The 72,089-nt window shown below is 44.7% G+C and overlaps 1 protein-coding gene and 2 long non-coding RNA genes across 3 annotated transcripts in view; 1 reads left to right on the top strand and 2 right to left on the bottom strand.

The window, feature by feature from the left end:
* Positions 1-47,294: 47,294 nt before the first annotated feature.
* On the bottom strand, positions 47,295-49,361 carry LOC306836413. Its single transcript, XR_013780777.1, has 2 exons — positions 48,376-49,361; positions 47,295-48,256 (listed from the first exon to the last, which is right to left on the bottom strand). It is a non-coding gene; the product is annotated as an uncharacterized lncRNA (long non-coding RNA).
* Positions 49,362-55,892: 6,531 nt separating this feature from the next.
* LOC306836295 lies at positions 55,893-57,089 on the top strand. The gene is made up of 3 exons (XR_013780758.1): positions 55,893-55,983; positions 56,519-56,617; positions 56,999-57,089. It is a non-coding gene; the product is annotated as an uncharacterized lncRNA (long non-coding RNA).
* A 12,375-nt stretch (positions 57,090-69,464) lies between these two features.
* Positions 69,465-72,089, bottom strand: part of napba (N-ethylmaleimide-sensitive factor attachment protein, beta a) — a 9,047-nt gene continuing 6,422 nt past the window's right edge. The window contains exons 8-10 of the mRNA XM_079362022.1: positions 71,930-72,034; positions 71,460-71,528; positions 69,465-70,523 (exon numbers count right to left, since the gene is read on the bottom strand). Coding sequence (XP_079218148.1) covers positions 70,371-70,523; positions 71,460-71,528; positions 71,930-72,034 — 327 coding nt within the window. The 3' untranslated portion in view covers positions 69,465-70,370. The remainder of the gene's footprint in view (positions 70,524-71,459; positions 71,529-71,929; positions 72,035-72,089) is intronic.

The following is a 72,089-nucleotide window of genomic DNA, read 5'->3' as shown; positions in this document are numbered from 1 at the left end:
GAACGAGTTTGCCAGCCCGTCCATCTCGCTTACCACTGAGGAGGGGATTTCGCTCATCTTCAGTGGCCACACCACCCTTTGGTACAGTATGAACTGGTAACACCAAACTTTGCACTTTCCGGGGAGTTGGCTTTCATTGACCTTGGTCAGGCCATCTGCGAGCTGCTTCCTCACCGTCTCCCCCATCTGCCTGTCAGAGAGCTTTGCTGTGTAGGTGCGACCCAGGCTACGGACAGGTTGATCTGCCAGCAATGCTATATTCTCACCGCCTGCGACAAAGATGGTGTTGTCGTTTCTGACTCCTTTCCTGATCGACAGGCTGCGTGACTTGGGGGTTTGATCTTCATACTCGCCCAGCCCACAAGCTCTTCGATCCTCTTCAGCAGTCTTGTTGTACATGCTGCTGTCTGGAGTATGGTGGTGAAATCGTCCATGTAGCCTCTCACTGCTGATAGCCGTTGTCCTGACGGCAGTTTCCCTCCCCCGACCATCTTCCTAGCCCCTATGAGGATGATCTCAAAGGCTGCGACAGGTAGATGGAGATCCATCTGGAAACACGAAAACACTTCTGAACGCAACTGTCAAGTAAATATTGCCTGATCATTTACTTCATCCAAACTCTGGTCTAAATGCTTGATTGGTTAAAAAAATAAAATAACACTACATATTGTGCACATGTACAGAACATGTATGATTAGTACTTGAGAAATGAAGGAAACCTATATCCTCCAATAGTGTGTACAACAACAGTACTGAAAGCATAATTGAATACATACCCGGCCATTCGTACAGTGGTTTTCCTTCCAGTACAGTTGAGAGCATTCCTGGCTCTCCACAGGAATCATGTATCCATGGGGCTGATGTACATTTTCTGCCAGCTGGTATATCTCAATGCCCTCTGCCTGCTGTTGATGCTGGAGCAGAGATGTTCGATGGACATCCATCTGGAAACACAAAAACATTTCAGAACGCAACTGTCAAGTAAACATTACCTGATCATTTACTTCATTCAATCTCTGGTTTATATGCTCGATTGGAAAAAAAAGAACACTACATAATGTACACATGTACAGAACATGTATGATTTTTACTTGTGAAATGAAGGAAACCTATATCCTCCAATAGTGTGTATAACAAAAGTACTGAAAGCATAATTGAATACATACGTACAGTGGTTTTCCTTCCAGTACAGTTGAGAGCATTCCTGGCTCTCCACAGGAATCATGTATCCATGAGGCTGATGTACATTTTCTGCCAGCTGGTATATCTCAATGCCCTCTGCCTGCTGTTGATGCTGGAGAAGAGGAGGTAGCTGGAGATCCATCTGGAAACACAAAAACACTTCTGAACGCAACTGTCAAGTAAATATTGCCTGATCATTTACTTCATCCGAACTCTGGTCTATATGCTTGATTGGGAAAAAAAACACTACATACTGTACACATGTACAGAACATGTAGGATTAATACTTGTGAAATGAAGGAAACATATATCCTCCAATAGTGTGTCGACCTATCTGTGAGACCTTCCCGTGACGTCCAACGTCCTTGCTGGCCCTGGAACACCGCTTTGATGTTCAGGCGTTCCTGCTCAGTTCTTGCCACTTCCGCGGCTTTCCCATCTTCTTTGGAAGCCTTTGACCAGAACAAGGGAGTATCGCCCCTCCCAAGGCCTGCTCGACCCTCCTGGACTCTGCCGACCACCTCGCGGTGCTTCAGCCTGCCGATTGCCATGTCGACCTCTTCTTGGGCTTTCCACTTTTTTCCCGTTCTTATCTGGGTGCCCGCTGCTCACACCAGCTGGTCAGTGGATTCCCTCAGCTCCAGCACCAGCCGAGCCTTCTCTTGCTTGTATCCCAAGCTGATGCATCGCAGTGGTAGTTGTAGTGTGTTCCTACCAAAGAGGCCTACCTCCGAGAGGCATCTTGGTAGTCCCAGCCACTTCCTGATGAACGAGTTTGCCAGCCCGTCCATCTCGCTTACCACTGAGGAGGGGATTTCGCTCATCTTCAGTGGCCACACCACCCTTTGGTACAGTATGAACTGGTAACACCAAACTTTGCACTTTCCGGGGAGTTGGCTTTCATTGACCTTGGTCAGGCCATCTGCGAGCTGCTTCCTCACCGTCTCCCCCATCTGCCTGTCAGAGAGCTTTGCTGTGTAGGTGCGACCCAGGCTACGGACAGGTTGATCTGCCAGCAATGCTATATTCTCACCGCCTGCGACAAAGATGGTGTTGTCGTTTCTGACTCCTTTCCTGATCGACAGGCTGCGTGACTTGGGGGTTTGATCTTCATACTCGCCCAGCCCACAAGCTCTTCGATCCTCTTCAGCAGTCTTGTTGTACATGCTGCTGTCTGGAGTATGGTGGTGAAATCGTCCATGTAGCCTCTCACTGCTGATAGCCGTTGTCCTGACGGCAGTTTCCCTCCCCCGACCATCTTCCTAGCCCCTATGAGGATGATCTCAAAGGCTGCGACAGGTAGATGGAGATCCATCTGGAAACACGAAAACACTTCTGAACGCAACTGTCAAGTAAATATTGCCTGATCATTTACTTCATCCAAACTCTGGTCTAAATGCTTGATTGGTTAAAAAAATAAAATAACACTACATATTGTGCACATGTACAGAACATGTATGATTAGTACTTGAGAAATGAAGGAAACCTATATCCTCCAATAGTGTGTACAACAACAGTACTGAAAGCATAATTGAATACATACCCGGCCATTCGTACAGTGGTTTTCCTTCCAGTACAGTTGAGAGCATTCCTGGCTCTCCACAGGAATCATGTATCCATGGGGCTGATGTACATTTTCTGCCAGCTGGTATATCTCAATGCCCTCTGCCTGCTGTTGATGCTGGAGCAGAGATGTTCGATGGACATCCATCTGGAAACACAAAAACATTTCAGAACGCAACTGTCAAGTAAACATTACCTGATCATTTACTTCATTCAATCTCTGGTTTATATGCTTGATTGGAAAAAAAAGAACACTACATAATGTACACATGTACAGAACATGTATGATTTTTACTTGTGAAATGAAGGAAACCTATATCCTCCAATAGTGTGTATAACAAAAGTACTGAAAGCATAATTGAATACATACGTACAGTGGTTTTCCTTCCAGTACAGTTGAGAGCATTCCTGGCTCTCCACAGGAATCATGTATCCATGAGGCTGATGTACATTTTCTGCCAGCTGGTATATCTCAATGCCCTCTGCCTGCTGTTGATGCTGGAGAAGAGGAGGTAGCTGGAGATCCATCTGGAAACACAAAAACACTTCTGAACGCAACTGTCAAGTAAATATTGCCTGATCATTTACTTCATCCGAACTCTGGTCTATATGCTTGATTGGGAAAAAAAACACTACATACTGTACACATGTACAGAACATGTAGGATTAATACTTGTGAAATGAAGGAAACATATATCCTCCAATAGTGTGTCGACCTATCTGTGAGACCTTCCCGTGACGTCCAACGTCCTTGCTGGCCCTGGAACACCGCTTTGATGTTCAGGCGTTCCTGCTCAGTTCTTGCCACTTCCGCGGCTTTCCCATCTTCTTTGGAAGCCTTTGACCAGAACAAGGGAGTATCGCCCCTCCCAAGGCCTGCTCGACCCTCCTGGACTCTGCCGACCACCTCGCGGTGCTTCAGCCTGCCGATTGCCATGTCGACCTCTTCTTGGGCTTTCCACTTTTTTCCCGTTCTTATCTGGGTGCCCGCTGCTCACACCAGCTGGTCAGTGGATTCCCTCAGCTCCAGCACCAGCCGAGCCTTCTCTTGCTTGTATCCCAAGCTGATGCATCGCAGTGGTAGTTGTAGTGTGTTCCTACCAAAGAGGCCTACCTCCGAGAGGCATCTTGGTAGTCCCAGCCACTTCCTGATGAACGAGTTTGCCAGCCCGTCCATCTCGCTTACCACTGAGGAGGGGATTTCGCTCATCTTCAGTGGCCACACCACCCTTTGGTACAGTATGAACTGGTAACACCAAACTTTGCACTTTCCGGGGAGTTGGCTTTCATTGACCTTGGTCAGGCCATCTGCGAGCTGCTTCCTCACCGTCTCCCCCATCTGCCTGTCAGAGAGCTTTGCTGTGTAGGTGCGACCCAGGCTACGGACAGGTTGATCTGCCAGCAATGCTATATTCTCACCGCCTGCGACAAAGATGGTGTTGTCGTTTCTGACTCCTTTCCTGATCGACAGGCTGCGTGACTTGGGGGTTTGATCTTCATACTCGCCCAGCCCACAAGCTCTTCGATCCTCTTCAGCAGTCTTGTTGTACATGCTGCTGTCTGGAGTATGGTGGTAAAATCGTCCATGTAGCCTCTCACTGCTGATAGCCGTTGTCCTGACGGCAGTTTCCCTCCCCCGACCATCTTCCTAGCCACTATGAGGATGATCTCAAAGGCTGCGACAGGTAGATGGAGATCCATCTGGAAACACGAAAACACTTCTGAACGCAACTGTCAAGTAAATATTGCCTGATCATTTACTTCATCCAAACTCTGGTCTAAATGCTTGATTGGTTAAAAAAATAAAATAACACTACATATTGTGCACATGTACAGAACATGTATGATTAGTACTTGAGAAATGAAGGAAACCTATATCCTCCAATAGTGTGTACAACAACAGTACTGAAAGCATAATTGAATACATACCCGGCCATTCGTACAGTGGTTTTCCTTCCAGTACAGTTGAGAGCATTCCTGGCTCTCCACAGGAATCATGTATCCATGGGGCTGATGTACATTTTCTGCCAGCTGGTATATCTCAATGCCCTCTGCCTGCTGTTGATGCTGGAGCAGAGATGTTCGATGGACATCCATCTGGAAACACAAAAACATTTCAGAACGCAACTGTCAAGTAAACATTACCTGATCATTTACTTCATTCAATCTCTGGTTTATATGCTTGATTGGAAAAAAAAGAACACTACATAATGTACACATGTACAGAACATGTATGATTTTTACTTGTGAAATGAAGGAAACCTATATCCTCCAATAGTGTGTATAACAAAAGTACTGAAAGCATAATTGAATACATACGTACAGTGGTTTTCCTTCCAGTACAGTTGAGAGCATTCCTGGCTCTCCACAGGAATCATGTATCCATGAGGCTGATGTACATTTTCTGCCAGCTGGTATATCTCAATGCCCTCTGCCTGCTGTTGATGCTGGAGAAGAGGAGGTAGCTGGAGATCCATCTGGAAACACAAAAACACTTCTGAACGCAACTGTCAAGTAAATATTGCCTGATCATTTACTTCATCCGAACTCTGGTCTATATGCTTGATTGGGAAAAAAAACACTACATACTGTACACATGTACAGAACATGTAGGATTAATACTTGTGAAATGAAGGAAACATATATCCTCCAATAGTGTGTCGACCTATCTGTGAGACCTTCCCGTGACGTCCAACGTCCTTGCTGGCCCTGGAACACCGCTTTGATGTTCAGGCGTTCCTGCTCAGTTCTTGCCACTTCCGCGGCTTTCCCATCTTCTTTGGAAGCCTTTGACCAGAACAAGGGAGTATCGCCCCTCCCAAGGCCTGCTCGACCCTCCTGGACTCTGCCGACCACCTCGCGGTGCTTCAGCCTGCCGATTGCCATGTCGACCTCTTCTTGGGCTTTCCACTTTTTTCCCGTTCTTATCTGGGTGCCCGCTGCTCACACCAGCTGGTCAGTGGATTCCCTCAGCTCCAGCACCAGCCGAGCCTTCTCTTGCTTGTATCCCAAGCTGATGCATCGCAGTGGTAGTTGTAGTGTGTTCCTACCAAAGAGGCCTACCTCCGAGAGGCATCTTGGTAGTCCCAGCCACTTCCTGATGAACGAGTTTGCCAGCCCGTCCATATCGCTTACCACTGAGGAGGGGATTTCGCTCATCTTCAGTGGCCACACCACCCTTTGGTACAGTATGAACTGGTAACACCAAACTTTGCACTTTCCGGGGAGTTGGCTTTCATTGATCTTGGTCAGGCCATCTGCGAGCTGCTTCCTCACCGTCTCCCCCATCTGCCTGTCAGAGAGCTTTGCTGTGTAGGTGCGACCCAGGCTACGGACAGGTTGATCTGCCAGCAATGCTATATTCTCACCGCCTGCGACAAAGATGGTGTTGTCGTTTCTGACTCCTTTCCTGATCGACAGGCTGCGTGACTTGGGGGTTTGATCTTCATACTCGCCCAGCCCACAAGCTCTTCGATCCTCTTCAGCAGTCTTGTTGTACATGCTGCTGTCTGGAGTATGGTGGTGAAATCGTCCATGTAGCCTCTCACTGCTGATAGCCGTTGTCCTGACGGCAGTTTCCCTCCCCCGACCATCTTCCTAGCCACTATGAGGATGATCTCAAAGGCTGCGACAGGTAGATGGAGATCCATCTGGAAACACGAAAACACTTCTGAACGCAACTGTCAAGTAAATATTGCCTGATCATTTACTTCATCCAAACTCTGGTCTAAATGCTTGATTGGTTAAAAAAATAAAATAACACTACATATTGTGCACATGTACAGAACATGTATGATTAGTACTTGAGAAATGAAGGAAACCTATATCCTCCAATAGTGTGTACAACAACAGTACTGAAAGCATAATTGAATACATACCCGGCCATTCGTACAGTGGTTTTCCTTCCAGTACAGTTGAGAGCATTCCTGGCTCTCCACAGGAATCATGTATCCATGGGGCTGATGTACATTTTCTGCCAGCTGGTATATCTCAATGCCCTCTGCCTGCTGTTGATGCTGGAGCAGAGATGTTCGATGGACATCCATCTGCAAACACAAAAACATTTCAGAACGCAACTGTCAAGTAAACATTACCTGATCATTTACTTCATTCAATCTCTGGTTTATATGCTTGATTGGAAAAAAAAGAACACTACATAATGTACACATGTACAGAACATGTATGATTTTTACTTGTGAAATGAAGGAAACCTATATCCTCCAATAGTGTGTATAACAAAAGTACTGAAAGCATAATTGAATACATACGTACAGTGGTTTTCCTTCCAGTACAGTTGAGAGCATTCCTGGCTCTCCACAGGAATCATGTATCCATGAGGCTGATGTACATTTTCTGCCAGCTGGTATATCTCAATGCCCTCTGCCTGCTGTTGATGCTGGAGAAGAGGAGGTAGCTGGAGATCCATCTGGAAACACTAAAACACTTCTGAACGCAACTGTCAAGTAAATATTGCCTGATCATTTACTTCATCCGAACTCTGGTCTATATGCTTGATTGGGAAAAAAAACACTACATACTGTACACATGTACAGAACATGTAGGATTAATACTTGTGAAATGAAGGAAACATATATCCTCCAATAGTGTGTCGACCTATCTGTGAGACCTTCCCGTGACGTCCAACGTCCTTGCTGGCCCTGGAACACCGCTTTGATGTTCAGGCGTTCCTGCTCAGTTCTTGCCACTTCCGCGGCTTTCCCATCTTCTTTGGAAGCCTTTGACCAGAACAAGGGAGTATCGCCCCTCCCAAGGCCTGCTCGACCCTCCTGGACTCTGCCGACCACCTCGCGGTGCTTCAGCCTGCCGATTGCCATGTCGACCTCTTCTTGGGCTTTCCACTTTTTTCCCGTTCTTATCTGGGTGCCCGCTGCTCACACCAGCTGGTCAGTGGATTCCCTCAGCTCCAGCACCAGCCGAGCCTTCTCTTGCTTGTATCCCAAGCTGATGCATCGCAGTGGTAGTTGTAGTGTGTTCCTACCAAAGAGGCCTACCTCCGAGAGGCATCTTGGTAGTCCCAGCCACTTCCTGATGAACGAGTTTGCCAGCCCGTCCATCTCGCTTACCACTGAGGAGGGGATTTCGCTCATCTTCAGTGGCCACACCACCCTTTGGTACAGTATGAACTGGTAACACCAAACTTTGCACTTTCCGGGGAGTTGGCTTTCATTGATCTTGGTCAGGCCATCTGCGAGCTGCTTCCTCACCGTCTCCCCCATCTGCCTGTCAGAGAGCTTTGCTGTGTAGGTGCGACCCAGGCTACGGACAGGTTGATCTGCCAGCAATGCTATATTCTCACCGCCTGCGACAAAGATGGTGTTGTCGTTTCTGACTCCTTTCCTGATCGACAGGCTGCGTGACTTGGGGGTTTGATCTTCATACTCGCCCAGCCCACAAGCTCTTCGATCCTCTTCAGCAGTCTTGTTGTACATGCTGCTGTCTGGAGTATGGTGGTGAAATCGTCCATGTAGCCTCTCACTGCTGATAGCCGTTGTCCTGACGGCAGTTTCCCTCCCCCGACCATCTTCCTAGCCCCTATGAGGATGATCTCAAAGGCTGCGACAGGTAGATGGAGATCCATCTGGAAACACGAAAACACTTCTGAACGCAACTGTCAAGTAAATATTGCCTGATCATTTACTTCATCCAAACTCTGGTCTAAATGCTTGATTGGTTAAAAAAATAAAATAACACTACATATTGTGCACATGTACAGAACATGTATGATTAGTACTTGAGAAATGAAGGAAACCTATATCCTCCAATAGTGTGTACAACAACAGTACTGAAAGCATAATTGAATACATACCCGGCCATTCGTACAGTGGTTTTCCTTCCAGTACAGTTGAGAGCATTCCTGGCTCTCCACAGGAATCATGTATCCATGGGGCTGATGTACATTTTCTGCCAGCTGGTATATCTCAATGCCCTCTGCCTGCTGTTGATGCTGGAGCAGAGATGTTCGATGGACATCCATCTGCAAACACAAAAACATTTCAGAACGCAACTGTCAAGTAAACATTACCTGATCATTGACTTCATTCAATCTCTGGTTTATATGCTTGATTGGAAAAAAAAGAACACTACATAATGTACACATGTACAGAACATGTATGATTTTTACTTGTGAAATGAAGGAAACCTATATCCTCCAATAGTGTGTATAACAAAAGTACTGAAAGCATAATTGAATACATACCCGGCCATTCGTACAGTGGTTTTCCTTCCAGTACAGTTGAGAGCATTCCTGGCTCTCCACAGGAATCATGTATCCATGAGGCTGATGTACATTTTCTGCCAGCTGGTATATCTCAATGCCCTCTGCCTGCTGTTGATGCTGGAGAAGAGGAGGTAGCTGGAGATCCATCTGGAAACACAAAAACACTTCTGAACGCAACTGTCAAGTAAATATTGCCTGATCATTTACTTCATCCGAACTCTGGTCTATATGCTTGATTGGGAAAAAAAACACTACATACTGTACACATGTACAGAACATGTAGGATTAATACTTGTGAAATGAAGGAAACATATATCCTCCAATAGTGTGTCGACCTATCTGTGAGACCTTCCCGTGACGTCCAACGTCCTTGCTGGCCCTGGAACACCGCTTTGATGTTCAGGCGTTCCTGCTCAGTTCTTGCCACTTCCGCGGCTTTCCCATCTTCTTTGGAAGCCTTTGACCAGAACAAGGGAGTATCGCCCCTCCCAAGGCCTGCTCGACCCTCCTGGACTCTGCCGACCACCTCGCGGTGCTTCGGCCTGCCGATTGCCATGTCGACCTCTTCTTGGGCTTTCCACTTTTCTCCCGTTCTTATCTGGGTGCCCGCTGCTCACACCAGCTGGTCAGTGGATTCCCTCAGCTCCAGCACCAGCCGAGCATTCTCTTGCTTGTATCCCAAGCTGATGCATCGCAGTGGTAGTTGTAGTGTGTTCCTACCAAAGAGGCCTACCTCCGAGAGGCATCTTGGTAGTCCCAGCCACTTCCTGATGAACGAGTTTGCCAGCCCGTCCATCTCGCTTACCACTGAGGAGGGGATTTCGCTCATCTTCAGTGGCCACACCACCCTTTGGTACAGTATGAACTGGTAACACCAAACTTTGCACTTTCCGGGGAGTTGGCTTTCATTGATCTTGGTCAGGCCATCTGCGAGCTGCTTCCTCACCGTCTCCCCCATCTGCCTGTCAGAGAGCTTTGCTGTGTAGGTGCGACCCAGGCTACGGACAGGTTGATCTGCCAGCAATGCTATATTCTCACCGCCTGCGACAAAGATGGTGTTGTCGTTTCTGACTCCTTTCCTGATCGACAGGCTGCGTGACTTGGGGGTTTGATCTTCATACTCGCCCAGCCCACAAGCTCTTCGATCCTCTTCAGCAGTCTTGTTGTACATGCTGCTGTCTGGAGTATGGTGGTGAAATCGTCCATGTAGCCTCTCACTGCTGATAGCCGTTGTCCTGACGGCAGTTTCCCTCCCCCGACCATCTTCCTAGCCCCTATGAGGATGATCTCAAAGGCTGCCACAGGTAGATGGAGATCCATCTGGAAACACGAAAACACTTCTGAACGCAACTGTCAAGTAAATATTGCCTGATCATTTACTTCATCCAAACTCTGGTCTAAATGCTTGATTGGTTAAAAAAATAAAATAACACTACATATTGTGCACATGTACAGAACATGTATGATTAGTACTTGAGAAATGAAGGAAACCTATATCCTCCAATAGTGTGTACAACAACAGTACTGAAAGCATAATTGAATACATACCCGGCCATTCGTACAGTGGTTTTCCTTCCAGTACAGTTGAGAGCATTCCTGGCTCTCCACAGGAATCATGTATCCATGGGGCTGATGTACATTTTCTGCCAGCTGGTATATCTCAATGCCCTCTGCCTGCTGTTGATGCTGGAGCAGAGATGTTCGATGGACATCCATCTGCAAACACAAAAACATTTCAGAACGCAACTGTCAAGTAAACATTACCTGATCATTTACTTCATTCAATCTCTGGTTTATATGCTTGATTGGAAAAAAAAGAACACTACATAATGTACACATGTACAGAACATGTATGATTTTTACTTGTGAAATGAAGGAAACCTATATCCTCCAATAGTGTGTATAACAAAAGTACTGAAAGCATAATTGAATACATACCCGGCCATTCGTACAGTGGTTTTCCTTCCAGTACAGTTGAGAGCATTCCTGGCTCTCCACAGGAATCATGTATCCATGAGGCTGATGTACATTTTCTGCCAGCTGGTATATCTCAATGCCCTCTGCCTGCTGTTGATGCTGGAGAAGAGGAGGTAGCTGGAGATCCATCTGGAAACACAAAAACACTTCTGAACGCAACTGTCAAGTAAATATTGCCTGATCATTTACTTCATCCGAACTCTGGTCTATATGCTTGATTGGGAAAAAAAACACTACATACTGTACACATGTACAGAACATGTAGGATTAATACTTGTGAAATGAAGGAAACATATATCCTCCAATAGTGTGTCGACCTATCTGTGAGACCTTCCCGTGACGTCCAACGTCCTTGCTGGCCCTGGAACACCGCTTTGATGTTCAGGCGTTCCTGCTCAGTTCTTGCCACTTCCGCGGCTTTCCCATCTTCTTTGGAAGCCTTTGACCAGAACAAGGGAGTATCGCCCCTCCCAAGGCCTGCTCGACCCTCCTGGACTCTGCCGACCACCTCGCGGTGCTTCGGCCTGCCGATTGCCATGTCGACCTCTTCTTGGGCTTTCCACTTTTCTCCCGTTCTTATCTGGGTGCCCGCTGCTCACACCAGCTGGTCAGTGGATTCCCTCAGCTCCAGCACCAGCCGAGCATTCTCTTGCTTGTATCCCAAGCTGATGCATCGCAGTGGTAGTTGTAGTGTGTTCCTACCAAAGAGGCCTACCTCCGAGAGGCATCTTGGTAGTCCCAGCCACTTCCTGATGAACGAGTTTGCCAGCCCGTCCATCTCGCTTACCACTGAGGAGGGGATTTCGCTCATCTTCAGTGGCCACACCACCCTTTGGTACAGTATGAACTGGTAACACCAAACTTTGCACTTTCCGGGGAGTTGGCTTTCATTGACCTTGGTCAGGCCATCTGCGAGCTGCTTCCTCACCGTCTCCCCCATCTGCCTGTCAGAGAGCTTTGCTGTGTAGGTGCGACCCAGGCTACGGACAGGTTGATCTGCCAGCAATGCTATATTCTCACCGCCTGCGACAAAGATGGTGTTGTCGTTTCTGACTCCTTTCCTGATCGACAGGCTGCGTGACTTGGGGGTTTGATCTTCATACTCGCCCAGCCCACAAGCTCTTCGATCCTCTTCAGCAGTCTTGTTGTACATGCTGCTGTCTGGAGTATGGTGGTGAAATCGTCCATGTAGCCTCTCACTGCTGATAGCCGTTGTCCTGACGGCAGTTTCCCTCCCCCGACCATCTTCCTAGCCCCTATGAGGATGATCTCAAAGGCTGCGACAGGTAGATGGAGATCCATCTGGAAACACGAAAACACTTCTGAACGCAACTGTCAAGTAAATATTGCCTGATCATTTACTTCATCCAAACTCTGGTCTAAATGCTTGATTGGTTAAAAAAATAAAATAACACTACATATTGTGCACATGTACAGAACATGTATGATTAGTACTTGAGAAATGAAGGAAACCTATATCCTCCAATAGTGTGTACAACAACAGTACTGAAAGCATAATTGAATACATACCCGGCCATTCGTACAGTGGTTTTCCTTCCAGTACAGTTGAGAGCATTCCTGGCTCTCCACAGGAATCATGTATCCATGGGGCTGATGTACATTTTCTGCCAGCTGGTATATCTCAATGCCCTCTGCCTGCTGTTGATGCTGGAGCAGAGATGTTCGATGGACATCCATCTGCAAACACAAAAACATTTCAGAACGCAACTGTCAAGTAAACATTACCTGATCATTTACTTCATTCAATCTCTGGTTTATATGCTTGATTGGAAAAAAAAGAACACTACATAATGTACACATGTACAGAACATGTATGATTTTTACTTGTGAAATGAAGGAAACCTATATCCTCCAATAGTGTGTATAACAAAAGTACTGTATAATTGAATACATACGTACAGTGGTTTTCCTTCCAGTACAGTTGAGAGCATTCCTGGCTCTCCACAGGAATCATGTATCCATGAGGCTGATGTACATTTTCTGCCAGCTGGTATATCTCAATGCCCTCTGCCTGCTGTTGATGCTGGAGAAGAGGAGGTAGCTGGAGATCCATCTGGAAACACAAAAACACTTCTGAACGCAACTGTCAAGTAAATATTGCCTGATCATTTACTTCATCCGAACTCTGGTCTATATGCTTGATTGGGAAAAAAAACACTACATACTGTACACATGTACAGAACATGTAGGATTAATACTTGTGAAATGAAGGAAACATATATCCTCCAATAGTGTGTCGACCTATCTGTGAGACCTTCCCGTGACGTCCAACGTCCTTGCTGGCCCTGGAACACCGCTTTGATGTTCAGGCGTTCCTGCTCAGTTCTTGCCACTTCCGCCACCACCGTGGCTTTCCCATCTTCTTTGGAAGCCTTTGACCAGAACAAGGGAGTATCGCCCCTCCCAAGGCCTGCTCGACCCTCCTGGACTCTGCCGACCACCTCGCGGTGCTTCAGCCTGCCGATTGCCATGTCGACCTCTTCTTGGGCTTTCCACTTTTTTTCCGTTCTTATCTGGGTGCCCGCTGCTCACACCAGCTGGTCAGTGGATTCCCTCAGCTCCAGCACCAGCCGAGCCTTCTCTTGCTTGTATCCCAAGCTGATGCATCGCAGTGGTAGTTGTAGTGTGTTCCTACCAAAGAGGCCTACCTCCGAGAGGCATCTTGGTAGTCCCAGCCACTTCCTGATGAACGAGTTTGCCAGCCCGTCCATCTCGCTTACCACTGAGGAGGGGATTTCGCTCATCTTCAGTGGCCACACCACCCTTTGGTACAGTATGAACTGGTAACACCAAACTTTGCACTTTCCGGGGAGTTGGCTTTCATTGACCTTGGTCAGGCCATCTGCGAGCTGCTTCCTCACCGTCTCCCCCATCTGCCTGTCAGAGAGCTTTGCTGTGTAGGTGCGACCCAGGCTACGGACAGGTTGATCTGCCAGCAATGCTATATTCTCACCGCCTGCGACAAAGATGGTGTTGTCGTTTCTGACTCCTTTCCTGATCGACAGGCTGCGTGACTTGGGGGTTTGATCTTCATACTCGCCCAGCCCACAAGCTCTTCGATCCTCTTCAGCAGTCTTGTTGTACATGCTGCTGTCTGGAGTATGGTGGTGAAATCGTCCATGTAGCCTCTCACTGCTGATAGCCGTTGTCCTGACGGCAGTTTCCCTCCCCCGACCATCTTCCTAGCCCCTATGAGGATGATCTCAAAGGCTGCGACAGGTAGATGGAGATCCATCTGGAAACACGAAAACACTTCTGAACGCAACTGTCAAGTAAATATTGCCTGATCATTTACTTCATCCAAACTCTGGTCTAAATGCTTGATTGGTTAAAAAAATAAAATAACACTACATATTGTGCACATGTACAGAACATGTATGATTAGTACTTGAGAAATGAAGGAAACCTATATCCTCCAATAGTGTGTACAACAACAGTACTGAAAGCATAATTGAATACATACCCGGCCATTCGTACAGTGGTTTTCCTTCCAGTACAGTTGAGAGCATTCCTGGCTCTCCACAGGAATCATGTATCCATGGGGCTGATGTACATTTTCTGCCAGCTGGTATATCTCAATGCCCTCTGCCTGCTGTTGATGCTGGAGCAGAGATGTTCGATGGACATCCATCTGGAAACACAAAAACATTTCAGAACGCAACTGTCAAGTAAACATTACCTGATCATTTACTTCATTCAATCTCTGGTTTATATGCTTGATTGGAAAAAAAAGAACACTACATAATGTACACATGTACAGAACATGTATGATTTTTACTTGTGAAATGAAGGAAACCTATATCCTCCAATAGTGTGTATAACAAAAGTACTGAAAGCATAATTGAATACATACGTACAGTGGTTTTCCTTCCAGTACAGTTGAGAGCATTCCTGGCTCTCCACAGGAATCATGTATCCATGAGGCTGATGTACATTTTCTGCCAGCTGGTATATCTCAATGCCCTCTGCCTGCTGTTGATGCTGGAGAAGAGGAGGTAGCTGGAGATCCATCTGGAAACACAAAAACACTTCTGAACGCAACTGTCAAGTAAATATTGCCTGATCATTTACTTCATCCGAACTCTGGTCTATATGCTTGATTGGGAAAAAAAACACTACATACTGTACACATGTACAGAACATGTAGGATTAATACTTGTGAAATGAAGGAAACATATATCCTCCAATAGTGTGTCGACCTATCTGTGAGACCTTCCCGTGACGTCCAACGTCCTTGCTGGCCCTGGAACACCGCTTTGATGTTCAGGCGTTCCTGCTCAGTTCTTGCCACTTCCGCGGCTTTCCCATCTTCTTTGGAAGCCTTTGACCAGAACAAGGGAGTATCGCCCCTCCCAAGGCCTGCTCGACCCTCCTGGACTCTGCCGACCACCTCGCGGTGCTTCGGCCTGCCGATTGCCATGTCGACCTCTTCTTGGGCTTTCCACTTTTCTCCCGTTCTTATCTGGGTGCCCGCTGCTCTCACCAGCTGGTCAGTGGATTCCCTCAGCTCCAGCACCAGCCGAGCCTTCTCTTGCTTGTATCCCAAGCTGATGCATCGCAGTGGTAGTTGTAGTGTGTTCCTACCAAAGAGGCCTACCTCCGAGAGGCATCTTGGTAGTCCCAGCCACTTCCTGATGAACGAGTTTGCCAGCCCGTCCATCTCGCTTACCACTGAGGAGGGGATTTCGCTCATCTTCAGTGGCCACACCACCCTTTGGTACAGTATGAACTGGTAACACCAAACTTTGCACTTTCCGGGGAGTTGGCTTTCATTGACCTTGGTCAGGCCATCTGCGAGCTGCTTCCTCACCGTCTCCCCCATCTGCCTGTCAGAGAGCTTTGCTGTGTAGGTGCGACCCAGGCTACGGACAGGTTGATCTGCCAGCAATGCTATATTCTCACCGCCTGCGACAAAGATGGTGTTGTCGTTTCTGACTCCTTTCCTGATCGACAGGCTGCGTGACTTGGGGGTTTGATCTTCATACTCGCCCAGCCCACAAGCTCTTCGATCCTCTTCAGCAGTCTTGTTGTACATGCTGCTGTCTGGAGTATGGTGGTGAAATCGTCCATGTAGCCTCTCACTGCTGATAGCCGTTGTCCTGACGGCAGTTTCCCTCCCCCGACCATCTTCCTAGCCCCTATGAGGATGTTCTCAAAGGCTGCGACAGGTAGATGGAGATCCATCTGGAAACACGAAAACACTTCTGAACGCAACTGTCAAGTAAATATTGCCTGATCATTTACTTCATCCAAACTCTGGTCTAAATGCTTGATTGGTTAAAAAAATAAAATAACACTACATATTGTGCACATGTACAGAACATGTATGATTAGTACTTGAGAAATGAAGGAAACCTATATCCTCCAATAGTGTGTACAACAACAGTACTGAAAGCATAATTGAATACATACCCGGCCATTCGTACAGTGGTTTTCCTTCCAGTACAGTTGAGAGCATTCCTGGCTCTCCACAGGAATCATGTATCCATGGGGCTGATGTACATTTTCTGCCAGCTGGTATATCTCAATGCCCTCTGCCTGCTGTTGATGCTGGAGCAGAGATGTTCGATGGACATCCATCTGGAAACACAAAAACATTTCAGAACGCAACTGTCAAGTAAACATTACCTGATCATTTACTTCATTCAATCTCTGGTTTATATGCTTGATTGGAAAAAAAAGAACACTACATAATGTACACATGTACAGAACATGTATGATTTTTACTTGTGAAATGAAGGAAACCTATATCCTCCAATAGTGTGTATAACAAAAGTACTGAAAGCATAATTGAATACATACGTACAGTGGTTTTCCTTCCAGTACAGTTGAGAGCATTCCTGGCTCTCCACAGGAATCATGTATCCATGAGGCTGATGTACATTTTCTGCCAGCTGGTATATCTCAATGCCCTCTGCCTGCTGTTGATGCTGGAGAAGAGGAGGTAGCTGGAGATCCATCTGGAAACACAAAAACACTTCTGAACGCAAGTGTCAAGTAAATATTGCCTGATCATTTACTTCATCCGAACTCTGGTCTATATGCTTGATTGGGAAAAAAAACACTACATACTGTACACATGTACAGAACATGTAGGATTAATACTTGTGAAATGAAGGAAACATATATCCTCCAATAGTGTGTCGACCTATCTGTGAGACCTTCCCGTGACGTCCAACGTCCTTGCTGGCCCTGGAACACCGCTTTGATGTTCAGGCGTTCCTGCTCAGTTCTTGCCACTTCCGCGGCTTTCCCATCTTCTTTGGAAGCCTTTGACCAGAACAAGGGAGTATCGCCCCTCCCAAGGCCTGCTCGACCCTCCTGGACTCTGCCGACCACCTCGCGGTGCTTCGGCCTGCCGATTGCCATGTCGACCTCTTCTTGGGCTTTCCACTTTTCTCCCGTTCTTATCTGGGTGCCCGCTGCTCTCACCAGCTGGTCAGTGGATTCCCTCAGCTCCAGCACCAGCCGAGCCTTCTCTTGCTTGTATCCCAAGCTGATGCATCGCAGTGGTAGTTGTAGTGTGTTCCTACCAAAGAGGCCTACCTCCGAGAGGCATCTTGGTAGTCCCAGCCACTTCCTGATGAACGAGTTTGCCAGCCCGTCCATCTCGCTTACCACTGAGGAGGGGATTTCGCTCATCTTCAGTGGCCACACCACCCTTTGGTACAGTATGAACTGGTAACACCAAACTTTGCACTTTCCGGGGAGTTGGCTTTCATTGACCTTGGTCAGGCCATCTGCGAGCTGCTTCCTCACCGTCTCCCCCATCTGCCTGTCAGAGAGCTTTGCTGTGTAGGTGCGACCCAGGCTACGGACAGGTTGATCTGCCAGCAATGCTATATTCTCACCGCCTGCGACAAAGATGGTGTTGTCGTTTCTGACTCCTTTCCTGATCGACAGGCTGCGTGACTTGGGGGTTTGATCTTCATACTCGCCCAGCCCACAAGCTCTTCGATCCTCTTCAGCAGTCTTGTTGTACATGCTGCTGTCTGGAGTATGGTGGTGAAATCGTCCATGTAGCCTCTCACTGCTGATAGCCGTTGTCCTGACGGCAGTTTCCCTCCCCCGACCATCTTCCTAGCCCCTATGAGGATGATCTCAAAGGCTGCGACAGGTAGATGGAGATCCATCTGGAAACACGAAAACACTTCTGAACGCAACTGTCAAGTAAATATTGCCTGATCATTTACTTCATCCAAACTCTGGTCTAAATGCTTGATTGGTTAAAAAAATAAAATAACACTACATATTGTGCACATGTACAGAACATGTATGATTAGTACTTGAGAAATGAAGGAAACCTATATCCTCCAATAGTGTGTACAACAACAGTACTGAAAGCATAATTGAATACATACCCGGCCATTCGTACAGTGGTTTTCCTTCCAGTACAGTTGAGAGCATTCCTGGCTCTCCACAGGAATCATGTATCCATGGGGCTGATGTACATTTTCTGCCAGCTGGTATATCTCAATGCCCTCTGCCTGCTGTTGATGCTGGAGCAGAGATGTTCGATGGACATCCATCTGCAAACACAAAAACATTTCAGAACGCAACTGTCAAGTAAACATTACCTGATCATTTACTTCATTCAATCTCTGGTTTATATGCTTGATTGGAAAAAAAAGAACACTACATAATGTACACATGTACAGAACATGTATGATTTTTACTTGTGAAATGAAGGAAACCTATATCCTCCAATAGTGTGTATAACAAAAGTACTGAAAGCATAATTGAATACATACGTACAGTGGTTTTCCTTCCAGTACAGTTGAGAGCATTCCTGGCTCTCCACAGGAATCATGTATCCATGAGGCTGATGTACATTTTCTGCCAGCTGGTATATCTCAATGCCCTCTGCCTGCTGTTGATGCTGGAGAAGAGGAGGTAGCTGGAGATCCATCTGGAAACACAAAAACACTTCTGAACGCAACTGTCAAGTAAATATTGCCTGATCATTTACTTCATCCGAACTCTGGTCTATATGCTTGATTGGGAAAAAAAACACTACATACTGTACACATGTACAGAACATGTAGGACGAATACTTGTGAAATGAAGGAAACATATATCCTCCAATAGTGTGTCGACCTATCTGTGAGACCTTCCCGTGACGTCCAACGTCCTTGCTGGCCCTGGAACACCGCTTTGATGTTCAGGCGTTCCTGCTCAGTTCTTGCCACTTCCGCGGCTTTCCCATCTTCTTTGGAAGCCTTTGACCAGAACAAGGGAGTATCGCCCCTCCCAAGGCCTGCTCGACCCTCCTGGACTCTGCCGACCACCTCGCGGTGCTTCAGCCTGCCGATTGCCATGTCGACCTCTTCTTGGGCTTTCCACTTTTCTCCCGTTCTTATCTGGGTGCCCGCTGCTCACACCAGCTGGTCAGTGGATTCCCTCAGCTCCAGCACCAGCCGAGCCTTCTCTTGCTTGTATCCCAAGCTGATGCATCGCAGTGGTAGTTGTAGTGTGTTCCTACCAAAGAGGCCTACCTCCGAGAGGCATCTTGGTAGTCCCAGCCACTTCCTGATGAACGAGTTTGCCAGCCCGTCCATCTCGCTTACCACTGAGGAGGGGATTTCGCTCATCTTCAGTGGCCACACCACCCTTTGGTACAGTATGAACTGGTAACACCAAACTTTGCACTTTCCGGGGAGTTGGCTTTCATTGACCTTGGTCAGGCCATCTGCGAGCTGCTTCCTCACCGTCTCCCCCATCTGCCTGTCAGAGAGCTTTGCTGTGTAGGTGCGACCCAGGCTACGGACAGGTTGATCTGCCAGCAATGCTATATTCTCACCGCCTGCGACAAAGATGGTGTTGTCGTTTCTGACTCCTTTCCTGATCGACAGGCTGCGTGACTTGGGGGTTTGATCTTCATACTCGCCCAGCCCACAAGCTCTTCGATCCTCTTCAGCAGTCTTGTTGTACATGCTGCTGTCTGGAGTATGGTGGTGAAATCGTCCATGTAGCCTCTCACTGCTGATAGCCGTTGTCCTGACGGCAGTTTCCCTCCCCCGACCATCTTCCTAGCCCCTATGAGGATGATCTCAAAGGCTGCGACAGGTAGATGGAGATCCATCTGGAAACACGAAAACACTTCTGAACGCAACTGTCAAGTAAATATTGCCTGATCATTTACTTCATCCAAACTCTGGTCTAAATGCTTGATTGGTTAAAAAAATAAAATAACACTACATATTGTGCACATGTACAGAACATGTATGATTAGTACTTGAGAAATGAAGGAAACCTATATCCTCCAATAGTGTGTACAACAACAGTACTGAAAGCATAATTGAATACATACCCGGCCATTCGTACAGTGGTTTTCCTTCCAGTACAGTTGAGAGCATTCCTGGCTCTCCACAGGAATCATGTATCCATGGGGCTGATGTACATTTTCTGCCAGCTGGTATATCTCAATGCCCTCTGCCTGCTGTTGATGCTGGAGCAGAGATGTTCGATGGACATCCATCTGGAAACACAAAAACATTTCAGAACGCAACTGTCAAGTAAACATTACCTGATCATTTACTTCATTCAATCTCTGGTTTATATGCTTGATTGGAAAAAAAAGAACACTACATAATGTACACATGTACAGAACATGTATGATTTTTACTTGTGAAATGAAGGAAACCTATATCCTCCAATAGTGTGTATAACAAAAGTACTGAAAGCATAATTGAATACATACGTACAGTGGTTTTCCTTCCAGTACAGTTGAGAGCATTCCTGGCTCTCCACAGGAATCATGTATCCATGAGGCTGATGTACATTTTCTGCCAGCTGGTATATCTCAATGCCCTCTGCCTGCTGTTGATGCTGGAGAAGAGGAGGTAGCTGGAGATCCATCTGGAAACACAAAAACACTTCTGAACGCAACTGTCAAGTAAATATTGCCTGATCATTTACTTCATCCGAACTCTGGTCTATATGCTTGATTGGGAAAAAAAACACTACATACTGTACACATGTACAGAACATGTAGGATTAATACTTGTGAAATGAAGGAAACATATATCCTCCAATAGTGTGTCGACCTATCTGTGAGACCTTCCCGTGACGTCCAACGTCCTTGCTGGCCCTGGAACACCGCTTTGATGTTCAGGCGTTCCTGCTCAGTTCTTGCCACTTCCGCGGCTTTCCCATCTTCTTTGGAAGCCTTTGACCAGAACAAGGGAGTATCGCCCCTCCCAAGGCCTGCTCGACCCTCCTGGACTCTGCCGACCACCTCGCGGTGCTTCGGCCTGCCGATTGCCATGTCGACCTCTTCTTGGGCTTTCCACTTTTCTCCCGTTCTTATCTGGGTGCCCGCTGCTCTCACCAGCTGGTCAGTGGATTCCCTCAGCTCCAGCACCAACCGAGCCTTCTCTTGCTTGTATCCCAAGCTGATGCATCGCAGTGGTAGTTGTAGTGTGTTCCTACCAAAGAGGCCTACCTCCGAGAGGCATCTTGGTAGTCCCAGCCACTTCCTGATGAACGAGTTTGCCAGCCCGTCCATCTCGCTTACCACTGAGGAGGGGATTTCGCTCATCTTCAGTGGCCACACCACCCTTTGGTACAGTATGAACTGGTAACACCAAACTTTGCACTTTCCGGGGAGTTGGCTTTCATTGACCTTGGTCAGGCCATCTGCGAGCTGCTTCCTCACCGTCTCCCCCATCTGCCTGTCAGAGAGCTTTGCTGTGTAGGTGCGACCCAGGCTACGGACAGGTTGATCTGCCAGCAATGCTATATTCTCACCGCCTGCGACAAAGATGGTGTTGTCGTTTCTGACTCCTTTCCTGATCGACAGGCTGCGTGACTTGGGGGTTTGATCTTCATACTCGCCCAGCCCACAAGCTCTTCGATCCTCTTCAGCAGTCTTGTTGTACATGCTGCTGTCTGGAGTATGGTGGTGAAATCGTCCATGTAGCCTCTCACTGCTGATAGCCGTTGTCCTGACAGCAGTTTCCCTCCCCCGACCATCTTCCTAGCCCCTATGAGGATGATCTCAAAGGCTGCGACAGGTAGATGGAGATCCATCTGGAAACACGAAAACACTTCTGAACGCAACTGTCAAGTAAATATTGCCTGATCATTTACTTCATCCAAACTCTGGTCTAAATGCTTGATTGGTTAAAAAAATAAAAGAACACTACATATTGTACACATGTACAGAACATGTATGATTTTTACTTGTGAAATGAAGGAAACCTATATCCTCCAATAGTGTGTATAACAAAAGTACTGAAAGCATAATTGAATACATACGTACAGTGGTTTTCCTTCCAGTACAGTTGAGAGCATTCCTGGCTCTCCACAGGAATCATGTATCCATGAGGCTGATGTACATTTTCTGCCAGCTGGTATATCTCAATGCCCTCTGCCTGCTGTTGATGCTGGAGAAGAGGAGGTAGCTGGAGATCCATCTGGAAACACAAAAACACTTCTGAACGCAACTGTCAAGTAAATATTGCCTGATCATTTACTTCATCCGAACTCTGGTCTATATGCTTGATTGGGAAAAAAAACACTACATACTGTACACATGTACAGAACATGTAGGATTAATACTTGTGAAATGAAGGAAACATATATCCTCCAATAGTGTGTCGACCTATCTGTGAGACCTTCCCGTGACGTCCAACGTCCTTGCTGGCCCTGGAACACCGCTTTGATGTTCAGGCGTTCCTGCTCAGTTCTTGCCACTTCCGCGGCTTTCCCATCTTCTTTGGAAGCCTTTGACCAGAACAAGGGAGTATCGCCCCTCCCAAGGCCTGCTCGACCCTCCTGGACTCTGCCGACCACCTCGCGGTGCTTCGGCCTGCCGATTGCCATGTCGACCTCTTCTTGGGCTTTCCACTTTTCTCCCGTTCTTATCTGGGTGCCCGCTGCTCTCACCAGCTGGTCAGTGGATTCCCTCAGCTCCAGCACCAACCGAGCCTTCTCTTGCTTGTATCCCAAGCTGATGCATCGCAGTGGTAGTTGTAGTGTGTTCCTACCAAAGAGGCCTACCTCCGAGAGGCATCTTGGTAGTCCCAGCCACTTCCTGATGAACGAGTTTGCCAGCCCGTCCATCTCGCTTACCACTGAGGAGGGGATTTCGCTCATCTTCAGTGGCCACACCACCCTTTGGTACAGTATGAACTGGTAACACCAAACTTTGCACTTTCCGGGGAGTTGGCTTTCATTGACCTTGGTCAGGCCATCTGCGAGCTGCTTCTTCACCGTCTCCCCCATCTGCCTGTCAGAGAGCTTTGCTGTGTAGGTGCGACCCAGACTACGGACAGGTTGATCTGCCAGCAATGCTATATTCTCACCGCCTGCGACAAAGATGGTGTTGTCGTTTCTGACTCCTTTCCTGATCGACAGGCTGCGTGACTTGGGGGTTTGATCTTCATACTCGCCCAGCCCACAAGCTCTTCGATCCTCTTCAGCAGTCTTGTTGTACATGCTGCTGTCTGGAGTATGGTGGTGAAATCGTCCATGTAGCCTCTCACTGCTGATAGCCGTTGTCCTGACGGCAGTTTCCCTCCCCCGACCATCTTCCTAGCCCCTATGAGGATGATCTCAAAGGCTGCGACAGGTAGATGGAGATCCATCTGGAAACACGAAAACACTTCTGAACGCAACTGTCAAGTAAATATTGCCTGATCATTTACTTCATCCAAACTCTGGTCTAAATGCTTGATTGGTTAAAAAAATAAAATAACACTACATATTGTGCACATGTACAGAACATGTATGATTAGTACTTGAGAAATGAAGGAAACCTATATCCTCCAATAGTGTGTACAACAACAGTACTGAAAGCATAATTGAATACATACCCGGCCATTCGTACAGTGGTTTTCCTTCCAGTACAGTTGAGAGCATTCCTGGCTCTCCACAGGAATCATGTATCCATGGGGCTGATGTACATTTTCTGCCAGCTGGTATATCTCAATGCCCTCTGCCTGCTGTTGATGCTGGAGCAGAGATGTTCGATGGACATCCATCTGGAAACACAAAAACATTTCAGAACGCAACTGTCAAGTAAACATTACCTGATCATTTACTTCATTCAATCTCTGGTTTATATGCTTGATTGGAAAAAAAAGAACACTACATAATGTACACATGTACAGAACATGTATGATTTTTACTTGTGAAATGAAGGAAACCTATATCCTCCAATAGTGTGTATAACAAAAGTACTGAAAGCATAATTGAATACATACGTACAGTGGTTTTCCTTCCAGTACAGTTGAGAGCATTCCTGGCTCTCCACAGGAATCATGTATCCATGAGGCTGATGTACATTTTCTGCCAGCTGGTATATCTCAATGCCCTCTGCCTGCTGTTGATGCTGGAGAAGAGGAGGTAGCTGGAGATCCATCTGGAAACACAAAAACACTTCTGAACGCAACTGTCAAGTAAATATTGCCTGATCATTTACTTCATCCGAACTCTGGTCTATATGCTTGATTGGGAAAAAAAACACTACATACTGTACACATGTACAGAACATGTAGGATTAATACTTGTGAAATGAAGGAAACATATATCCTCCAATAGTGTGTCGACCTATCTGTGAGACCTTCCCGTGACGTCCAACGTCCTTGCTGGCCCTGGAACACCGCTTTGATGTTCAGGCGTTCCTGCTCAGTTCTTGCCACTTCCGCGGCTTTCCCATCTTCTTTGGAAGCCTTTGACCAGAACAAGGGAGTATCGCCCCTCCCAAGGCCTGCTCGACCCTCCTGGACTCTGCCGACCACCTCGCGGTGCTTCGGCCTGCCGATTGCCATGTCGACCTCTTCTTGGGCTTTCCACTTTTCTCCCGTTCTTATCTGGGTGCCCGCTGCTCTCACCAGCTGGTCAGTGGATTCCCTCAGCTCCAGCACCAACTGAGCCTTCTCTTGCTTGTATCCCAAGCTGATGCATCGCAGTGGTAGTTGTAGTGTGTTCCTACCAAAGAGGCCTACCTCCGAGAGGCATCTTGGTAGTCCCAGCCACTTCCTGATGAACGAGTTTGCCAGCCCGTCCATCTCGCTTACCACTGAGGAGGGGATTTCGCTCATCTTCAGTGGCCACACCACCCTTTGGTACAGTATGAACTGGTAACACCAAACTTTGCACTTTCCGGGGAGTTGGCTTTCATTGACCTTGGTCAGGCCATCTGCGAGCTGCTTCCTCACCGTCTCCCCCATCTGCCTGTCAGAGAGCTTTGCTGTGTAGGTGCGACCCAGGCTACGGACAGGTTGATCTGCCAGCAATGCTATATTCTCACCGCCTGCGACAAAGATGGTGTTGTCGTTTCTGACTCCTTTCCTGATCGACAGGCTGCGTGACTTGGGGGTTTGATCTTCATACTCGCCCAGCCCACAAGCTCTTCGATCCTCTTCAGCAGTCTTGTTGTACATGCTGCTGTCTGGAGTATGGTGGTGAAATCGTCCATGTAGCCTCTCACTGCTGATAGCCGTTGTCCTGACGGCAGTTTCCCTCCCCCGACCATCTTCCTAGCCCCTATGAGGATGATCTCAAAGGCTGCGACAGGTAGATGGAGATCCATCTGGAAACACGAAAACACTTCTGAACGCAACTGTCAAGTAAATATTGCCTGATCATTTACTTCATCCAAACTCTGGTCTAAATGCTTGATTGGTTAAAAAAATAAAATAACACTACATATTGTGCACATGTACAGAACATGTATGATTAGTACTTGAGAAATGAAGGAAACCTATATCCTCCAATAGTGTGTACAACAACAGTACTGAAAGCATAATTGAATACATACCCGGCCATTCGTACAGTGGTTTTCCTTCCAGTACAGTTGAGAGCATTCCTGGCTCTCCACAGGAATCATGTATCCATGGGGCTGATGTACATTTTCTGCCAGCTAGTATATCTCAATGCCCTCTGCCTGCTGTTGATGCTGGAGCAGAGATGTTCGATGGACATCCATCTGGAAACACAAAAACATTTCAGAACGCAACTGTCAAGTAAACATTACCTGATCATTTACTTCATTCAATCTCTGGTTTATATGCTTGATTGGAAAAAAAAGAACACTACATAATGTACACATGTACAGAACATGTATGATTTTTACTTGTGAAATGAAGGAAACCTATATCCTCCAATAGTGTGTATAACAAAAGTACTGAAAGCATAATTGAATACATACGTACAGTGGTTTTCCTTCCAGTACAGTTGAGAGCATTCCTGGCTCTCCACAGGAATCATGTATCCATGAGGCTGATGTACATTTTCTGCCAGCTGGTATATCTCAATGCCCTCTGCCTGCTGTTGATGCTGGAGAAGAGGAGGTAGCTGGAGAGCCATCTGGAAACACAAAAACACTTCTGAACGCAACTGTCAAGTAAATATTGCCTGATCATTTACTTCATCCGAACTCTGGTCTATATGCTTGATTGGGAAAAAAAACACTACATACTGTACACATGTACAGAACATGTAGGATTAATACTTGTGAAATGAAGGAAACATATATCCTCCAATAGTGTGTCGACCTATCTGTGAGACCTTCCCGTGACGTCCAACGTCCTTGCTGGCCCTGGAACACCGCTTTGATGTTCAGGCGTTCCTGCTCAGTTCTTGCCACTTCCGCGGCTTTCCCATCTTCTTTGGAAGCCTTTGACCAGAACAAGGGAGTATCGCCCCTCCCAAGGCCTGCTCGACCCTCCTGGACTCTGCCGACCACCTCGCGGTGCTTCGGCCTGCCGATTGCCATGTCGACCTCTTCTTGGGCTTTCCACTTTTCTCCCGTTCTTATCTGGGTGCCCGCTGCTCTCACCAGCTGGTCAGTGGATTCCCTCAGCTCCAGCACCAACCGAGCCTTCTCTTGCTTGTATCCCAAGCTGATGCATCGCAGTGGTAGTTGTAGTGTGTTCCTACCAAAGAGGCCTACCTCCGAGAGGCATCTTGGTAGTCCCAGCCACTTCCTGATGAACGAGTTTGCCAGCCCGTCCATCTCGCTTACCACTGAGGAGGGGATTTCGCTCATCTTCAGTGGCCACACCACCCTTTGGTACAGTATGAACTGGTAACACCAAACTTTGCACTTTCCGGGGAGTTGGCTTTCATTGACCTTGGTCAGGCCATCTGCGAGCTGCTTCCTCACCGTCTCCCCCATCTGCCTGTCAGAGAGCTTTGCTGTGTAGGTGCGACCCAGACTACGGACAGGTTGATCTGCCAGCAATGCTATATTCTCACCGCCTGCGACAAAGATGGTGTTGTCGTTTCTGACTCCTTTCCTGATCGACAGGCTGCGTGACTTGGGGGTTTGATCTTCATACTCGCCCAGCCCACAAGCTCTTCGATCCTCTTCAGCAGTCTTGTTGTACATGCTGCTGTCTGGAGTATGGTGGTGAAATCGTCCATGTAGCCTCTCACTGCTGATAGCCGTTGTCCTGACGGCAGTTTCCCTCCCCCGACCATCTTCCTAGCCCCTATGAGGATGATCTCAAAGGCTGCGACAGGTAGATGGAGATCCATCTGGAAACACGAAAACACTTCTGAACGCAACTGTCAAGTAAATATTGCCTGATCATTTACTTCATCCAAACTCTGGTCTAAATGCTTGATTGGTTAAAAAAATAAAATAACACTACATATTGTGCACATGTACAGAACATGTATGATTAGTACTTGAGAAATGAAGGAAACCTATATCCTCCAATAGTGTGTACAACAACAGTACTGAAAGCATAATTGAATACATACCCGGCCATTCGTACAGTGGTTTTCCTTCCAGTACAGTTGAGAGCATTCCTGGCTCTCCACAGGAATCATGTATCCATGGGGCTGATGTACATTTTCTGCCAGCTGGTATATCTCAATGCCCTCTGCCTGCTGTTGATGCTGGAGCAGAGATGTTCGATGGACATCCATCTGCAAACACAAAAACATTTCAGAACGCAACTGTCAAGTAAACATTACCTGATCATTTACTTCATTCAATCTCTGGTTTATATGCTTGATTGGAAAAAAAAGAACACTACATAATGTACACATGTACAGAACATGTATGATTTTTACTTGTGAAATGAAGGAAACCTATATCCTCCAATAGTGTGTATAACAAAAGTACTGAAAGCATAATTGAATACATACGTACAGTGGTTTTCCTTCCAGTACAGTTGAGAGCATTCCTGGCTCTCCACAGGAATCATGTATCCATGAGGCTGATGTACATTTTCTGCCAGCTGGCATATCTCAATGCCCTCTGCCTGCTGTTGATGCTGGAGAAGAGGAGGTAGCTGGAGATCCATCTGGAAACACAAAAACACTTCTGAACGCAACTGTCAAGTAAATATTGCCTGATCATTTACTTCATCTGAACTCTGGTCTATATGCTTGATTGGAAAAAAAAACACTACATACTGTACACATGTACAGAACATGTATGATTAATACTTGTGAAATGAAGGAAACATATATCCTCCAATAGTGTGTCGACCTATCTGTGAGACCTTCCCGTGACGTCCAACGTCCTTGCTGGCCCTGGAACACCGCTTTGATGTTCAGGCGTTCCTGCTCAGTTCTTGCCACTTCCGCCACCACCGTGGCTTTCCCATCTTCTTTGGAAGCCTTTGACCAGAACAAGGGAGTATCGCCGCTCCCAAGGCCTGCTCGACCCTCCTGGACTCTGCCGACCACCTCGCGGTGCTTCAGCCTGCCGATTGCCATGTCGACCTCTTCTTGGGCTTTCCTCTTTTTTCCCGTTCTTATCTGGGTGCCCGCTGCTCACACCAGCTTGTCAGTGGATTCACTCAGCTCCAGCACCAGCCGAGCCTTCTCTTGCTTGTATCCCAAGCTGATGCATCGCAGTGGTAGTTGTAGTGTGTTCCTACCAAAGAGGCCTACCTCCGAGAGGCATCTTGGTAGTCCCAGCCACTTCCTGATGAACGAGTTTGCCAGCCCGTCCATCTCGCTTACCACTGAGGAGGGGATTTCGCTCATATTCAGTGGCCACACCACCCTTTGGTACAGTATGAACTGGTAACACCAAACTTTGCACTTTCCGGGGAGTTGGCTTTCATTGATCTTGGTCAGGCCATCTGCGAGCTGCTTCCTCACCGTCTCCCCCATCTGCCTGTCAGAGAGCTTTGCTGTGTAGGTGCGACCCAGGCTACGGACAGGTTAATCTGCCAGCAATGCTATATTCTCACCGCCTGCGACAAAGATGGTGTTGTCGTTTCTGACTCCTTTCCTGATCGACAGGCTGCGTGACTTGGGGGTTTGATCTTCATACTCGCCCAGCCCACAAGCTCTTCGATCCTCTTCAGCGGTCTTGTTGTACATGCTGCTGTCTGGAGTATGGTGGTGAAATCGTCCATGTAGCCTCTCACTGCTGATAGCCGTTGTCCTGACGGCAGTTTCCCTCCCCCGACCATCTTCCTAGCCCCTATGAGGATGATCTCAAAGGCTGCGACAGGTAGATGGAGATCCATCTGGAAACACGAAAACATTTCAGAACGCAACTGTCAAGTAAACATTACCTGATCATTGACTTCATTCAATCTCTGGTTTATATGCTTGATTGGAAAAAAAAGAACACTACATAATGTACACATGTACAGAACATGTATGATTATTACTTGTGAAATGAAGGCAACCTATATCCTCCAATAGTGTGTATAACAAAAGTACTGAAAGCATAATTGAATACATACCCGGCCATTCGTACAGTGGTTTTCCTTCCAGTACAGTTGAGAGCATTCCTGGCTCTCCACAGGAATCATGTATCCTTGAGAATGATGTACATTTTCTGCCACCTGGTATATCTCAATGGCCTCCGCTTGCTGTTGATGCTTGAGAAGAGGAGGCAAACGGAGATTCCATCTGGAAACACAAAAACATTTCTGAACGCAAATGTCAAGTAAATGCCTGATCATTTACTTCATCCAGACTCTGGTAACTCTTTATTTGCACATGTACAGGGCAAAATCAACAGAAAGACACATTTTTCAACCAAAAAACCTGAATAAAAAAGCCTGAATATAGTTCAAAGTTTGCATTCACAATTTGATAAATATTTTTTACCAACCAACAAGAAACTTTAGGTTATTTGCTCTACATCTTCAATTACGAAAAACATTCAAATAACTACTTACCACCAAACAATTTGGGTCAAAATTAGGATCAATTTACAAAGTTTAGTACATTTTGTCCTGTTGTTTGAAGGTTCAAATAAATTTTGGTTCTCACTATCTCGGTAAGTCTTCTCCTCACTGCCGCTTGTACTGAAATGAGAGCTTCTGATGCCACCTCACATATCTTTGAATTTCTGTCCTTTGATGCGGTGAGTTCTAAATTCCAAGCTTTCTCTATGATGACATACATAACCCAAGTTCCGTGACAAAATTCCGTAGTTCACATAATGCTGAACTTAATCTTATTACAATTGCATTTCATACAAGATTTGCAAATGATACTGTTATTTTATAATTATTAAAAATATATATTAATTAATCAATACAAAAGGGATGGATGATCTTCATCAGTTAATGTTTCATTAAGATGGTGATTTTTAAAACTTTGGCCTTTTTACTCTCTTTATTAGTGTTATACACAAGTTTTATATTAAGCTATGCTTCATCACTTTCTCAGCATGAATCCTGAATGTAAAACTTCAAATAGTCAACACATAAAAAGGTGTTAACTATGTCTATAGACAGTAGAGTCAATCCCCAGTAAAAAAAAAACATGTACTCGGTGACACAACCCAAGGTCCCTATGCTGCTCGGACGCAACCAACTAACTTAATTTAGAAGCTAGCATTTACATTGAGGGTAACCATAACATGCTCGCCCTCGTTGACTGAGGTGCAGATTCAAACTTTCTGGCAGTGGAGTTAATTAAGCAAGCTCGCATTAATTTATTTCCGATTGCCGGGTCGATTATTAAACGCAGACCCTGCCTCTGCACCGAGCAGGTAACCACTGTGAGCAGTTAACCTTCAACATAATGCCATCGTCCCATGCACCCGTTTCTTATGATTTCCCTACATAATCCTGTCATTGATTGGGCCGTGAGTGAAATTATTAGTTGGAATTCCTACTGTCACTGATCCTGTCTCACCTCGGCATCTCCCTCGTGTAAAGAACCAGTGAGCTTGCATCCCCCAGAAGCTCTGGACATTTCTTCAGTCCCATTAGTGTATCATAATCTTCGTGAGGTGTTTAGCAAGCAGAAGGCTCTCTCTCCTGCCGCATAGACCCTAATACTTCAACACTGATCTGATACCTGTTGCTCCTTTTCCTACCAGTCGTCTGTTCAAAATCTCAGTCCCCAAATGTGATGCCATGGAGGCTTATATCACTGAGTCCCTTAACTCTGGCATCATACGACCCTTGTCATCCCCACTCAGTGCGGGATTGTTTTTTGTGAACTAAAAGCACACATCCCTGAGACCCTGTAGTGACAACAGGGCCTGAATCACATAACAATCAAGAACACATACCTACTCCCACTAATGAGGTCTGCCTTCGAACCCCTACATGGTGCAACCATCTTCACAAAAACAACACTTATCACCTCGCATCAGAGAAGGAGATGAGTAGACGACGGCATTCAACACCCCTCTCGGTCACTTCAAGTACCTGGTTATGCCTGTCGGTCCGACTAATGCACCAGCAGTCTTCCAGGTGCTCTTGAATGACGTCCTCTGGGATTTTTTTAACCACTCAGTTTTCGTGTACCTGGATGACATTCTACTGTTCTCTCCCAGCTTTGACAAACACGTCAACCATGTTCGTCAAGTGCTGCAGATGGTGCTGGATAACAAACTGTTTGTAGAGGTGAAGGAGTGTGATTTCTACTCATCCTCTGTTTCCTTTTCGAGTTAAATCTTAGAGAGTGGGCAGATGAATATCTGATTCAGCTTAAAACAAGGTGATAATGGAGTGGGACACGTCTATCTCACATAAACAACTGTCAAGTAAACATTGCCTGATCATTCACATCAGCCAAACTCTGGTTTATATGTTTCATTGGATGAAAAAAAGAAGTACATATTGTACACACGTACAGAACATGTTTGATGAGCACTTTAGAAATTAATAAAACATATATCCTCCAATAGTGTGTATAACAAAAGTACTGAAAGCTTAATTGAACACATACTCTGCAGTTGTCCTAGTGGTTTTCCTTCCAGTACAGTTGAGAGTTTTCCTGGCTCTCCACAGGAATCATGTATCCATGAGGCTAATGTACATTTTCTGCCAGCTGGTATATCTCAATGCCCTCTGCCTGCTGTTGATGCTGGAGCAGAGATGTTCGATGGACATCCATCTGGAAACACAAAAACATTTCAGAACGCAACTGTCAAGTAAACATTACCTGATCATTTACTTCATTCAATCTCTGGTTTATATGCTTGATTGGAAAAAAAAAAGAACACTACATAATGTACACATGTACAGAACATGTATGATTATTACTTGTGAAATGAAGGAAACCTATATCCTCCAATAGTGTGTATAACAACAGTACTGAAAGCATAATTGAATACATACCCGGCCATTTGTACAGTGGTTTTCCTTCCAGTACAGTTGAGAGCATTCCTGGCTCTCCACAGGAATCATGTATCCATGAGGCTGATGTACATTTTCTGCCAGCTGGTATATCTCAATGCCCTCTGCCTGCTGTTGATGCTGGAGAAGAGGAGGTAGCTGGAGATCCATCTGGAAACACAAAAACACTTCTGAACGCAACTGTCAAGTAAATATTGCCTGATCATTTACTTCATCTGAACTCTGGTCTATATGCTTGATTGGAAAAAAAAACACTACATACTGTACACATGTACAGAACATGTATGATTAATACTTGTGAAATGAAGGAAACATATATCCTCCAATAGTGTGTCGACCTATCTGTGAGACCTTCCCGTGACGTCCAACGTCCTTGCTGGCCCTGGAACACCGCTTTGATGTTCAGGCGTTCCTGCTCAGTTCTTGCCACTTCCGCCACCACCGTGGCTTTCCCATCTTCTTTGGAAGCCTTTGACCAGAACAAGGGAGTATCGCCGCTCCCAAGGCCTGCTCGACCCTCCTGGACTCTGCCGACCACCTCGCGGTGCTTCAGCCTGCCGATTGCCATGTCGACCTCTTCTTGGGCTTTCCTCTTTTTTCCCGTTCTTATCTGGGTGCCCGCTGCTCACACCAGCTTGTCAGTGGATTCACTCAGCTCCAGCACCAGCCGAGCCTTCTCTTGCTTGTATCCCAAGCTGATGCATCGCAGTGGTAGTTGTAGTGTGTTCCTACCAAAGAGGCCTACCTCCGAGAGGCATCTTGGTAGTCCCAGCCACTTCCTGATGAACGAGTTTGCCAGCCCGTCCATCTCGCTTACCACTGAGGAGGGGATTTCGCTCATATTCAGTGGCCACACCACCCTTTGGTACAGTATGAACTGGTAACACCAAACTTTGCACTTTCCGGGGAGTTGGCTTTCATTGATCTTGGTCAGGCCATCTGCGAGCTGCTTCCTCACCGTCTCCCCCATCTGCCTGTCAGAGAGCTTTGCTGTGTAGGTGCGACCCAGGCTACGGACAGGTTAATCTGCCAGCAATGCTATATTCTCACCGCCTGCGACAAAGATGGTGTTGTCGTTTCTGACTCCTTTCCTGATCGACAGGCTGCGTGACTTGGGGGTTTGATCTTCATACTCGCCCAGCCCACAAGCTCTTCGATCCTCTTCAGCAGTCTTGTTGTACATGCTGCTGTCTGGAGTATGGTGGTGAAATCGTCCATGTAGCCTCTCACTGCTGATAGCCGTTGTCCTGACGGCAGTTTCCCTCCCCCGACCATCTTCCTAGCCCCTATGAGGATGATCTCAAAGGCTGCGACAGGTAGATGGAGATCCATCTGGAAACACGAAAACACTTCTGAACGCAACTGTCAAGTAAATATTGCCTGATCATTTACTTCATCCAAACTCTGGTCTAAATGCTTGATTGGTTAAAAAAATAAAATAACACTACATATTGTGCACATGTACAGAACATGTATGATTAGTACTTGAGAAATGAAGGAAACCTATATCCTCCAACAGTGTGTATAACAACAGTACTGAAAGCATAATTGAATACATACCCGGCGATTCGTACAGTGGTTTTCCTTCCAGTACAGTTGAGAGCATTCCTGGCTCTCCACAGGAATCATGTATCCATGAGGCTGATGTACATTTTCTGCCAGCTGGTATATCTCAATGCCCTCTGCCTGCTGTTGATGCTGGAGAAGAGGAGGTAGCTGGAGATCCATCTGGAAACACAAAAACACTTCTGAACGCAACTGTCAAGTAAATATTGCCTGATCATTTACTTCATCTGAACTCTGGTCTATATGCTTGATTGGAAAAAAAAACACTACATACTGTACACATGTACAGAACATGTAGGATTAATACTTGTGAAATGAAGGAAACATATATCCTCCAATAGTGTGTCAACCTATCTGTGAGACCTTCCCGTGACGTCCAACGTCCTTGCTGGCCCTGGAACACCGCTTTGATGTTCAGGCGTTCCTGCTCAGTTCTTGCCACTTCCGCCACCACCGTTGCTTTCGCATCTTCTTTGGAAGCCTTTGACCAGAACAAGGGAGTATCGCCGCTCCCAAGGCCTGCTCGACCCTCCTGGACTCTGCCGACCACCTCGCGGTGCTTCAGCCTGCCGATTGCCATGTCGACCTCTTCTTGGGCTTTCCACTTTTTTCCCGTTCTTATCTGGGTGCCCGCTGCTCTCACCAGCTGGTCAGTGGATTCCCTCAGCTCCAGCACCAGCCGAGCCTTCTCTTGCTTGTATCCCAAGCTGATGCATCGCAGTGGTAGTTGTAGTGTGTTCCTACCAAAGAGGCCTACCTCCGAGAGGCATCTTGGTAGTCCCAACCACTTCCTGATGAACGAGTTTGCCAGCCCGTCCATCTCGCTTACCACTGAGGAGGGGATTTCGTCTCATCTTCAGTGGCCACACCACCCTTTGGTACAGTATGAACTGGTAACACCAAACTTTGTACTTTCCGGGGAGTTGGCTTTCATTGATCTTGGTCAGGCCATCTGCGAGCTGCTTCCTCACCGTCTCCCCCATCTGCCTGTCAGAGAGCTTTGCTGTGTAGGTGCGACCCAGGCTACGGACAGGTTGATCTGCCAGCAATGCTATATTCTCACCGCCTGCGACAAAGATGGTGTTGTCGTTTCTGACTCCTTTCCTGATCGACAGGCTGCGTGACTTGGGGGTTTGATCTTCATACTCGCCCAGCCCACAAGCTCTTCGATCCTCTTCAGCAGTCTTGTTGTACATGCTGCTGTCTGGAGTATGGTGGTGAAATCGTCCATGTAGCCTCTCACTGCTGATAGCCGTTGTCCTGACGGCAGTTTCCCTCCCCCGACCATCTTCCTAGCCCCTATGAGGATGATCTCAAAGGCTGCGACAGGTAGATGGAGATCCATCTGGAAACACGAAAACACTTCTGAACGCAACTGTCAAGTAAATATTGCCTGATCATTTACTTCATCCAAACTCTGGTCTAAATGCTTGATTGGTTAAAAAAATAAAATAACACTACATATTGTGCACATGTACAGAACATGTATGATTAGTTCTTGAGAAATGAAGGAAACCTATATCCTCCAACAGTGTGTATAACAACAGTACTGAAAGCATAATTGAATACATACCCGGCCATTCGTACAGTGGTTTTCCTTCCAGTACAGTTGAGAGCATTCCTGGCTCTCCACAGGAATCATGTATCCATGAGGCTAATGTACATTTTCTGCCAGCTGGTATATCTCAATGCCCTCTGCCTGCTGTTGATGCTGGAGAAGAGGAGGTAGCTGGAGATCCATCTGGAAACACAAAAACACTTCTGAACGCAACTGTCAAGTAAATATTGCCTGATCATTTACTTCATCCGAACTCTGGTCTATATGCTTGATTGGGAAAAAAAACACTACATACTGTACACATGTACAGAACATGTATGATTAATACTTGTGAAATGAAGGAAACATATATCCTCCAATAGTGTGTCGACCTATCTGTGAGACCTTCCCGTGACGTCCAACGTCCTTGCTGGCCCTGGAACACCGCTTTGATGTTCAGGCGTTCCTGCTCAGTTCTTGCCACTTCCGCCACCACCGTGGCTTTCCCATCTTCTTTGGAAGCCTTTGACCAGAACAAGGGAGTATCGCCCCTCCCAAGGCCTGCTCGACCCTCCTGGACTCTGCCGACCACCTCGCGGTGCTTCAGCCTGCCGATTGCCATGTCGACCTCTTCTTGGGCTTTCCTCTTTTTTCCCGTTCTTATCTGGGTGCCCGCTGCTCACACCAGCTGGTCAGTGGATTCCCTCAGCTCCAGCACCAGCCGAGCCTTCTCTTGCTTGTATCCCAAGCTGATGCATCGCAGTGGTAGTTGTAGTGTGTTCCTACCAAAGAGGCCTACCTCCGAGAGGCATCTTGGTAGTCCCAGCCACTTCCTGATGAACGAGTTTGCCAGCCCGTCCATCTCGCTTACCACTGAGGAGGGGATTTCGCTCATCTTCAGTGGCCACACCACCCTTTGGTACAGTATGAACTGGTAACACCAAACTTTGCACTTTCCGGGGAGTTGGCTTTCATTGATCTTGGTCAGGCCATCTGCGAGCTGCTTCCTCACCGTCTCCCCCATCTGCCTGTCAGAGAGCTTTGCTGTGTAGGTGCGACCCAGGCTACGGACAGGTTGATCTGCCAGCAATGCTATATTCTCACCGCCTGCGACAAAGATGGTGTTGTCGTTTCTGACTCCTTTCCTGATCGACAGGCTGCGTGACTTGGGGGTTTGATCTTCATACTCGCCCAGCCCACAAGCTCTTCGATCTTCTTCAGCAGTCTTGTTGTACATGCTGCTGTCTGGAGTATGGTGGTGAAATCGTCCATGTAGCCTCTCACTGCTGATAGCCGTTGTCCTGACGGCAGTTTCCCTCCCCCGACCATCTTCCTAGCCCCTATGAGGATGATCTCAAAGGCTGCGACAGGTAGATGGAGATCCATCTGGAAACACGAAAACACTTCTGAACGCAACTGTCAAGTAAATATTGCCTGATCATTTACTTCATCCAAACTCTGGCTTATATGCTTGATTGGAAAAAAAAGAACACTACATAATGTACACATGTACAGAACATGTATGATTTTTACTTGTGAAATGAAGGCAACCTATATCCTCCAATAGTGTGTATAACAAAAGTACTGAAAGCATAATTGAATACATACCCGGCCATTCGTACAGTGGTTTTCCTTCCAGTACAGTTGAGAGCATTCCTGGCTCTCCACAGGAATCATGTATCCATGAGGCTGATGTACATTTTCTGCCAGCTGGTATATCTCAATGCCCTCTGCCTGCTGTTGATGCTGGAGAAGAGGAGGTAGCTGGAGATCCATCTGGAAACACAAAAACACTTCTGAACGCAACTGTCAAGTAAATATTGCCTGATCATTTACTTCATCCGAACTCTGGTCTATATGCTTGATTGGGAAAAAAAACACTACATACTGTACACATGTACAGAACATGTATGATTAATACTTGTGAAATGAAGGAAACATATATCCTCCAATAGTGTGTCGACCTATCTGTGAGACCTTCCTGTGACGTCCAACGTCCTTGCTGGCCCTGGAACACCGCTTTGATGTTCAGGCGTTCCTGCTCAGTTTTTGCCATTTCCGACATCACCGTGGCTTTCCCATCTTCTTTGGAAGCCTTTGACCAGAACAAGGGAGTATCGCCTCTCCCAAGGCCTGCTCGACCCTCCTGGACTCTGCCGACCACCTCGCGGTGCTTCGGCCTGCCGATTGCCATGTCGACCTCTTCTTGGGCTTTCCACTTTTTTCCCGTTCTTATCTGGGTGCCCGCTGCTCTCACCAGCTGGTCAGTGGATTCCCTCAGCTCCAGCACCAGCCGAGCCTTCTCTTGCTTGTATCCCAAGCTGATGCATCGCAGTGGTAGTTGTAGTGTGTTCCTACCAAAGAGGCCTACCTCCGAGAGGCATCTTGGTAGTCCCAGCCACTTCCTGATGAACGAGTTTGCCAGCCCGTCCATCTCGCTTACCACTGAGGAGGGGATTTCGCTCATCTTCAGTGGCCACACCACCCTTTGGTACAGTATGAACTGGTAACACCAAACTTTGCACTTTCCGGGGAGTTGGCTTTCATTGATCTTGGTCAGGCCATCTGCGAGCTGCTTCCTCACCGTCTCCCCCATCTGCCTGTCAGAGAGCTTTGCTGTGTAGGTGCGACCCAGGCTACGGACAGGTTGATCTGCCAGCAATGCTATATTCTCACCGCCTGCGACAAAGATGGTGTTGTCGTTTCTGACTCCTTTCCTGATCGACAGGCTGCGTGACTTGGGGCTTTGATCTTCATACTCGCCCAGCCCACAAGCTCTTCGATCCTCTTCAGCAGTCTTGTTGTACATGCTGCTGTCTGGAGTATGGTGTTGAAATCGTCCATGTAGCCTCTCACTGCTAATAGCCGTTGTCCTGACGGCAGTTTCCCTCCCCCGACCATCTTCCTAGCCCCTATGAGGATGATCTCAAAGGCTGCGACAGGTAGATGGAGATCCATCTGGAAACACGAAAACACTTCTGAACGCAACTGTCAAGTAAATATTGCCTGATCATTTACTTCATCCAAACTTTGGTCTAAATGCTTGATTGGTTAAAAAAATAAAATAACACTACATATTGTGCACATGTACAGAACATGTATGATTAGTACTTGAGAAATGAAGGAAACCTATATCCTCCAATAGTGTGTACAACAACAGTACTGAAAGCATAATTGAATACATACCCGGCCATTCGTACAGTGGTTTTCCTTCCAGTACAGTTGAGAGCATTCCTGGCTCTCCACAGGAATCATGTATCCATGAGGCTAATGTACATTTTCTGCCAGCTGGTATATCTCAATGCCCTCTGCCTGCTGTTGATGCTGGAGCAGAGATGTTCGATGGACATCCATCTGGAAAAACAAAAACATTTCAGAACGCAACTGTCAAGTAAACATTACCTGATCATTTACTTCATTCAATCTCTGGTTTATATGCTTGATTGGAAAAAAAAGAACACTACATAATGTACACATGTACAGAACATGTATGATTTTTACTTGTGAAATGAAGGAAACCTATATCCTCCAATAGTGTGTATAACAAAAGTACTGAAAGCATAATTGAATACATACCCGGCCATTCGTACAGTGGTTTTCCTTCCAGTACAGTTGAGAGCATTCCTGGCTCTCCACAGGAATCATGTATCCATGAGGCTGATGTACATTTTCTGCCAGCTGGTATATCTCAATGCCCTCTGCCTGCTGTTGATGCTGGAGAAGAGGAGGTAGCTGGAGATCCATCTGGAAACACAAAAACACTTCTGAACGCAACTGTCAAGTAAATATTGCCTGATCATTTACTTCATCCGAACTCTGGTCTATATGCTTGATTGGGAAAAAAAACACTACATACTGTACACATGTACAGAACATGTATGATTAATACTTGTGAAATGAAGGAAACATATATCCTCCAATAGTGTGTCGACCTATCTGTGAGACCTTCCCGTGACGTCCAACGTCCTTGCTGGCCCTGGAACACCGCTTTGATGTTCAGGCGTTCCTGCTCAGTTTTTGCCATTTCCGCCATCACCGTGGCTTTCCCATCTTCTTTGGAAGCCTTTGACCAGAACAAGGGAGTATCGCCCCTCCCAAGGCCTGCTCGACCCTCCTGGACTCTGCCGACCACCTCGCGGTGCTTCAGCCTGCCGATTGCCATGTCGACCTCTTCTTGGGCTTTCCACTTTTTCCCCGTTCTTATCTGGGTGCCCGCTGCTCACACCAGCTGGTCAGTGGATTCCCTCAGCTCCAGCACCAGCCGAGCCTTCTCTTGCTTGTATCCCAAGCTGATGCATCGCAGTGGTAGTTGTAGTGTGTTCCTACCAAAGAGGCCTACCTCCGAGAGGCATCTTGGTAGTCCCAGCCACTTCCTGATGAACGAGTTTGCCAGCCCGTCCATCTCGCTTACCACTGAGGAGGGGATTTCGCTCATCTTCAGTGGCCACACCACCCTTTGGTACAGTATGAACTGGTAACACCAAACTTTGCACTTTCCGGGGAGTTGGCTTTCATTGATCTTGGTCAGGCCATCTGCGAGCTGCTTCCTCACCGTCTCCCCCATCTGCCTGTCAGAGAGCTTTGCTGTGTAGGTGCGACCCAGGCTACGGACAGGTTGATCTGCCAGCAATGCTATATTCTCACCGCCTGCGACAAAGATGGTGTTGTCGTTTCTGACTCCTTTCCTGATCGACAGGCTGCGTGACTTGGGGCTTTGATCTTCATACTCGCCGAGCCCACAAGCTCTTCGATCCTCTTCAGCAGTCTTGTTGTACATGCTGCTGTCTGGAGTATGGTGTTGAAATCGTCCATGTAGCCTCTCACTGCTAATAGCCGTTGTCCTGACGGCAGTTTCCCTCCCCCGACCATCTTCCTAGCCCCTATGAGGATGATCTCAAAGGCTGCGACAGGTAGATGGAGATCCATCTGGAAACACGAAAACACTTCTGAACGCAACTGTCAAGTAAATATTGCCTGATCATTTACTTCATCCAAACTCTGGTCTAAATGCTTGATTGGTTAAAAAAATAAAATAACACTACATATTGTGCACATGTACAGAACATGTATGATTAGTACTTGAGAAATGAAGGAAACCTATATCCTCCAATAGTGTGTACAACAACAGTACTGAAAGCATAATTGAATACATACCCGGCCATTCGTACAGTGGTTTTCCTTCCAGTACAGTTGAGAGCATTCCTGGCTCTCCACAGGAATCATGTATCCATGAGGCTAATGTACATTTTCTGCCAGCTGGTATATCTCAATGCCCGCTGCCTGCTGTTGATGCTGGAGCAGAGATGTTTGATGGACATCCATCTGGAAAAACAAAAACATTTCAGAACGCAACTGTCAAGTAAACATTACCTGATCATTTACTTCATTCAATCTCTGGTTTATATGCTTGATTGGAAAAAAAAGAACACTACATAATGAACACATGTACAGAACATGTATGATTTTTACTTGTGAAATGAAGGCAACCTATATCCTCCAATAGTGTGTATAACAAAAGTACTGAAAGCATAATTGAATACATACCCGGCCATTCGTACAGTGGTTTTCCTTCCAGTACAGTTGAGAGCATTCCTGGCTCTCCACAGGAATCATGTATCCATGAGGCTGATGTACATTTTCTGCCAGCTGGTATATCTCAATGCCCTCTGCCTGCTGTTGATGCTGGAGAAGAGGAGGTAGCTGGAGATCCATCTGGAAACACAAAAACACTTCTGAACGCAACTGTCAAGTCAATATTGCCTGATCATTTACTTCATCCGAACTCTGGTCTATATGCTTGATTGGGAAAAAAAACACTACATACTGTACACATGTACAGAACATGTAGGATTAATACTTGTGAAATGAAGGAAACATATATCCTCCAATAGTGTGTCGACCTATCTGTGAGACCTTCCCGTGACGTCCAACGTCCTTGCTGGCCCTGGAACACCGCTTTGATGTTCAGGCGTTCCTGCTCAGTTCTTGCCACTTCCGCCACCACCGTGGCTTTCCCATCTTCTTTGGAAGCCTTTGACCAGAACAAGGGAGTATCGCCCCTCCCAAGGCCTGCTCGACCCTCCTGGACTCTGCCGACCACCTCGCGGTGCTTCGGCCTGCCGATTGCCATGTCGACCTCTTCTTGGGCTTTCCACTTTTTTCCCGTTCTTATCTGGGTGCCCGCTGCTCACACCAGCTGGTCAGTGGATTCCCTCAGCTCCAGCACCAGCCGAGCCTTCTCTTGCTTGTATCCCAAGCTGATGCATCGCAGTGGTAGTTGTAGTGTGTTCCTACCAAAGAGGCCTACCTCCGAGAGGCATCTTGGTAGTCCCAGCCACTTCCTGATGAACGAGTTTGCCAGCCCGTCCATCTCGCTTACCACTGAGGAGGGGATTTCGCTCATCTTCAGTGGCCACACCACCCTTTGGTACAGTATGAACTGGTAACACCAAACTTTGCACTTTCCGGGGAGTTGGCTTTCATTGATCTTGGTCAGGCCATCTGCGAGCTGCTTCCTCACCGTCTCCCCCATCTGCCTGTCAGAGAGCTTTGCTGTGTAGGTGCGACCCAGGCTACGGACAGGTTGATCTGCCAGCAATGCTATATTCTCACCGCCTGCGACAAAGATGGTGTTGTCGTTTCTGACTCCTTTCCTGATCGACAGGCTGCGTGACTTGGGGGTTTGATCTTCATACTCGCCCAGCCCACAAGCTCTTCGATCCTCTTCAGCAGTCTTGTTGTACATGCTGCTGTCTGGAGTATGGTGGTGAAATCGTCCATGTAGCCTCTCACTGCTGATAGCCGTTGTCCTGACGGCAGTTTCCCTCCCCCGACCATCTTCCTAGCCCCTATGAGGATGATCTCAAAGGCTGCGACAGGTAGATGGAGATCCATCTGGAAACACGAAAACACTTCTGAACGCAACTGTCAAGTAAATATTGCCTGATCATTTACTTCATCCAAACTCTGGTCTAAATGCTTGATTGGTTAAAAAAATAAAATAACACTACATATTGTGCACATGTACAGAACATGTATGATTAGTACTTGAGAAATGAAGGAAACCTATATCCTCCAATAGTGTGTACAACAACAGTACTGAAAGCATAATTGAATACATACCCGGCCATTCGTACAGTGGTTTTCCTTCCAGTACAGTTGAGAGCATTCCTGGCTCTCCACAGGAATCATGCATCCATGAGGCTAATGTACATTTTCTGCCAGCTGGTATATCTCAATGCCCTCTGCCTGCTGTTCATGCTGGAGCAGAGAGGTTCGATGGACATCCATCTGGAAAAACAAAAACATTTCAGAACGCAACTGTCAAGTAAACATTACCTGATCATTTACTTCATTCAATCTCTGGTTTATATGCTTGATTGGAAAAAAAAGAACACGACATAATGTACACATGTACAGAACATGTATGATTTTTACTTGTGAAATGAAGGAAACCTATATCCTCCAATAGTGTGTATAACAACAGTACTGAAAGCATAATTGAATACATACCCGGCGATTCGTACAGTGGTTTTCCTTCCAGTACAGTTGAGAGCATTCCTGGCTCTCCACAGGAATCATGTATCCATGAGGCTGATGTACATTTTCTGCCAGCTGGTATATCTCAATGCCCTCTGCCTGCTGTTGATGCTGGAGAAGAGGAGGTAGCTGGAGATCCATCTGGAAACACAAAAACACTTCTGAACGCAACTGTCAAGTCAATATTGCCTGATCATTTACTTCATCCGAACTCTGGTCTATATGCTTGATTGGGAAAAAAAACACTACATACTGTACACATGTACAGAACATGTATGATTAATACTTGTGAAATGAAGGAAACATATATCCTCCAATAGTGTGTCGACCTATCTGTGAGACCTTCCCGTGACGTCCAACGTCCTTGCTGGCCCTGGAACACCGCTTTGATGTTCAGGCGTTCCTGCTCAGTTCTTGCCACTTCCGCCACCACCGTGGCTTTCCCATCTTCTTTGGAAGCCTTTGACCAGAACAAGGGAGTATCGCCCCTCCCAAGGCCTGCTCGACCCTCCTGGACTCTGCCGACCACCTCGCGGTGCTTCGGCCTGCCGATTGCCATGTCGACCTCTTCTTGGGCTTTCCACTTTTTTCCCGTTCTTATCTGGGTGCCCGCTGCTCACACCAGCTGGTCAGTGGATTCCCTCAGCTCCAGCACCAGCCGAGCCTTCTCTTGCTTGTATCCCAAGCTGATGCATCGCAGTGGTAGTTGTAGTGTGTTCCTACCAAAGAGGCCTACCTCCGAGAGGCATCTTGGTAGTCCCAGCCACTTCCTGATGAACGAGTTTGCCAGCCCGTCCATCTCGCTTACCACTGAGGAGGGGATTTCGCTCATCTTCAGTGGCCACACCACCCTTTGGTACAGTATGAACTGGTAACACCAAACTTTGCACTTTCCGGGGAGTTGGCTTTCATTGATCTTGGTCAGGCCATCTGCGAGCTGCTTCCTCACCGTCTCCCCCATCTGCCTGTCAGAGAGCTTTGCTGTGTAGGTGCGACCCAGGCTACGGACAGGTTGATCTGCCAGCAATGCTATATTCTCACCGCCTGCGACAAAGATGGTGTTGTCGTTTCTGACTCCTTTCCTGATCGACAGGCTGCGTGACTTGGGGGTTTGATCTTCATACTCGCCCAGCCCACAAGCTCGTCGATCCTCTTCAGCAGTCTTGTTGTACATGCTGCTGTCTGGAGTATGGTGGTGAAATCGTCCATGTAGCCTCTCACTGCTGATAGCCGTTGTCCTGACGGCAGTTTCCCTCCCCCGACCATCTTCCTAGCCCCTATGAGGATGATCTCAAAGGCTGCGACAGGTAGATGGAGATCCATCTGGAAACACGAAAACACTTCTGAACGCAACTGTCAAGTAAATATTGCCTGATCATTTACTTCATCCAAACTCTGGTCTAAATGCTTGATTGGTTAAAAAAATAAAATAACACTACATATTGTGCACATGTACAGAACATGTATGATTAGTACTTGAGAAATGAAGGAAACCTATATCCTCCAATAGTGTGTACAACAACAGTACTGAAAGCATAATTGAATACATACCCGGCCATTCGTACAGTGGTTTTCCTTCCAGTACAGTTGAGAGCATTCCTGGCTCTCCACAGGAATCATGTATCCATGAGGCTAATGTACATTTTCTGCCAGCTGGTATATCTCAATGCCCGCTGCCTGCTGTTGATGCTGGAGCAGAGATGTTTGATGGACATCCATCTGGAAAAACAAAAACATTTCAGAACGCAACTGTCAAGTAAACATTACCTGATCATTTACTTCATTCAATCTCTGGTTTATATGCTTGATTGGAAAAAAAAGAACACTACATAATGAACACATGTACAGAACATGTATGATTTTTACTTGTGAAATGAAGGCAACCTATATCCTCCAATAGTGTGTATAACAAAAGTACTGAAAGCATAATTGAATACATACCCGGCCATTTGTACAGTGGTTTTCCTTCCAGTACAGTTGAGAGCATTCCTGGCTCTCCACAGGAATCATGTATCCATGAGGCTGATGTACATTTTCTGCCAGCTGGTATATCTCAATGCCCTCTGCCTGCTGTTGATGCTGGAGAAGAGGAGGTAGCTGGAGATCCATCTGGAAACACAAAAACACTTCTGAACGCAACTGTCAAGTCAATATTGCCTGATCATTTACTTCATCCGAACTCTGGTCTATATGCTTGATTGGGAAAAAAAACACTACATACTGTACACATGTACAGAACATGTATGATTAATACTTGTGAAATGAAGGAAACATATATCCTCCAATAGTGTGTCGACCTATCTGTGAGACCTTCCCGTGACGTCCAACGTCCTTGCTGGCCCTGGAACACCGCTTTGATGTTCAGGCGTTCCTGCTCAGTTCTTGCCACTTCCGCCACCACCGTGGCTTTCCCATCTTCTTTGGAAGCCTTTGACCAGAACAAGGGAGTATCGCCCCTCCCAAGGCCTGCTCGACCCTCCTGGACTCTGCCGACCACCTCGCGGTGCTTTGGCCTGCCGATTGCCATGTCGACCTCTTCTTGGGCTTTCCACTTTTTTCCCGTTCTTATCTGGGTGCCCGCTGCTCACACCAGCTGGTCAGTGGATTCCCTCAGCTCCAGCACCAGCCGAGCCTTCTCTTGCTTGTATCCCAAGCTGATGCATCGCAGTGGTAGTTGTAGTGTGTTCCTACCAAAGAGGCCTACCTCCGAGAGGCATCTTGGTAGTCCCAGCCACTTCCTGATGAACGAGTTTGCCAGCCCGTCCATCTCGCTTACCACTGAGGAGGGGATTTCGCTCATCTTCAGTGGCCACACCACCCTTTGGTACAGTATGAACTGGTAACACCAAACTTTGCACTTTCCGGGGAGTTGGCTTTCATTGATCTTGGTCAGGCCATCTGCGAGCTGCTTCCTCACCGTCTCCCCCATCTGCCTGTCAGAGAGCTTTGCTGTGTAGGTGCGACCCAGGCTACGGACAGGTTGATCTGCCAGCAATGCGATATTCTCACTGCCTGCGACAAAGATGGTGTTGTCGTTTCTGACTCCTTTCCTGATCGACAGGCTGCGTGACTTGGGGGTTTGATCTTCATACTCGCCCAGCCCACAAGCTCTTCGATCCTCTTCAGCAGTCTTGTTGTACATGCTGCTGTCTGGAGTATGGTGGTGAAATCGTCCATGTAGCCTCTCACTGCTGATAGCCGTTGTCCTGACGGCAGTTTCCCTCCCCCGACCATCTTCCTAGCCCCTATGAGGATGATCTCAAAGGCTGCGACAGGTAGATGGAGATCCATCTGGAAACACGAAAACACTTCTGAACGCAACTGTCAAGTAAATATTGCCTGATCATTTACTTCATCCAAACTCTGGTCTAAATGCTTGATTGGTTAAAAAAATAAAATAACACTACATATTGTGCACATGTACAGAACATGTATGATTAGTACTTGAGAAATGAAGGAAACCTATATCCTCCAATAGTGTGTACAACAACAGTACTGAAAGCATAATTGAATACATACCCGGCCATTCGTACAGTGGTTTTCCTTCCAGTACAGTTGAGAGCATTCCTGGCTCTCCACAGGAATCATGTATCCATGAGGCTAATGTACATTTTCTGCCAGCTGGTATATCTCAATGCCCTCTGCCTGCTGTTGATGCTGGAGCAGAGATGTTCGATGGACATCCATCTGGAAAAACAAAAACATTTCAGAACGCAACTGTCAAGTAAACATTACCTGATCATTTACTTCATTCAATCTCTGGTTTATATGCTTGATTGGAAAAAAAAGAACACTACATAATGTACACATGTACAGAACATGTATGATTTTTACTTGTGAAATGAAGGAAACCTATATCCTCCAATAGTGTGTATAACAAAAGTACTGAAAGCATAATTGAATACATACCCGGCCATTCGTACAGTGGTTTTCCTTCCAGTACAGTTGAGAGCATTCCTGGCTCTCCACAGGAATCATGTATCCTTGAAAATGATGTACATTTTCTGCCACCTGGTATATCTCAATGGCCTCCGCTTGCTGTTGATGCTTGAGAAGAGGAGGTAAACGGAGATTCCATCTGGAAACACAAAAACATTTCTGAACGCAAATGTCAAGTAAATGACTGATCATTTACTTCATCCAGACTCTGGGAACTCTTTATTTGCACATGTACAGGGCAAAATCAGCAGAAAGACACATTTTTCAACCAAAAAACCTGAATAAAAAAGCCTGAATATAGTTCAAAATTTGCATTCACAATTTGATAAATATTTTTTACCAACCAACAAGAAACTTTAGGTTATTTGCTCTACATCTTCAATTACGAAAAACATTCAAATAACTACTTACCACCAAACAATTTGGGTCAAAATTAGGATCAATTTACAAAGTTTAGTACATTTTGTCCTGTTGTTTGAAGGTTCAAATAAATTTTGGTTCTCACTATCTCGGTAAGTCTTCTCCTCACTGCCGCTTGTACTGAAATGAGAGCTTCTGATGCCACCTCACATATCTTTGAATTTCTGTCCTTTGATGAGGTGAGTTCTAAATTCTAAGCTTTCTCTATGATGACATACATAACCCAAGTTCCATGACAAAATTCCATAGTTCACATAATGCTGAACTTAATCTTATTACAATTGCATTTTATACAAGATTTGCAAATGATACTGTTATTTTATAATTATTAAAAATATATATTAATTAATCAATACAAAAGGGATGGATGATCTTCATCAGTTAATGTTTCATTAAGATGGTGATTTTTAAAACTTTGGCCTTTTTACTCTCTTTATTAGTGTTATACACAAGTTTTATATTAAGCTATGCTTCATCACTTTCTCAGCATGAATCCTGAATGTAAAACTTCAAATAGTCAACACATAAAAAGGTGTTAACTATGTCTATAGACAGTAGAGTCAATCCCCAGTAAAAAAAAAACATGTACTCGGTGACACAACCCAAGGTCCCTATGCTGCTCGGACGCAACCAACTAACTTAATTTAGAAGCTAGCATTTACATTGAGGGTAACCATAACATGCTCGCCCTCGTTGACTGAGGTGCAGATTCAAACTTTCTGGCAGTGGAGTTAATTAAGCAAGCTCGCATTAATTTATTTCCGATTGCCGGGTCTTTTATTAAACGCAGACCCTGCCTCTGCACCGAGCAGGTAACCACTGTGAGCAGTTAACCTTCAACATAATGCCATCGTCCCATGCACCCGTTTCTTATGATTTCCCTACATAATCCTGTCATTGATTGGGCCGTGAGTGAAATTATTAGTTGGAATTCCTACTGTCACTGATCCTGTCTCACCTCGGCATCTCCCTCGTGTAAAGAACCAGTGAGCTTGCATCCCCCAGAAGCTCTGGACATTTCTTCAGTCCCATTAGTGTATCATAATCTTCGTGAGGTGTTTAGCAAGCAGAAGGCTCTCTCTCCTGCCGCATAGACCCTAATACTTCAACACTGATCTGATACCTGTTGCTCCTTTTCCTACCAGTCGTCTGTTCAAAATCTCAGTCCCCAAATGTGATGCCATGGAGGCTTATATCACTGAGTCCCTTAACTCTGGCATCATACGACCCTTGTCATCCCCACTCAGTGCGGGATTGTTTTTTGTGAACTAAAAGCACACATCCCTGAGACCCTGTAGTGACAACAGGGCCTGAATCACATAACAATCAAGAACACATACCTACTCCCACTAATGAGGTCTGCCTTCGAACCCCTACATGGTGCAACCATCTTCACAAAAACAACACTTATCACCTCGCATCAGAGAAGGGGATGAGTAGAAGACGGCATTCAACACCCCTCTCGGTCACTTCGAGTACCTGGTTATGCCTGTCGGTCTGACTAATGCACCAGCAGTCTTCCAGGTGCTCTTGAATGACGTCCTATGGGATTTCTTTAACCACTCAGTTTTTGTGTACCTGGATGACATTCTACTGTTCTCTCCCAGCTTTGACGAATACGTCAACCATGTTCGTCAAGTGCTGCAGATGGTGCTGGATAACAAACTGTTTGTCAAGGTGGAGGAGTGTGATTTCTACTCATCCTCTGTTTCCTTTTCGAGTTAAATCTTAGAGAGTGGGCAGATGAATATCTGATTCAGCTTAAAACAAGGTGATAATGGAGTGGGACACGTCTATCTCACATAAACAACTGTCAAGTAAACATTGCCTGATCATTCACATCAGCCAAACTCTGGTTTATATGTTTCATTGGATGAAAAAAAAGAAGTACATATTGTACACACGTACAAAACATGTATGATGAGCACTTTAGAAATTAATAAAACCTATATCCTCCAATAGTGTGTACAACAACAGTACTGAAAGCATAATTGAATACATACCCGGCCATTCGTACAGTGGTTTTCCTTCCAGTACAATTGAGAGCATTCCTGGCTCTCCACAGGAATCATGTATCCATGACGCTGATGTACATTTTCTGCCAGCTGGTATATCTCAATGCCCTCTGCCTGCTGTTGATGCTGGAGAAGAGGAGGTAGCTGGAGATCCATCTGGAAACACAAAAACACTTCTGAACGCAACTGTCAAGTAAATATTGCCTGATCATTTACTTCATCCGAACTCTGGTCTATATGCTTGATTGGGAAAAAAAACACTACGTACTGTACACATGTACAGAACATGTATGATTAATACTTGTGAAATGAAGGAAACATATATCCTCCAATAGTGTGTCGACCTATCTGTGAGACCTTCCCGTGACGTCCAACGTCCTTGCTGGCCCTGGAACACCGCTTTGATGTTCAGGCGTTCCTGCTCAGTTCTTGCCACTTCCGCCACCACCGTGGCTTTCCGATCTTCTTTGGAAGCCTTTGACCAGAACAAGGGAGTATCGCCTCTCCCAAGGCCTGCTCGACCCTCCTGGACTCTGCCGACCACCTCGCGGTGCTTCAGCCTGCCGATTGCCATGCCGACCTCTTCTTGGGCTTTCCACTTTTTTCCCGTTCTTATCTGGGTGCCCGCTGCTCACACCAGCTGGTCAGTGGATTCCCTCAGCTCCAGCACCAGCCGAGCCTTCTCTTGCTTGTATCCCAAGCTGATGCATCGCAGTGGCAGTTGTAGTGTGTTCCTACCAAAGAGGCCTACCTCCGAGAGGCATCTTGGTAGTCCCAGCCACTTCCTGATGAACGAGTTTGTCAGCCCGTCCATCTCGCTTACCACTGAGGAGGGGATTTCGCTCATCTTCAGTGGCCACACCACCCTTTGGTACAGTATGAACTGGTAACACCAAACTTTGTACTTTCCGGTGAGTTGGCTTTCATTGATCTTGGTCAGGCCATCTGCGAGCTGCTTCCTCGCCGTCTCCCCCATCTGCCTGTCAGAGAGCTTTGCTGTGTAGGTGCGACCCAGGCTACGGACAGGTTGATCTGCCAGCAATGCGATATTCTCACCGCCTGCGACAAAGATGGTGTTGTCGTTTCTGACTCCTTTCCTGATCGACAGGCTGCGTGACTTGGGGGTTTGATCTTCATACTCGCCCAGCCCACAAGCTCTTCGATCCTCTTCAGCAGTCTTGTTGTACATGCTGCTGTCTGGAGTATGGTGGTGAAATCGTCCATGTAGCCTCTCACTGCTGATAGCCGTTGTCCTGACGGCAGTTTCACTCCCCCGACCATCTTCCTAGCCCCTATGAGGATGATCTCAAAGGCTGCGACAGGTAGATGGAGATCCATCTGGAAACACGAAAACACTTCTGAACGCAACTGTCAAGTAAATATTGCCTGATCATTTACTTCATTCAATCTCTGGTTTATATGCTTGATTGGAAAAAAAAAAGAACACTACATAATGTACACATGTACAGAACATGTATGATTATTACTTGTGAAATCAAGGAAACCTATATCCTCCAATAGTGTGTATAACAAAAGTACTGAAAGCATAATTGAATACATACCCGGCCATTCGTACAGTGGTTTTCCTTCCAGTACAGTTGAGAGCATTCCTGGCTCTCCACAGGAATCATGTATCCATGAGGCTGATGTACATTTTCTGCCAGCAGGTATAGCTCAATGGCCTCTGCCTGCTGTTGATGCTTGAGAAGAGGAGGTAAACGGAGATTCCATCTGGAAACACAAAAACATTTCTGAACGCAAATGTCAAGTAAACATTACCTGATCATTTACTTCATCCAGACTCTGGGAACTCTTTATTTGCACATGTACAGGGCAAAATCAGCAGAAAGACACATTTTTCAACCAAAAAACCTGAATAAAAAAGCCTGAATATAGTTCAAAGTTTGCATTCACAATTTGATAAATATTTTTTACCAACCAACAAGAAACTTTAGGTTATTTGCTCTACATCTTCAATTACGAAAAACATTCAAATAACTACTTACTACCAAACAATTTGGGTCAAAATTAGGATCAATTTACAAAGTTTAGTACATTTTGTCCTGTTGTTTGAAGGGTCAAATAAATTTTGGTTCTCACTATCTCGGTAAGTCTTCTCCTCACTGCCGCTTGTACTGAAATGAGAGCTTCTGATGCCACCTCACATATCTTTGAATTTCTGTCCTTTGATGCGGTGAGTTCTAAATTCCAAGCTTTCTCTATGATGACATACATAACCCAAGTTCCATGACAAAATTCCATAGTTCACATAATGCTGAACTTAATCTTATTACAATTGCATTTTATACAAGATTTGCAAATGATACTGTTATTTTATAATTATTAAAAATATACATTAATTAATCAATACAAAAGGGATGGATGATCTTCATCAGTTAATGTTTCATTAAGATGGTGATTTTTAAAACTTTGACCTTTTTACTGTCTGTATTAGTGTTATACACAAGTTTTATATTAAGCTATGCTTCATCACTTTCTCAGCATGAATCCTGAATGTAAAACTTCAAATAGTCAACACATAAAAAGGTGTTAACTATGTCTATAGACAGTAGAGTCAATCCCCAGTAAAAAAAAACCATGTACTCGGTGACACAACCCAAGGTCCCTATGCTGCTCGGACGCAACCAACTAACTTAATTTAGAAGCTAGCATTTACATTGAGGGTAACCATAACATGCTCGCCCTCGTTGACTGAGGTGCAGATTCGAACTTTCTGGCAGTCGAGTTAATTAAGCAAGCTCGCATCAATTTGTTTCCCATTACCCAGCCCCTTGTTTTTGATGCCTTAAATGACCAACAGCTCGCCCGGGTCGATTATTAAACCCAGACCCTGCCTCTGCACCGAGCAGGTAACCACCGTGAGCAGTTACTATGTTTGTCAAGTGCTGCAGATGGTGCTGGATAACAAACTGTTTGTCAAGGTGGAGGAGTGTGATTTCCACTCATCCTCTGTTTCCTTTTCAAGTTAAATCTTAGAGAGTGGGCAGATGAATATCTGATTCAGCTTAAAACAAGGTGATAATGGAGTGGGACACGTCTATCTCACATAAACAACTGTCAAGTAAACATTACCTGATCATTCACATCAGCCAAACTCTGGTTTATATGTTTCATTGGATGAAAAAAAGAAGTACATATTGTACACACGTACAGAACATGTATGATGAGCACTTTAGAAATTAATAAAACATATATCCTCCAACAGTGTGTATAACAAAAGTACTGAAAGCATAATTGAATACATACCCGGCCATTCGTACAGTGGTTTTCCTTCCAGTACAGTTGAGAGCATTCCTGGCTCTCCACAGGAATCATGTATCCATGAGGCTGATGTACATTTTCTGCCAGCTGGTATATCTCAATGCCCTCTGCCTGCTGTTGATGCTGGAGCAGAGATGTTCGATGGACATCCATCTGGAAACAAAAACATTTCTGAACGCAACTGTCAAGTAAACATTACCTATTCATTCACTTCATCCAAATCTTACTAATCTAGGATAAGGATCAGTAACACAAAGATTCACTGTTATGGGATCAGTAACACATAGGTAGGCCGTTCTTGGATCAGTGACCAGAACGCTCACGTACCTCCTTCATTGCGCACACATGGACACACACACTACATAAAACAGGCAGGATGATAGATATAATAAAAAAAGTATATTGTTAAAATTCATACCTCAATATCAACCTGTTACACTTGATTGGATGAAAAAACTACATATTGTGCACATGTACGATGAGTACTTTAGAAATGAAAAGAAGAAAACATATATCCTCCAAGCGCGTGTATAACAAAAGTACTGAAAGCATAATTGAATACATACCCGGCCATTCGTACAGTGGTTTTCCTTCCAGTACAGTTGAGAGCATTCCTGGCTCTCCACAGGAATCATGTATCCATGAGGCTGATGTACATTTTCTGCCAGCTGGTATATCTCAATGCCCTCTGCCTGCTGTTGATGCTGGAGCAGAGATGTTCGATGGACATCCATCTGGAAAGACAAAAACATTTCAGAACGCAACTGTCAAGTAAACATTACCTGATCATTTACTTCATCCAGACTCTGGTAACCCTTTATTTGCACATGTACAGGGCAAAATCAGCAGAAAGACACATTTTTCAACCAAAAAACCTGAATAAAAAAGCCTGAATATAGTTCAAAGTTTGCATTCACAATTTGATAAATATTTTTTACAACCAACAAGAAACTTTAGGTTATTTGCTCTACATCTTCAATTACGAAAAAACATTCAAATAACTACTTACCACCAAACAATTTGGGTCATAAATAGGATCAATTTACGAAGTTTAGTACTTTTTGTACCGTTGGTTGAAGGTTCAAATAAATTTTGGTTCTCACTATCTCGGTAAGTCTTCTCCTCACTGCCGCTTGTACTGAAATGAGAGCTTCTGATGCCACCTCACATATCTTTGAATTTCTGTCCTTTGATGAGGTGAGTTCTAAATTCTAAGCTTTCTCTATGATGACATACATAACCCAAGTTCCATGACAAAATTCCATAGTTCACATAATGCTGAACTTAATCTTATTACAATTGCATATTATACAAGATTTGCAAATGATACTGTTATTTTATAATTATTAAAAATATATATTAATTAATCAATACAAAAGGGATGGATGATCTTCATCAGTTAATGTTTCATTAAGATGGTGATTTTTAAAACTTTGACCTTTTTACTGTCTGTATTAGTGTTATACACAAGTTTTATATTAAGCTATGCTTCATCACTTTCTCTGCATGAATCCTGAATGTAAAACTTCAAATAGTCAACACATAAAAAGGTGTTAACTATGTCTATAGACAGTAGAGTCAATCCCCAGTAAAAAAAACAAACAAAACATGTGCTCGGTGACACAACCCAAGGTCCCTATGCTGCTCGGACGCAACCAACTAATTTAATTTAGAAGCTAGCATTTACATTGAGGGTAACCATAACATGCTCGCCCTCGTTGACTGAGGTGCAGATTCGAACTTTCTGGCAGTCGAGTTAATTAAGCAAGCTCGCATTAATTTGTTTCCGATTGCCCAGCCCCTTGTTTTTGATGCCTTAAATGGCCAACAGCTCGCCCGGGTCGATTATTAAACCCAGACCCTGCCTCTGCACCGAGCAGGTAACCACCGTGAGCAGTTAACCTTCCACATAATGCCATCATCCCATGCACCCGTTTTTTATGACTTCCCTACATAATCCTGTCATTGATTGGGCCGTGGGTGAAATTATTACCCGTAAATTCCGGACTATTGAGCGCACCTGGATATAAGCCGCACCGGCTAAAAATAAGTAAAAAAAATGTGTTTGTACATATATAAGCCGCACTTGATTATAAGCCGCAGGTGTCCACGTTATAACAGAGCTATTTGCACAGAAAGATGTGACATAAAAACGTTTTTTTGACTTTTAATTAAATACGTACTACCGGTAACATCCGCAAATACGAAGCCTAGTGGAAATCCTTTATCAAACAGTGTCTGTAACACGGCTGATGAAAAAGATTACCGTAATACATTTCACAAGAAAAAGTCCATCCATTCACTGACTCAGAATGACTTCATTACTCACTTCCTCGGTGTCTTTTTCGTTGTCGCTTTCAGTGTCAACTTTACGTGCAGCAGCTCTATTAGCTTCTTTGACAGACAGCTCGATCGCCTTTAATTTGAAAGCTGCATCATATGTATTTCTCCGTGTGTTTTCCATGATGAGGGTGCGTGCATGAAGCGCAAAATGACTGATATTAAGATCCGATGTGACGAGGTGAAATGTTATTGCGGCACAAGCTCATTCTCCCCCAAGAAAAATCCATAAATAAGCCGCATCGTTTTAAAAGCCGCAGTGTTAAAAACGTGACAAAAAAAGTAGCGGCTTATAGTCTGGAATTTACGGTAGTTGGAATTCCTACTGTCACTGATCCTGTCTCACCTCGGCATCTCCCTCGTGTAAAGAACCAGTGAGCTTACGTGCCCCAGAAGAATGTAAAACTTCAAATAGTCAACACATAAAAAGGTTTTAACTATGTCTAACGACAGTAGAGTCAGTCCCCAGTAAAAAAAAAAACCCATGTACTCGGTGACCCAACCCAAGGTCCCTATGCTGCTCGGACGCAACCGACGAACTTAATTTAGAAGCTAGCATTTACATTGAGGGTAACCATAACCATGCTAGCACGGCATACATTTTAGGACATAATCAAGTTTCAGACAAAGGTGTCAGACCTCAGACGAAAAAGCATCAGTTCTCAGGAAAACCTCCGTCGGGTGTCAAACCTCAGACTGAAGGCCTCAGACGAAACTGCCTCAGACGGGGGGGCGGGGGGGAAGCGGAGCGTTGCCGGGGAAAATGAAACGTCATCGAGATGCGACCACAACAACCTTGGCGAGTCCATGGGCGCGAAATGAAAATACACAACAGTAAGTTTTAGTTAACGCTTGCCGTTCTGTTTCTTTTGCTTATGCCGTTTGCCATAAGATGTATTGATTTATTGACATATGGTTAAAAGGTAGGAGGAGAACTAGCGTTATATCTTATTTTTTTTATTGTAAAATTAGGCCAATACTATTGTCTTGCTTATCGTAGCTAGCTTCAGTAGTAGCAATTGCTACAAATGTACATAGCATACGTTTGTAGCAGACAAATATCTTATCTCCCTTAAATGATTAAGGGAGGCTTTACATGATTAAAGCTGTGAGGCTATTAAAGCATTTAAAAACAGAATAGTAATTAGGTCGTGTATTGTAGTAAATCTTGTTCTCAAATTTTGTTTGATATTTAAAATGAACCAAGTTTAAATACTGACCATTAGTCCTAAAATTTTAGCTCGATAAATTTCAAATGTATAGAAAGCTGTCAGTTGTGGATTTCTACCAATTGCTGCACCGTACATTTCATCTTAAACCCTAACACTATAACAGTAGTTTGCAATAACATTTGTTTACTTTTTTTCAGACATTGGTGCAAGATGTCAACTGACAGCAAGAGTGAAAGGAGGATCCACAATCATCAATATACTTATGAGACTATGTACCTGAGTTTTAGCTGAATAAAGTTAGTACCTCTTTAGTAGAATGTTCACACCCAGAAATTTCCATAATTCCACTGGCTAGCCATTTTGCATCAGTACAGGTGTTAGAATATCATTCAACCTATGGTTGTCACACTTAACGTTTTGTAGATGCTATGATAATATTGTTATTCAAAAATGGCTTGAAACAGAAGGAAATCAGCTCTGTATTGGCTTCATCTGGACATGAAATCAGTAGGCCTGCATTTTGAGAAATGTGTTGCTGTATCAGATACCATTGACATGGCACATCTCTGATATGCACATTGTCTTATGATTACAAAAGTCTTTTCCTTGTGGACAAGATACATTGCATGTGCTTTTATAAGGAAAGCCTGTATTGTGGTTGGTTTGTGACCTAACAGTGAGAGACACCTGAGAAGGATTTTGAAAGTTCTGGGATTGAGGCGGAGAGACCCCCAGCAACCTCTCACTGAAATCCGCAAAGCTGTGGAGATAAGCCTTAATAAAACAAAACTTAAATAGATATTCATATGTATTTCTCTACACCTCCTGGTATGTTACTTGCAAGTTGCAACAAAGGTTGATAATCTTTATTTAACTTTGTTCTAATGGAACAAAACATGTCATTTGCCAATGTAATCACACCATTGCATCAGACAGACACATTTTAGGAACAAATACTGAAATTTGTTTGTTTCAGTGTTGGCTACTTATCTTTTTAATTTCATATTACTAAATCCGTAAACCTACTTAAAACATTTCATATTTAAATTTACGCACAGGAAAGACATTGAAGCTTCAGCTTAAAACATTGTAGGTCATGGTGAACTGCTTTATATGCATGCTCTGAAACAGCTTTGCAATTATTGATTTACTTGTCATTCTAAATGGAAAATGTTTCCAATTTTTCTCTCCCAATTGCAGGTTTTGCTGACATGCTGTGCCCAGTCGACAGACTTCCTCGACTACACTAAAGAACTTTTCAGTGAAAAAGATGAACCATCAATGGTGGCAGACCAGGAGTTCCGAGACGTGCCATGCCATTTTGGAAAGCAGTCATTTTCCAAACACAGCAGACGGTTGTCTTGCTGCATACCTCATGATCGTCCAAGAATTCATCACTGCCATGAATAGGAATGCAATTCCTACACCCTGCACATTTGCAGATGCAAATGAGATGTACAAAGTTCTCATCAAAGGATGGGAGGGGAGTGAGCAAGCGACATCTTTAAAACACCTCACCAGTCTTCCTTTGGCTAAGACAAGCGACAGGGCTATCAGCTGGAGTATATGCAATACTTTTTGAGAAATAAAAAGATACAAATAACTGGCAATGTTTTTATTTGAACATTTTCACAGTATTGGAAGTTTAGTGTTCAGAGAAAGTGAAACTTTGTTTTCCATGTTTCAAAGGTCCTAACCTACATTTTGATTTCTTGATAATTTTCAACTTGTTGGTTTTCAACTGTAAGAAAAGTATTTCAGTGCTTCATAAACAGCAGAATACAGCAAAAGCAGAATACAACATTAGCACAGTGGTAAAAATGTACTGTTGAACCCCAACTTATGCTTGATTACCAGCTGTAGCCATATCAGCTTGCAAGATCAACTCCTGACTTACAACATCAGATGCGGTAGGCCTTGAGGAGGGGTCATAGCTTACCAACCCACAAAGAAAACTGTACCTCTCACTGAGATGTGCTAGGGCATGTGGTGGGGTTTTGGCAGCCATTAGTGCAACCAGCTCTCGTCGTTTCTTGACCTTCCACGGAACAGACCCAGTGAGGAGCTCCAGATATGTAGCTCCCATGGACCACATGTCTGTCTGCAAGGAGGCCTCTTCAAAGTGTAGAATGCATTCGGGAGCCATGTAAAGATGCGCGCCACCAGTTGGCCCTACAGCCTGTGCAGTGAACCTAATGCCTGGACGAATCATCACAGTGTCTCTAATGTTTGCCAGGCCCCTGTCTGTCAGGATTGCCTTCTTAGATGGGTAGTGAACCTGTAAGATATTGAAATACAAATCTTTTAAGGTTAGGTTCTCCAAAATCTCACCGATTTTATAACTGTCTGTTGCAGCCACGTGGTTTTGACCAATCATATATAATTCTTATACTAATTACAGTCCTCCATCACCCATAGTGTCCAATGTTTATGGGAATTCAGGTAGGATGCACTTTTAACTTTTTTGTTGATGTGCAGTGATTTCAGTTGTGAACTGGGAAAATTAACAAAATGAGGGAGAAAAACTGTAATTCAAGACAAGTAGCTTACCATGACATTTGCTGGCTTTAAGTCTTGGTGAATGATTCTTTGTGCATGGATATACTCAACAGCCATTGAAAGGTCCAATGATATGAAACTGGCATCCTGTCCTTCGAGCTAACAAGACAAAAAGTAAAATATATGTAAACTAAAGAAATAGTGAAAATGCTTAAATGAAACATGGGGTCAAGTGTGCAGAAATCGTAACTATGTCCTGCATCTCTTCCGAAATAAATGTACACGTATTGACAAGAACGTCAACTTCCAAATTATCCATAGGTGGAAGTGCAGTAAAAAAAAGGCACAGATACAGCTCTAGCAAATAAAATTCTTCTGTGGCAGCAGACAAATCCCTTATTATGGGTAAGTAAGCCAACCCCCCACAGACACCTAAACATTGTTAATGCAGACATAAGAGAAAGAGTAATGGCACCTTTACAAAGCAGTCGTCTGTATGAAGCACTGCTTCCAGGGTGGCTCCGTGAATGTATTCGGTCGCCAATAAAAAGCAGGTCTCACTGCGGGCTGCTGCCATGAGTCTGACAATGTTGGGATGAGACAGTCTCCTGATAAAATACAAGACAAAGAACACAATGTAGCGTCACATTGTTTTACAACATTAATAAATACAATGATAAATGTATCATTATAAAACTTTTGCAAACACACAGCACTATCAAATAAAAAAATATATATATAAAATCACATGTAAGTTCTTACAAGGACACGTTTATTTCATGTTGGATGTCGTCGTCCTCTCATCCTGCAGAGCCAAATACTATCCTTTTAACAGCTGCCGGAGTACCATGGAAAGAACCTTGATATACCTTGCAAAATGTTCCTTCACCGAGTAGGTTTTCTTCATCGTATTTAATTAAAGAATTGTCCACATATGAAACACACATCAAACAGCTGCCACTTGGTGCTCCAATCACTCCTGCCATGTTTGTAGAGCTGTCATATCTAAACCATGCAAGGCTATCTCCAGGAGCTGTAGTCAGTTTCTACCCCTGAAGTATGACAACTTTGATTCTCTCTTTGGTTTAACTCAACCTCTGCTTAAAAATATGTCTAATGATAAATCTAATAAAAAAAACATTACTTACATGATGGTAAAATGGGAGTCATGCTGGATGATTCAGGGAGAAACATCTTTGCAGAACCTACAAATAGCTCTTCACCTCCCTCCACTGCTCTCCTTTCACCTATAGGTGCACATGGTGACAGCCCTTGGCTTACAGCTCTGCCTATAATTGCAGCCACCTGTGATCTTCACTGGCTTTCCTTTCTCGCTCTCCCTGTCTCCAGTTCACCTGAGCTGGATGTCTTAGGATGGATATCCCGTGAACACATTTGGAGAAAATATCTATACTTCACGTTTTCCATTGTGTACTAACTAATGTCCGTGACACTAATAAGACCATAATGAAGGTCAACTCTTTACCTGATCTGCAAGACTCCTACCCATATCAGTTTCAGGGAATTCATTATTAGTATATATATGCATGTATTAGACTAAAATTGTAACCATGCAATGGTGCACACATACTACCCAACCATATACCGGTTAAATATTTAATTGCAAAATACAATTAAAAAAAAAAAGTCCATACATTCAGTATCGGCAGACATACAGGTGCCACTTTCATTATCGCCCACATCAGTTTTAGGAGTTCATCTGCAAAATAAGACATTACACTAAAAAAGCTGAACATGCATTAGCAAACACATAGTGCACAAGCTTATATAGGTTGGACATGTAATCACAAGACAAAATAAATACCGTAAATTCCGGACTATTGAGCGCACCTGGATATAAGCCGCACCGGCTAAAAATAAGTAAATAAATGTATTTGTACATATATAAGCCGCACTTGATTATAAGCCGCAGGTGTCCACGTTTTAACAGAGCTATTTGCACAGAAAGACGTGACATAAAAACATTTTTTAAACTCTTAATTAAATACGTACTACCGGTAACATCCGCAAATACGAAGCCTGGTGGAAATCCTTGATCAAACAGTGTCTGTAACACGGCTGATGAAAAAGATTACCGTAATACATTTCACAAGAAAAAGTCCATCCATTCACTGACTCAGAATGACTTCATCACTTCCTCAGTCTCTTTTTCGTTGTCGCTGTCAGTGTCAACTTTACGTGCAGCTCTATTAGCTTCTTTGACAGACAGCTCGATCGCCTTTAACTTGAAAGCTGCATCATATGTATTTCTCCGTGTGTTTTCCATGATGAGGGTGCGTGCATGAAGCGCAAAATGACTGATATTAAGATCCGATGTGACGAGGTGAAATGTTATTGCGGCACAAGCTCATTCTCCCCCAAGAAAAATCCATAAATAAGCCACATCGTTTTAAAAGCAGCAGTGTTAAAAACGTGACAAAAAAGTAGCGGCTTATAGTCCGGAATTTACGGTAAATTATTTCATTTAGCATTGGCAGATATTCAAGTACACGCCTGAGGCGGAACTTAGATCACCCGAAACCATGACATCTGCAAAAAAATTTTTTTTTTCCAGAATTAACAAATTGGACATTAAAGATAAAAGCAATACTTATTACACTATTGCCTATTAATTACCACATTCTCTCTGTCCAACATAAACTGTCCTTTTCCATGGAGTTGAAAGTGACAGTCAGCATGAACGTGCTACCATTACCTTTAAACCAGAATAAAAACAGTCGTTACCGTTTTCCAGGTCTTTTTGAAGATCCTCATAAGCTCTCTCTTTGTCCATCTGCTGAAATACAGCAGATGGACAATTTAGCAAAACATTGCCCATTGCTACTAACGTTAATGTACTGAAGCTAGCTACGATTAGCAAGACGCAATAGTATCGGCCTAATTTTACAATTAAAAAAAATACAACGCTAGTTCTCTTCCTACCTTTTAACCATAAGTCAATGAATCAATGTATTTTAACAATGGCATAAGCAAAAGAAAGAACGGCGAGCGTTAACTAAAACTTACTGTTGTGTATTTTCATTCCGCGTCCGTAGACGCGCCAGGGTTGTTGTGGCCGCATCTTGATGACGTTTCATGTTCCCCGGCACCTCTCCGCTTCTCTCTCCCCTCCCCACCCCCAATTTAAACATAAATAAATTATATAAATATGTCTGACGCAGAGTAGTCTGAGACTGTTTCATCTGAGGCCGTTTCGTCTGAGGTCTGACACCCGACGGAAGTTTTCCTGAGAACTGATGCTTTTTCGTCTGAGGTCTGACACCTGAGGATGTCCTAAAATGTATGCCGTAGGTTACTGTCTATAAACATAGTTAACACCCTTTTTATGTGGTGACTATTTGAAGTTTTACATTCAGGATTCATGCTGAGAAAGTGATGAAGCTTGATATAAAACTTGCATATAACACTAATAAAAGACAGTAAAAAGGCCAAAGTTTTAAAAATCAGCATCTTAATGAGACATTAACTGATGAAGATCATCCATCCCTTTTGTATTGATTAATATATATTAATAATTATAAAATGACAGTATCATTTGCAAATCTTGTATAAAATGCAATTGTAATAAGATTAAGTTCCCGCATTTACAGTCTATGGTCTCGCCACGCTCTCTCTCTCTCTGATTTCCACCTCTGTCCACCTTCCTCTCTCTATCATAATAATGGCGAAAGACCAAAAATAAATCTTTATTAAAAAAAATAATAATAAAGTTTTTATTATAGTAAATCAAAAAGGAAAAAAAAATGCAATGTAGGGTGAACCAAAGCTGTAGGGAGAGAAAACTAATTAAACACAAAGACCAAATACCAATAGAAGTGAATGAAAATGGTTATTTTAACACAAACTAAAATAGTCAAGAAGATAAAATTTACAATGGAGACATTAAAATACTAATCAAAAAAAAAAAAGGAGGAACAAACCAAAAATGAGCTTAAGCCATTTAGTTAGACAAAGACTAGCAAAACTGAGGCAAAAATAGGCAAAGTAGAGGCAAAACAACAGCAGTTAAAGCCACCTAAAAAAAGAACCAGGCCATTAATAAAAACACTGGTAAAATGTAAATTAAAACTAAGCCACCCTACTCACCATGAACCCCACCAAACAAATGCCAGGCCATCTCTGGCACCCAGGTGCTTTAAATAAGCTGGCCTGATTAGTGAGCAAAGGGGGGAGGGGGACAGGGCTCTGGGCTGCGTTCCAGAGCAGCATGTTTGGACTCTACCACATCTGCATCAGAGAAGGAGATGAGTAGACGACGGCATTCAACACGCTCGGTCACTTCGAGTACCTGGTTATGCCTGTCGGTCTGACTAATGCACCAGCAGTCTTCCAGGCGCTCTTGAATGACGTCCTCTGGGATTTTTTTAACCACTCAGTTTTTGTGTACCTGGATGACATTCTCGTGTTCTCTCCCAGCTTTGACGAACACGTCAACCATGTCCGTCAAGTGCTGCAGATGGTGCTGGATAACAAACTGTTTGTCAAGGCGGAGAAGAGTGATTTCCACTCATCCTCTGATTCCTTTTCGAGTTATATCCTAGAGAGTGGGCAGATGAATATCTGATTCAGCTTAAATCAAGGTGATAATGGAGTGGGACACGCCTATCTCACATAAACAACTGCAACGTTTCCTGGGTTCCGCAAACTTCTACGGTCACTTCGTCAGAAACTGCAGTCAGGTAGTAGTGAGGTCACTTCAGGGTTAACTCTGGGTTTTCAGTCATACGAGGGTCGGTCACTTGTTACCTGGATATATCACCACGGTAACTTATGCTGAACACCTAACCTGCTCCGGAGCAGGTTATGATAGAGATAAGAGATCAACCTGTGAAAATCTCCACCCACTGACCAATCAAGTCTTTTGATTGTGGAGCTCCCGGAGCTGATCGAGAGAGGGGACGTCACTTCATGTGTCCCGAATGATTTAACATTAAACTGTAGTCCGTTTAGTTAATGATTATTGATTCTGTCATCCTTCATCAAAGACTGAAAAAGTGCTGGAGCATTTAAGTTGAAGATATACAATTACCAATATGTTCTTCTGTCTTTGAATTGTGCTTCCATAATAATGTTTAGTGGTTGATAAGTGGATTAATTGTTTAATGTCTCCATGCAGCTCTGTTTGTGATGGTCAGAGCTGCAGCTGAACTTCTCAAACTGATCTACTCTCCACTTTAAAGAGTCAGATCATCACATTCAGTTCAGAGAGGAAACAGGAGTTATTATAATCAGTTCTAAATGAACTAACGATGGGACAAATATAATAAGCTGCACGTTAATACTTGCCAATTTTGAAGTGAATCAACAGGTAATGTTTACTTGACAGTTGCGTTCAGAAGTTGGTTTTTTTTCGTTTGTTTCCAGCTGACAGAAAATGTTTATCGGCCTCATGCATACATGATTCCCGTGGAGAGCCAGGAATACTTGCAACTGTACTGGAAGAAAAAAAAACTGGGAGAATGGCAGGTTATGTGTTCAATTAAGCCTTTAGTAATTTTGTTAGTTGTTGAAGAGGCTCAGGAAAACGTTGAAGAAATCCAAGATAGAAAGAGAACTAAAGATCTTTAACAGAGAAATCAGAGCACACAAATGAAAAGGAAGATGCCATGCTCCCGAAAGGGAACTATTCGAGGTTAAAAAGGAGGAAATGGCGATGATGAGGAGGGCCTTCATGAAAGAAAGGGCTGGTATCCAGAAAATGACTGATGCGCTCCTGTTGGAGAACACGAACGTCGAAAAAGAAAGGAAGGCCTTCAAGGAAGCCTTCATAGAAAAATACAAGAGAAGAAGAGCTTTCAATAAAGAAAATAGCCAGATGTGAGGAGAGGAAGGTCTTTGAGGTCTTTGAGGCGACTGCAGCCGCACCCAGACATCTCAACATCATGCCTTGACCTTTTACAGGCAGTCGGTTCACCAAGCATTAAATTAATGCCATACCATGCATTTATGTGTCGCATAGAAAATAAAAAATGCAAAAATGAACATCCTATTTGTCCTGCAGTTACAAAAGTTTTGAGTCTCAATGAAGAATGTAATAACCACATTTTCAGAGACCGTAAGTCTGAAATTATGAAAATGATACATCAATGCATCAAAGGGGTGTTATCTGAGCTACATTAAAGGAATAATATTGGACATTCTGCACATCAATGAAGCATTAATTAAATACAGTACCCCATGTAAAGAACATTATTTAAATTTTTTCTATAACAGTTACATTTGTAATTTGTAAGCAAAGGAAGGCTTGTCAGAATTTAAAGACACACTGACGAATGACAATGTCTATTTCAGTTATTTCTGCTCTTAAAAAACTCATTCAAACATCTTCAAGGATGAATTCATTCAACATTTCTTTGCTGGTTTTAAGGATCAGGGTCAGACCTCCCCCCTGAACTGCTACCTTATTGTGGTGGGGGAGTTTGAGCACCCGAATGATCCTGGGAGCTATGTTGTCGGGGCTTTATGCCCCCAGCAGGGTCACCCAAATAGGTCTTAGGTGACGGGTCAGACTAAAAGCAGTTCATGAACCCCTATGGAAGTTTTTAAATCAAGGACCGTGACGTTGCCCGGCATGGCGGAGCTGGGACCCCACCCTGGAGCCAGGCCTGGGGTTAGGGCCTGCAGGAGAGCGCCTGGTGGCTGGGCCTTTGCCCGTGGGGCCCGGCCGGGTCCCCCCCGAAAGGACGACGCAGGCCTGTCCTCCTGTGGACCCACCATCCACAGAGGAAGCCGTAGGGGTCGGGTGCATGTGGATCGGGCGGCAGTCGACGGCGGGGCCTCGGCAACCCGATCAGCCCTCTCACTGTCGTCTCGGGGCTGAGCTGTCAACTGATCACCACCTGGTTGTGAGTTGGATGAGGGGTAGGGGAGGCCCAAACGTTAACCCTCTGTTAGCGAAGTCTTCAACTATTCAGCATAAGTTACTGTGGTGATACACCCAGGTAACAAGTGACCAACCCTTGTATGACTAAAAACCCAGAGTTAGCCCTGGAGTGACCTCGCTAAGCTCAAATCCTCCTTCAACGAGCTTTTCACAGATCCTGGGGGAGGCTGGAGACATTGAGTCCGAGTGGACCATGTTCTCCACCTCCACTGCAACCACAGCTGCTCTGAGCAATGACAGGCCGTCAAGCTGAAGAAGGAGTCCTATCAGGTGTTGCTAGCGCATAGGACTCCTGATGCAGCTGATAGGTACCGGCAGGCCAGGCGTTCCGCAGCCCGGGCTGCTGTGGAGGCAAAAACTTGGGCCAGGGAGGAGTTTGGTGCTCGTTGGTCTCTGGCAGGGCTGCCCTTTGTCACTGGTTCTGTTCTTTACTTCGATGGAGAGAATTTCTAGGTGCAGCCAGGGGCCAGAGGGGGTCCGGTTAAGGGACCACAGGATCTCGTCTCTGGTTTTCGGGATGATGTGGTCTTGTTGGCTCCATCAAACCTGGACCTTAAGCACGCACTGGGGCTTTTCGCTACCGAGTGTGAGGTGGCTGGGATAAGGATCAGCACCTCTAAATGTGAGGCCATGGTTTTCGACCAGAAAAAGATGGCTTGCCCTCTCCGGGTCGGTGAGAGAGACTATGTTTCTCGGCTGGCATGGGAACACCTTGCGGTCCCACTGGAAGAGCTGGAGGAGGTGTCTGGGGCAAGGGAAGTCTGGGAAGTCAAGGGAGGTCTCTGCTTGGACTGCTGACCCTGTGACCCGGCCCCGGATAAGCAGCAGAAAATGGATGGATGGGTCAGACCATGCAAAAAACACTTAAACAGAAAACATATACACTGCATGTAGACTTTTCTGTCATGGGAGTTATGATACTTTGGGTGAAAACTTCAATTTATTTTCTGTGTATTTCTTTTGTGAGCAGTTACTTAGAAATAGAATATTTGGTAAAACCATCTTCATGTACACACTTTTATGAACATTTTGTCATTCAATGAAAACATAAACTGTCAATTTATGTAAAGACACCTAATAATGGTGTGGAACATACTCCAAGTTGTGCTCTATCAATACATGATTTAAAAAACAAATTTTCACATTGAGAATGAGGGAGAAGGCTTTAGCAAAACAATGTTATGTCGAATCATGTGTCTGAGAATGAAAAAATTGAGAAACAGACATATAACAAAGGATAACATATAATCAACTAAATGGCAGGCAGAATACGACATACTGTATATTTGGTGGGTCGTCACCCAGCCTAAACTGTCTTTGCTCCTGCTGTTAAGTGTCGACTGAGTCCTGCTGTGCAAAAACTGAACTGCACACAGCAATAAACATTAGAATCTCGTATATATAAAACTTAGGAATAGTGACGAGGAGTTCAAAGTTCAAATTAAATATGTATGACTTGTTAAAGGTCCCTTATTCTTCCTTTGCTGGTTTTATATGCTCTTTAGTGTGTTTTCCAGCTGTCTTGTGCATGATTAGTCACATCTGTGAGCACAAATTCAAAGTCTCCTACGTCCCCATGTTAGCTGTAGCAGTAGCTGCATGTACTGCTCGGTCCCTCGCCTCCTCTGAATGAAATTTGCCAGTGTGAAGTCTTGCCAGTGTGAAATCATTTTCTTCAAGCTGACTGTAATCTGTAACTGTAATTGACTGTAATTATGCTATATAAGTTTAAGTCTCATGCTTAAACTTATAAGCTGGCAGGTTTAACCACAGGTTTAACTGCACAGGTTTAACCTGTAATTATGCTTACTCTTAGTCACATAGGGGCTGCTAAATCTTGTTTGGGGGATTATTGTATACAGAGGGGAGGGGGACAGCGGGTGTGTATTGTAACTAATGTCTTGTGTCCTGCCTGTCTGTATACTGCTACTGGATGCCTTGAATTTCCCTCGGGATCTATCTATCTATCTATCTATCTATCTATCTATCTATCTATCTATCTATCTATCTATCTAATCATTCCGATTGGGGATTCCGATTGCACCGTTTACATGGACGCTAAACAACATGTTCAGATTATGCTGTGCGTGTTCACACATCAGCATTTAATCAGAGTAAAACCATTGTGACATGTGCAAACTGGTCCTACCCGTCTTATCTGCCAGCATAACGTCAAAATAATTGACAATTCAGCATGTGTTTGTGAACAATCATCACAAATGACATGTAAAAACGTCAAAAACTCTACTTTGTTTTACACCCTGAAAATGGGTAACATATTTCCTCATAGTTTAAAAATAATGAAAACTTTGTAATATTTTTTTTCAGACATTTAAAGCATTTCCAACAGCATTGTTTGACTTTTGAACTTGGTATAGCTCATGTTCTAAAGGCTTTGAATGTTACGATACACACTGGTGTATAATATTTGGACCTAAGGGCACGACTCAGAGACAGGGTTTTCAATGAACAATACCTAGTAACGAGGGAGGTGAAAGTGATTCAGTGTCCGTGTTCTCTGTGAGCGGTGAGGTGAGTGAAGATTCTGAAGTCCAACACGCGTGAAGAGAGTGCAGGGTAACAGAGCGGCAGGCAGGCAGACACTGTCACTGATGAGCAGGAAAAAAACACACACAAAGAAACAAAACATTTGCTCAGATTTTGTTTTATCGCTGTGTGTCTGAATCCCTTCATTATCACTTGATGCTATTGGCTGTAGTGGACAGTGATCTGTAATGCCTGCCGGAGGGGAGGAGTTTGACCAGTTTGTGTCCAGGGTGTGACGGATCTGCAGTGATGCGACCTGCCCGTTTCCTGACTCTGGACCCGTATACTGTAAGCCCTGGATGGGGGAAAGGTTAACACTGACAATCTTTGATGCAGTCCTCATTGTCCGTTGCAGTCTGTGTCTGTCCAGTTTGGTTGCAGATCCAAACCAGACAGTGATGGAGGTGCACAGAACAGACTGAATGATGGAGGTTTAAAACATGATCATTAGCTCTGGGAGGCAGATTGAACTTCCTCAGCTGGTGCAGGAACTTGAAAAGGAAACAGAGGACGAATGGAAATCACACTTCTCCGCCTTGACAAACAGTTTGTTATCCAGCAACCTCTGCCGCACTTGAAGAACATGGGTGACGTGTTCATCGAGGCTGGGAGAAAACACTAGAATGTCATCCAGGTACACGAAAACTGAGTGGTTAAGACTTGGTTAAAACTGACGATGGTTGCACCATGTGGTCACTGCACGTTCTTACCTCAGTGACGTCATAGGAAACCATCCTCATCCCCCAATTCCACCAGCACACCTCCAACTTTCTGTTCATGGATGATAAAGCTCCAGCACATACTGCCTGAATTGTCACAGCTTGACTTCAGGAAGTCGGAGTGCCTCGTGTGGCATGAACAGCAATGTCCCCTGACCTGAAGCCCATAGAGCACGTCTGGGACCAGCTGAAGCAGTGACTGGGTGCTCGTACCCTACACCCACATGACATGGCAGAACTGCGTGTAGAACTTGTGGAGGAGTGGAACACATTGCCTCAGAACAACATCATGAGGCTAATGATGATGTGTCAGGTGCTGCAGCATGACACAATGAGAAACAAGTTATTGTGCACAATGTCACCATCAAGATATGACCTTTGTTTTACAAGGAAGTCAGTATCTAAAGAGGACTTTAAACAAGCTTCTCTTATTCATTCTAAATGCCTGGAAACAAACCAAAAAGCAGTCAGACATCTGGATCGGTTTTTATTTCAACTTGGTATTTGAGGTACATATTTACTGATTTCACACAAATGATACCAGGCTACATGTATGTTCTTCACACGTTAGCACGACACAGAGAACACGAACATCAACATGACAACAGACATGCACGAACAAGGCCGAGACTTGAGTGACTACTGAAGGCAGACTGCATCGACCAACTGTTGGCCAGAACACAAAGAACCAACCAATCACAATGGGTGATAGTACTGACTACACAAGGGTGAGAGGAGAGGACAAGGGGGGGACATGGACAAAGAACTGCTGAGGGTAAGAAGTGAGGAGGGAATAAAAGAGGAGGGGGGGGATTAATACCTAAAATATTAAGACAAATCGTAACACTGAGCACCAGAATAAACAATAAATAACATCTTCAGTATTGACAATAAATATCAATAATCTCATAAATAACATTATCTCTTTTCAATAACGTATAACCTTAAATCTGAGATGAGCTGCACACTGTCCCATCATGTAATATAATTTACTTTACACACACACTCTCACACACTCTCTTTCTCACACACACCTTTTTATTTCCACTCTTTCTTTTAAAGTACATTTCAGTCCAGTGTTACAAGATCAATACTGTAGGAGCAGGGGCACAGGGTCGTCTAAAGGTTGTTTAAAGGTAAAGCTTAACTAGTGGGGGGGTCATGCAGATTGATATGTACAACTGTAAACTCCCTCAGTCCCACCCTCCCTCCCTCATTCCCCACATTTCATTTTTCTGTCTTCTCACCCTCCAAAACTCATCCTACACTCCCCTTCTTTTATTAAATACCACTTTAACCCTTATAGTTCTGCTCTCTTTTACCCCGTTATTGTCCCTCCCCTGTCTCCCTCCCTTTTCTCCCCCTTGTCTCTAATTGTGTCTACTTCAGGTCACCGGCGTCTCCCTGGATGGTCTTTTTGATGCGGAGCAGCATCGTGGTCAACCACTGGTCCAAGCGAGACACTGAGTCGTAATCCTTGACAGCCTCAGTGAACGCTTCGCTGTTCTGCTCCTCGTGGGCATCGAGAAGTTTCTGTGGCGACAAACAACAAAGCTGTACCACTAACACGTAGGAAAGTGAGTGATGGCGTCTTGTTTGGAATCACTTCTTCAAACCTATTTCAGGAGATCTAGCTGCGTCATCTTTTAGATATCATTTATATCGTTGTAAAAAAACAAAAAACCTGTTTATGGCCTGTTGTCTACTTTTTTTTTTTTTTTAACACTTTCTTCTTTATTGATTTTTAACTGTGTTGTTTCAGCATAAATTGTTAACATTGTGAGCCTCCCTTGAACAACACACCCCTCCCTTCTTCCTCCCAGCCACCTATGAATTTTCAGACATCATCGAGGATAACAAAACAATAATAGTTGCCACATTATACTATCGATTATGCCGGAAATTATTCGTCTACATCCATGTGCACAAATGTATAATCTACATATATTACAAAATAAAAAAAGAAAGAAAGAAAGAAAGAAAGAAAGAAAAGAAAAGGGGGGGGGGGCTGGTCTCATCCTAGTGTTACAGCTTAATTTGATTCCTGTTGTCTACTTTAAAGAATGTTTTTAATAAGTTAAACTTTTTGTTACTATTTTAACCATGAAATTAAAGGAAAATGTGTTCTTAACCTGCATGGAATCAACACCCATTTATATTTCTGATGTCTGATAAACCCAGGAGGACGAGGCGCTGTGAGTGCATGACACATTAATAAAATATAATCACTTAAAATCTAATCAGACCTTTATGATCATAGGTGATAATGTTGGCATATTCATGCACAATCAGAAAGTTGTAGGGGGAAGAAATAACATAGGAAATGCTTTGAATGAATACTTCAAAGCAATGAATACTAAAGTCCTCCTACTTAATATTCTTATGTATCTTGGTTTGGTGTCTTGCTCAAGGGCACCTTGGCAGTGCTGAACTAATGCTGCCCCAAATACAGAAAAAGAAAGAAATTACCTTTAACAGTTTCAGTTCTCTGGAGTCTGAAAAGGCTGGAAACATCTCTTCATACTTCTCTATGGCCAACTGAATAACACACACACACACACACACACACACACACACACACACACATTAGGTTTAACAAATTCAATGCAAAGACGAGCATTCACGATGATGCAAGCTCAGTTCATTCAACATGAGTGAAAAATGTGCGTGACATCATGTTTTCAGTCGAACAAGTGTTGATTTCTTCTTTTCACAAAACAGACGGTCAGAAATAGAGAATAAACAAATTATCAGTGTTGTGGGAACATGATGGAGCTTAACATGTTTTGACAGAAGTTAGAAGATACTCTAACAGACTCCTGAGGGAGAAAAATACTCAAAGAAAGATCCCAACTTTTTTTTTTTTTTCACTGGGTGACCTTTGTGCTGAAGACTTCTTATGCAGTGTATGAATGGGTGGAAGTGTTTGTGTGTGTTACCTTGGCATTCAGCTCGTCAACTATGAAGTGACAGAGTGAGGCCTTAAAGAAATACTCTTTTGCGTTGTACTTCAACAGAGGATTGTCCATTGTGCTCATAGCAACCTGAAACACAACAAACATCACAAAAAGATGTCTTAATAAACACAATTGACTTTTT

The sequence above is a fragment of the Symphodus melops genome (assembly GCF_947650265.1).
Source record: "Symphodus melops genome assembly, chromosome: 15".
In the NCBI taxonomy this organism is placed as follows: domain Eukaryota; kingdom Metazoa; phylum Chordata; class Actinopteri; order Labriformes; family Labridae; genus Symphodus; species Symphodus melops.
Note: the sequence above shows the minus strand (reverse complement) of the source record. Positions and strands in the feature narration are given on the sequence as shown.